At 31.3% G+C, this 72,089-nt stretch overlaps 4 protein-coding genes across 4 annotated transcripts in view; 3 read left to right on the top strand and 1 right to left on the bottom strand.

The window, feature by feature from the left end:
* Positions 1-3,441, top strand: part of LOC134718125 (GTPase IMAP family member 8-like) — a 15,915-nt gene extending 12,474 nt beyond the window's left edge. The window contains exon 2 of the mRNA XM_063580616.1: positions 2,630-3,441. Coding sequence (XP_063436686.1) covers positions 2,630-3,441 — 812 coding nt within the window. The remainder of the gene's footprint in view (positions 1-2,629) is intronic.
* Positions 3,442-30,774: 27,333 nt separating this feature from the next.
* LOC134718987 (pulmonary surfactant-associated protein D-like) lies at positions 30,775-38,396 on the top strand. The gene is made up of 7 exons (XM_063581876.1): positions 30,775-31,119; positions 32,349-32,435; positions 33,015-33,872; positions 34,848-34,892; positions 35,355-35,449; positions 36,354-36,435; positions 37,184-38,396. The coding sequence occupies exons 1-7, from the start codon at positions 30,915-30,917 to the stop codon at positions 37,396-37,398; spliced, it is 1,587 nt and encodes a 528-aa protein (XP_063437946.1). The 5' UTR covers positions 30,775-30,914; the 3' UTR covers positions 37,399-38,396.
* Positions 38,397-47,286: 8,890 nt separating this feature from the next.
* LOC134718985 (gastrula zinc finger protein XlCGF57.1-like) lies at positions 47,287-51,412 on the top strand. Its single transcript, XM_063581873.1, has 2 exons — positions 47,287-47,322; positions 49,575-51,412. The coding sequence occupies exon 2, from the start codon at positions 49,622-49,624 to the stop codon at positions 51,245-51,247; it is 1,626 nt and encodes a 541-aa protein (XP_063437943.1). The 5' UTR covers positions 47,287-47,322; positions 49,575-49,621; the 3' UTR covers positions 51,248-51,412.
* A 10,784-nt stretch (positions 51,413-62,196) lies between these two features.
* LOC134718124 (zinc finger protein 233-like) lies at positions 62,197-62,736 on the bottom strand. Its single transcript, XM_063580615.1, has one exon. It carries the CDS (start codon positions 62,734-62,736, stop codon positions 62,197-62,199), a length of 540 nt encoding a protein of 179 aa, XP_063436685.1.
* Positions 62,737-72,089: the final 9,353 nt, after the last annotated feature.

Genomic DNA, 72,089 nt, shown 5'->3' with positions numbered 1-72,089 from the left:
AAAAATTAACGAAAAACAAATATGTAACACATTAACAAACGACAACCACTGAATAACAGGCTCCTGACTTAGGACAGGCGCATACATAAATAATGTGGCGGGGTTAAACATGTTAGCGGGATCAAAATCCCCCTAACTTGGGACAGTGGTATAACAGTACAACATAAAAACGAACTATAAAAATCAGTTGAAAAAGAATTAACTCATCAGATAGACAAAAAATAAAAGTGGACGTGGCCGGGTACTTTTACATCCCAACACAAAACGACACAATGAACAGATCTGAGAGTACTCGCAGCAGTTATCTGACAGCTAGTTCGAAGCCATTAACAACAGATCGTTTCTGCGTGTGTTGCATTGTTGTTTGTTTTTTGTTCACTTCATTCGTTGTTTTTTTTCTGATATATAAAAAAGAAGATGTGTTATGATTGGCAAGAATACAACTCTCCACAACAGACAAAATGACACCAAAATTAACAACTATAGGTCACCGTACGGCCTTCAATAATTAGCAAAGCCCATATCGCATAGTCAGCTTTACAATGCCCCAACATGACAATGTAGAACAATTCAAACGAAAAAACTAAGCGCCTACTTTACGTACAAAAAATGAACGAAAAACAAATATGTAACATATAAACAAACGACAACCACTGAATTACAGGCTCCTATATATATAGTTGATATGCTTCCCTCGGTTTTAGTTTGTAACCCGAATTTGGTTTTGTTTTGATCGATGTATAACTTTTTGATGGACTTTAAATAACAGCAGCTGTATATTGTATTAAGAAAATACAATTTAAGGTGGTCACTACGCCTTTCAGTATTGAATTTTTTGTTTGTTCTGTTGTATTTAGAAAGTAAAAGATAATGTTGTGGTGAAGTGTACATAATTGCATGTGGTCACTTATGTACATATATGTTCAAAATAGATGAAGCATTTAAGCACATAAATACGTTTGGTTTGGTAAAACAACGTGCATTAAAACATAAGGTATTTTTTTTTTGTTGAACAGTGGTATACTACTGTTGCCTTTTTTTATACAAATGAAATCTAAAAATGTTCAACAAAAAACTTCTAAAAATCTACAAATGTGTATCTAAAGCCTATGTTTCTTTTTTTCATAAATTGACAAGAATCAGTTAAAACAATATATACCTATCTTAGTTTTGTTAATTTAAATTCTGGAAGGTTAATTTAGTTTGAAACCTTACAGTGAATATTGTAACTTCTTTTGCAGATTGATTTACACCATGCACGCATTACAAAGACATGATGTTTCTAAAATATTAAACAAAAAGTCAACATAATGTAGGCCTTATTATAATAATGTCTGAGAGGCCTGATGGAGGTCCTTCATTTCGTTAATTTGTTTATAATATTTTCACTATTATTTAATTTTTTGTGGTATAATTATCTATTCTTTATAATTATTCACCCCATAATTCTCTTTTCTTATTGGTCTTTTTTAATCTTTAATATGTTATCCTTTTGTTCTACACTTTGGGCCAATGAAGATAACTTATTCTGTAAACATTATCTTGACCCACATTGTGTTAAGTTCATATAACTTTAACATTTATTGAGTTATATTTAGTCAACATTATGAAAGTCATAATACGTAAAACACGTTTGAGCATTGTGATAGGTAAATATTAGTTAAAATAAGGTGTAATTTTTTATTACAGTTTTACAAAAAAAAAACTCATTTCAAATCAACAGAGAACTTTGTTTACTTTAATTCCATAATAATTTAAATTTAAACTGAAGTTTTTCAGTTGTATAAAAAAACTTCCTAACTGCCAGTAAATATTGAATTTTTGTTTAGTATTAAGATGACTTGGAAGTAATTGTGTAATAATAGTGTTCAGATAATGAAATTGGAAAACAGTAACCCGAGAAAAAGAGTAGGCATTTTTTTCTTTGAAAGATCAACACACACAAGGAAAGTGACAGAGCAAATATTGAGACAATTAAAATTTGAGTTCAGTTATATGTTTTAGAGTTAAATTTGGCGTCCGTTTTCACTGAATTAGTACACATATGTATATATGAGCCAGCTGAGGTTAACCTCCGGATGCGGGATTTCTCGTTGCTTTGAAGTCCCATTGGTAGCATTCAGATGTTATATGTTCCTTTGTCAGATTGTTGTCGCTTTGACATATTCCTCATTTCTATTCTCAATTTTAAGAATGAAAGCGAAATAAATGTGATAAGATGAAATTATGAGTACATATTCCAAAGCTTTAACAGTGCTAAATATAGTATAATCGATCCAATATTTTTTTGTAGTTCGTTTGTTATTCAATTCCAGTTGATCATTAAGAGTTTCTATCTACTGACATGAATACATAAACGAGTCTTTTTTAATTCGTGATAAAAAGAAGATGGCGACGTCCAAAATGTGAGTTTGAAAAAATAATACGAGAGACAATGGTGAAAACTTAATTCATTTGAAGAATATTATCATCAACAGTATTTTATTTGCACTTGTAAGTTCTTGCAATATGATATACCATTCGGAGAAACCTTATTCAATGTGCAAAAATCTTCTAGTTGTACTTCTTTCAAAACTCTCAAGATTATGTTTTATAATTTAGCAACATTACATTATAATTTATATTTCAGTTCTGATGGCAGGATTTGCTCCATTCAAACAATCAGTTCCAGGAAATGAGATACGTATGGTTCTGATAGGGAAAACTGGTACTGGAAAAAGCAAAACTGGAAATTCCATTATTGGAGATAAAAGAAACCAATTCCCTTTTGGTTGTAATGCGAATTCCATTACATTTTTGTGTTCTTGGAAAACGACTGTAAGATTTGGAAAGAAACTTGATGTTGTAGACACGCCAGGAGTTTTTGACACACATAGAGCTAATTTTGAAGTACAAAAAGAAATAGCCAGATGCATAGCATTAACAACCCCTGGTCCCCATGCGTTGCTATATTGTGCTAAGATGGGTAGATTTACCCAAGAGGACATAGATACAGTAGAACATTTCGTCAAGTACTTTGGCGAAGAATTATTGAATTATACTATTGTGGTTTTCACACAAGTTGATCAATGGGAACTGGACGAAGAAGAGAAAGGCGAAGGACCTAATACTGTCGAGCAATACATAAAAGATTTACCAGATAACCTGAGGCGTTTTATTGACCGCATTGAAAATCGATATGTATTTGTTAACAACAGGCTTCAGGGACGCCAACAAGAAGATATGGTTAGAAAGTTAATAAAGAATGTTGAAACACTTATTCTCACCAGGAATAACAAATGCTATACAAATGCTAATTACGAAAAAACGGAGAAAATTTTGGAGGAAGAAACAGAAAAGAATCAATTATCTAGGGACGAAGTAAAGAATAGTTCAAGTTTTTTTCTGATCATATATAAAATGATCGAGTTCGTAGAACATATTATAAGGTTGTTTTTTTGACAATGATACTGTGATTGTTGGAGTTAGAAATTTTAAATAATTGATAAAATAAAGTTAATAATTTTTAGACATTTAATCTTTATCGTTGAATCAATGTATAATATATAAATTAAAAGAATCAAAGGTTTATTATCTTTATAAATTGATGCAAACAAAATTTTTTAGTCATAAAATTCAAATATTAGTACCTTTCTTATTATACAATCAATCCTTACATGAAAATATAACTCATTTACTATGCAGCTATATAGATTTACATAATAAAATGCTTATATGGTCAGTTTTTTGTTGTTGTGGACAAATAATTTTATTATATGAGTCAGTCTGAGATATGAAAACTATTGAATTTTGTTTAAGATTCAATATTTTGAATACAAAAAGGACATGCTGGCACTCTAAATTGATGCAAACAAAATTTTTTAGTCATAATATTCTAATATTAGTACCTTTCATATTATAAAATCAATCCTTACATGAAAATATAACTCATTAACAATGCAGCTATATAGATTTACATAATAAAATGCTATTATGGTCAGTTTTGAGTGTTGAGGACAAATAATTTTATAATACGAGTCAGTCTGAGGTATGAAAACTACTGAAATTTGTTTACGATTCAATATATTGAATAAAAAAAAGACATGCTAAAACTCTAAATGGATGCGAGTAAAAATTTTTAGTCATAATATTCAAATACTGCTATCTTTTTAATTATACAATAAATCCTTACATGAAAATATAACTCATTTACTATGCAGCTATATAGATTTACATAATAAAATGCCTATATGGTCAGTTTTGGTTGTTGCGGACAAATAATTTTATTATATAAGTCAGTCTGAGATATGAAAACTATTGAATTTTGTTTAAGATTCAATATTTTGAATACAAAAAGGACATGATGGCACTCTAAATTGATGCAAACAAAATTTTTTAGTCATAAAATTCAAATATCAGTACCTTTCTTATTATACAATCAATCCTTACATGAAAATATAACTCATTTACTATGCAGCTTTATAGATTTACATAATAAAATGCTTATATGGTCAGTTTTTTTTTTTGTTGCGGACAAATAGCTTTATTATGTGAGTCAGTCTGAGATATGAAAACTATTGAATTTTGTCTACGATTCAATATTTTGAATAAAAAAAGGACATGCTGGCACTCTGAATTGATGCGAACAAATATTTTATTATACAATCAATCCTTACATGAAAATATAACTCATTTACAATGCGGCTATGTTGATTTACATAATAAAATGCTTATATGGTCAGTTTTTGTTGTTGTGGACAAATAATTTTATTATATGATTCAATCTGAGATATGAAAACTGTTGAATTTTGTTTACGATTCAATATTTTGAATAAAAAAAGGACATGCTGGCACTCTTAATTGATGCGAACAATTTTTTTTAGTCATAGTATTCAAATATTGCTACCTATTTTATTATACAATCAATCCTTACATGAAAATATAACTCATTTACTATGAAGCTATATAGATTTACATAATAAAATGCTTATATGGTCAGTTTTGGTTGTTGCGGACAAATAATTTTATTATATGAGTCAGTCTGAGATATAAAAACTATTGAATTTTGTTTACGATTCAATATTTTGAATAAAAAAAGGACATGCTGGCACTCTTAATTGATGCGAACAATTTTTTTTAGTCATAGTATTCAAATATTGCTACCTATTTTATTATACAATCAATCCTTACATGAAAATATATCTCATTTACTATGAAGCTATATAGATTTACATAATAAAATGCTTATATGGTCAGTTTTGGTTGTTGCGGACAAATAATTTTATTATATGATCAGTCTGAGATATAAAAACTATTGAATTTTGTTTACGATTCCAATTTTGAATAAAAAAAGGACTTGCTGGCACTCTAAATTGATGCAAAAATTTGTTTTATGTCATAATATTCAAATATTGCTTCCTTTTTATTATACAATCAATCTTTATATCAAAATATAACTCATTTACTATGCGTACTATTAAGATTTAATTTTACATAACAAATTGCTTATATGGTCAGTTTTGGTTGTTGCGAACAAAAGTTTTGGTTGTTGCGAACAAATAATTATGTATTACGAGTTAGTCTGATGTATGAAAACTACTTAATTTTTTTTTCGTATCAATATTTTAAATAAAAAGAGGTCATGGCCGTCAGGCTGGTAACAAAATTGCTGTCAATTGTATTATATGGTCAATTATGGCATAAAAATGTAACTGAATTACTTCTATATAGAATAAGATAACTTGTTAAAGGGTAAATATTGTCAGTTTTTGTTAATGATATCAAATAATTTTGTTTTGAGTCAGTCTGTCTAAGATGAGAAAACTGTTTGATTTTGGTGAGGATTAAATTACATGTATTTGAATAAACATACAAACTATTATTTGCGAAGAACAAGAAATTTACTATAATTATTGTTCAATTAAATACAAATGTGTGACATTTTTAAATATCCGTAATCGTCAATATGTCAAGCGGAAATGACTAGTTGGTCAATTAATTTTATCATTTCATATTTAAGGTCAGTGTATCCAGGTTACGATGACAATCTGCGTTAACGGGCGTTTACTACAAACAGTAAACGCGCGTTTACCTATTACGAAAATTAGAAGACGCGCCGTTTTTGCGTTAACGCGGAGGTAAACGCGAAAGTAAACGCCCGTTTACTTTTAATGTCTACTGCAATTTCAGAGTTAACGCACATTTAACGCGGCGTTTACATGAAATGCACGAGAGTAAACGCCGCGTTAACTTTTTTCGGCCCGTCTACATGTAATGCTTGGTCTGCACCCAACTGTATGTAATAAATCTAAAAGCCTTATTTCATATATATTGAATTATTCAAAGAATAAAGACTATGTTGAACGCATCTATCAAATAGCATTTGCATTAAGCGTACAGTATAGCCACAAGACTAAACAGAAACCCGTTTTATTTGGTACTGTCTTAAACAAAGACATTATAAGTCATATAAAATTGACCTTAAACTATTCAAAGAACAACCATAGAAAACAACTGTATTGGCACCGCATTAAAAGAAATATGCAAATATCATGTCTGTGTTTTCCACGTACATACCTTATCCGGTTCATATGGGTATTGAAACCTTACTTATGGATACTCATATGGTACTATAATACGATTTTATGCTTGTAAATACTACATGTACTAGGTGGAACTTTGAACTATTGTTTAAATTGAAAATTATCTAGGGGTCAAATGACTATTGAAGCAAATTTAAATTAAGATTTTTTTTTTTATTTTTAATATCTTAAATTTAACAATCTTACCATCTGGTAAATATTGTTAGTGTATTATGATGATTGAATCATGTTTATATGATTAATATCCAATTTTCCTAACGCATCACAATATTTCGACGTTGACTTTAAAAATAAAAATAAATCATTAAACAAGAAGTCAGGCATGTCAGGCGCTTGGTGCATTTAACTTTTATATTATCGGGTTGTGTATGTATGTGGTCGAATGTTTTATATCTCTCTGATTTGTTTGATTGTTATATGATTATTCCGTAAAGAAAACTTAGTTATTATGCATATCATATATGATGCGAAGGTAAAAATGAATTTAGTTCTTTTCATGCCAACTTGGCATTGGCATTACATGGTCTGATTTCCTTGGCATGCTTTGTCAAATTTCACCTATATATAACAGTGAATATATTTTCGCGTATACTAATGAGAAACTCTGGTATGATTGATATAAAACAACTATCCTATAGCTATAGAAAAATAACAATTTACACAAGTTGTTTTCTTTCATTTTAACAAACTGACTTATTTCAACTATTTTACATTACTAAGAATTTGCATCAAAATCAGAAATAACTGCATGAAAATTTTAGTTTTGAAGGCGATTTAACATCTTTGTAAAACAAATACGTATTGACTTTTCTTTTAAAAACGCCATTCTTCCTGCTGAAGTGATAGACTTAAAGTTCAGTATATTGAAATGCGTAATAATTCTATTATTCCAAAGCATTCAGTAAGTAGAAAGAATTATGTCTAATCATTTTTCCAATCTGGAGAAAAATGTCGTTTACAAGTATATAATTACATGCATCCTTTAGAATTTGATTGAATATCACAATGCACATCAATCGCTTTATCTACATATATACATATCTTTGTCAGTGTAACAATTTGCACATTTGGTGTGGCACATACATGCAATCTTAACAATTCTAAAGAATGCTATTCTAAACTCGATCTAAACCAGAAAATATGATATTAATATCTTAAATGTGTCCTCTTGAAATCTTTGAGATCTTTGAAATATCACCTAGCATGTACAAAAAATCCATGCAATCGTCACGATTCTGTATCATGTTTATGATACATCTTTTAAAGATAAAATCTAAAAGAATATAAAGTATCCCTCTTTTACTTTGAATTCTATTTTCCTTTATTATAAAACATTCTTCAAATACCTCTGTCACGATTTGCAAAAAAACACATGTATGTCAGATATAAGTACATTTGCCTTAGATACGTTTTAAAATGTTGGCCCTCATTACTCTTTGGAATTAGCACTTTTTTTTAGATTTCTATTCGGTGGTCACAAAAGTACCATTTCAAAACAAAACGCGCGTTTTGTGTATAAATTGTTTTGCATTCCATGATGAGTTTAATTATTTATTTTGTTTTCATTAGGTTTTCAATTTTCAAAAAATCATTGTGATATTTTATACGATTTTGCAACGATTATGAATTAAAAAAAAACGATATATTTCGAGATATTTTAGACAAGAATGTTCAGTGCTTTCTTCATCAGTGTATTGAAAAGAGGACAAAAGGTACCAGACGGACATTAAAACTCGTAAATTGAAAATAAACTAAAAACGCAATTGCTGAAAAAGAAATTGACAAACAGACAAATAAATGTACTCACGACACGACATGTCATACGAAAGACCAAGCTACTCGATTTTCATCAAAAACTGATCTCTTGAAACATTAGTTTTTATATTCCAAAATTATGATTATTAAAAAAAGTCAAAAATCGATTTAACTATATAGTACGTCCTCAATCGTTTGAACTTTAAAAAAACCAAAAACAATTGAAAATCATACCGAATTCTACTTGAGGAGCAATGGCTGTCCAAGTTATATTAAAATTAGGAATAATAAGGCTTCTTTAAAGTTTGTGTGGTGGATTTTCTCGTCTGTTCTGTATCTTCTTTTTGGATAAAAATGCTAAAAAAAAAATACTAGTTACTTTACCTGACTAACAAAAGCGTACTTTACCATAAATTACTGTTAACAGATGAAACTAAAGTGATTATCATTATAAAAAATCAAATGACAAAAATACCGAACGGCAAGGAAAATTCAAGGTTGGACGCCTCTTATCAATTGGCAAAATCAAAAGATCACAATCACATCAAATGATTATAAAAACTCTTGTCTCTCTTCAATTTTGTACAAACCAAGGTGTATTCTTCAGACGTATTAGTGAAATATTTCAGTTAGCTACGATCAAAAAGGTTTCGGAATTTTCAAGAACTTTTTTAGAAATTTTGCCAGACGCTTTTTTATGATTTATGGCTGATGGAAAATCTTGAACATATTTGTTTTAATTTTATAGTATTACACCGAAAGACGTACTTATAATTTCGCAATAAAAACTTCAAAGATTGTCTTGGAACTTGGACAAAAACTAAAATCCCAGATTAAAACAAAGTATTTAAGACGATTTGCATTTTTGTAAGGAAATCCGAGTATCTGTATATATGTATATTTGTTTTATTAACAATATACTATGTTTTTATGCCTAGTCGTTAGTTTGACAAGTTATTTCTACTATGACAACGTATTACTTTATTTAATTCATTTGATAAATTGATGTACTACGAAAATTATTTCAAAATTACATTTGTTTGTTTTTATAAAGCGGAAAGCTATATTAATATGGACTTATGAGTTTTGAACAGCGGTATACTACTGTTGCCTTTATTTATTAATCATTTGCTTTTAGCGCCTTATCTATCTATAGCTTACGAGTCAAAGGCGACCTTAAATTAGGAAATCGAACGTATAATTTGCATTCAAAACGTAACTTATAAGGTTTCCTTTGTTCTTTGGAGAAATTTACAATCTTAATCTCTTATACCATGACAATTGTTTTGAATTGATTATGCTCTTAGAGTATCAATTTCCGTCTAACACTAACATTAATAAAAGAACAATAAAACAGTAATACATGTGCACCACAACAAAGTAGAAACAATGGTCGCGAAAATACCTGAATGAATAACATATTTCAAAGATACGTGTGAAGGTCTTACTGGTAAAGAATTTTAATTAAGAATGCGAAGATCAATATTTTTTGTTAACATATGACGTGTATATATATTTACCAATCCTTAGCGATAATTTTTCCATATCAAGCGAGAATCTTGATATGAAAATTATCACCAAAAATGATCAAAGGAAAAATGCACAAAATAGCGATAACATGTTTGACATACCGTTTTAAATTATTGTGATGATCCAGCATGAAGAGAAGTTATAATATATCCAGTGCATAAGCAGCAACTGATTATTATGCATTATGTTTAACGACAAAAATAATGTTTAGTTATACAATTGCAACAGATATGTGCGAGTTCTTCAATAATATAACCTGGAATATATTGCTGTCAAATATTATTACATAATGAAACATTCACAAAACTCAGAATGTATGGAGTTAAAGTTTGACACCAAAAATGACATAATTATATTGATATCGTACTGGTTTGTGCACAAGTTTAGAACAAAGATTTGTAAGTTAAAACAATGAGACTGTTGACCAAAAGTAAGAATTCATCTAATTAAAGGTGGTGCATCAAGACAGAAATAGAAAATTAATTATTTGATGACAGCGTCCAAATAATACGCTCTGAATCATTTCCATTAAGGTATTGAGTTTGTCATGATTTTGCAAATAATCAACAACATTATTAATAAACTTTTCAATGTATCAAAAATATAGGCCTTTAGCGATATATTTACCAAACTAACATTTAAAGAGAATTAACTCCAGCTGTCAAAACGAAATGTTTTTACAAAGAAAACAAAAATAAACAGCAATTTTGATCATATTCTATTTTTAAAGTATAAACAAACACATAGACTATTTATAAATTAAGCTTGAGGAACATATCAATATTTTTATTGAATCAAATATTTCACTTTGTGGTTATGAAAAAAAAATAAGTATTTGTAGTAAGAAGAGCACGTGTAGTTTTTCATGAATTGAAGTCACCTACCTATGAAGATATCTTTTTTTTAAATTACACTCTACAAATTAAAACATTAAAGCAGTGTTATCCAATCTAATTGAAGATAAAAAAAAATTACAAAAAGTCGTTAAAAAACAAATATACATACAAGACTAAACATGTCTAAATCAAAATAAAAAAAGTTTCAACTAATTAACACAAATTGTTTACTAAACTAGCGAATAAAGAGGAAAAACTCAAGCTGTAAAATGATTTACAAAGTAAAATCACAAAGAGAGAATTCAAAACGGAAATGTCCTGTGTTGAAGATGTTTCATTTGCATAAGAAGGGAAGCTAGAAATGATGGAGCACGAACAACAAGTAATGAAACCGATATAATAGTACCCATGCAAGCATGGGATAAAATTAAATATTGAACAAGAAACAATGAACCAAAAAAGAATGAATTTAAATGGTCATTTAGTGTAAACAAGTGAAAACAATTCAAAGTAGAAATCTGAGGGTCTTATTAATTAATTTCAAAACAAAAAAATGACGGACATCAGCAAACGACAACCACTGAAAAACAATGTGTGTACTATGACTTTGGATGGACATATACAATATGTAATTGGTTTAAACATGTATTTTACTCAATTTGTTATAGGAAAGTAGTGTAACGGTATAACATAAGAACAAGTGAGAGCAGATATAATCCGTTGCCAGAGGTTATACTCATCAGCTCAAATGTCTTACCAATGTTGTTTTAAAATTAAGATTCATTAAATATTCCAATCGATTCTCACTAGATGAATAATAAAATTGTATTTATCAGATAAAAAAAAGCCTTAAATGCAAATTCACAAGAAGGAGTCCATCAACACTGACAAAACCAAACACTAGTTACCAACTGAAAGTATGAAAACAAAATGTCATATACTTCACTTGCTTAGGGAATTTTCGAAAAACAACTGGAGGCCAAACATAAGTTTTATGCTATGTCAAGAATTACTAACACGAACCCCACCAAAAACTAGGGGTGATCTCAGGTGCTCCGGAAGGGTAGGCAGATTCTGCTCCACAATGTGTAACCCGTCGTGTTGCTTAGGTGATAACAAATCCGGTAAATAGTCTAATTCGGTAGGTCACATTTCAGGTCACAGGAAAGGGAAGGGGATTGTATTTACGACGTAAGAAACATATCCGATATCATTTGTGAAACGGTAATTCCATAACGGTCAACCAACTCATTATGGCGTCCGTAAAATTTACGAAGGGATGATTTCAACTTCACCATTTGGAACTCTTGGTTTAATAGCTTCCTTGTGAGCAGCAACCCTCTATCAAGAAAATCATGATAGGAAATGCTAGCACGGGAATATCGTATCAAATGGGAGATAGATACCCCGTATGCAGGTGCTGCTGGAATGTTGCTACTTAGAAATGGAAAGTTCCCAATTGGAAAGCTGAAATCATCTCTTTTGTCTTGAGGAAACGATGATAGTCCGTCTGACGGGGACGATAAATGGCTGGCCCATGTTAAGAGAGAGCCACATCTCTTGCACGTCAAAGACACCCTTGTAGATTTCGAAAAAGAGTAGGCTAATGCCGCTACAAGGCAGCACTCGCACCCGCAAAGTGGAAAGGGATTTATATAAGTTGCAAAACTTGTTTCCCCATCCACTATAAATAAATATGTTTAAATTAAATCTCTTTTGTAAAGTTTTGTTTTCAACCGACCCTCATTGTCAATTTCTAGATGTAGGTCAATATATTAGACCGACTTAACTGTATCTGTAGTATCCTTTATCTCTAGACACCAAATTTTGAATTATTTAGTGAAAGGACATCATTTATATAGAGGAAAGTAGAGTTAAAGGATATTGCTATCTTCTTATCTTTCTTTATAAGAAGTTCCTGCATGAAGTCAGCCTCATAATAATAAAGAAACAAGTCGGAAAGTAGAGGGGCACAGTTTGTTCCCATTGACATGCCGACAATCTGTTGAAAAACACGTCCTCCGAACGTAACAAATATGTTGTCAATCAAAAAATCAAGCATCTTAATAATATCAGTTTCAGAGAATTTTTTGTTTGAATCAGAGTGATTCTTTACAAAGAAGAATTTATCCCTCCCTAAAACAAGATACTTGTATCTACGTTGGTCATTCTTATTTATGAAGCAAAGCAATACCAACTTTTTCAATTTGTCTCTTAGTTTGGAATGTGGATTACAGAATTAAGAGTTTCTATTGTTTTTTTATTAATAATTTGAATTTTACAATCTAACCATTTGGTTAATATTGTAACAAAGTAAAGTGTATCATGATGATTAAATAATTTTTATATGATTAATATCTTCTTTTCCTTAAGCCTCGGTCACACCTTACCGGATAGCTCGAACGGACGCCTAACGGATAAAAAAAAGTTATCCGTTGACAAAATTTTTATCGGTTGAGAGTCCGTTGGTGTACTAACGAACATGTAACGAATGCCTAACGGACACACAACGGACATTGAACGTACGTGAAACGAATACGTACCGGACAGAACGGACGTCGAACGTACATCCAACGGACGAGTACCGGATAAAACGGACACCTAACGGGAGCGTAACGGATGAACAAAATAATCTGAAAGTTAAAGGCAATAAACCATCTAAAAATTAAAGGCAATTGACCATGAGAAATTTCAATTGGCATTTGTCCGTTTTACATCCGGTAGTCATCCTTTTTATCCGTTATCCTTCCGTTAATGTCCGTTTCACATCCGTTTTATCCGTTAGACAATGCACTTCAACTGATTTATCTACATATCTACATATCTTTGTCAGTGTAACAATTTCACATTTTGTTTGACACATACATGCAATCTATAGAATTATAAAGAATGCTATTTCAATTTCGATCTAAACAAGAAAATATGATCTTATTATCTTTCATTTGTCATCTTGAAATTTTCCTATTTTTGAAATATCAACTGGCATGTACAGCAATCCATGCAATTATCACCATTATATGTGTTCCTACTTGTTTTAAAGATAAAATATAACAGAATATAAAATATCTCTGCTTTACTTTGAATTCTACATTCCTAAATTATAAAACATACTTCAAAAACCTATATCACGATCTGCAAAACAAATATCTATGTCAGATATAAGTACGTTTGCCTTACATACGTTTTAAAATGTTGGACCTCATTACTCGTCGGATTTTGCACTTTGTCATATTTTTTTCTGGGCGTCACTAAATAATCTTTTCAGGACAGAACACGAGTTGTATTAACTTAATATGAAGTATGTTATTCATGATGAGTTAGTTAATTTTTTTTTTTTCATTAGATTTTTTAATATAAAAAAGGCATGGTGATACTATATGCAATAGTATTTAGAATTTGCCAACAATTATGAATAATAAATGAAAATATGTTAAGGTATTTAACACAAGAGTGTACTTTGTTTTCTTCATCAAGGTACTGAAAGGGGTATGAAAGATAACAGAAGCACATTTAAACTCATCGATAAAAAAAAACTGATAACGCCATGGCTTAAAAGGAAATAGACAAACATACAAAGAATGGTACACATGCCACGACATGCCAGACGACAGACCAAGCTACACGAATCCCACCAAAAACTGATCTCTAGAAACACATTTTTATATTCCAAAATAAATGATTATTTAAAAAGTCAAAATAATGTTTAACTATAAACGTCCTTGGTCGTTTGAACTTCAAAAAGTCAAAACAATTGGAAATCATACTGAATTCTCCTTGAGGAGAAATGGCTGTCCAATGCTTATCAAAATTAGAAATAGTGTGTCTTCTGTAAGTTCCGTATGGTGAATTACCTAGTCTGTGCTCTGACTTCTTTTTGAAAGAGATTGATAAAAATGGTCAATTTACTTTACCTCACGTTCAATAATGGAGACAGAAGAAGCTTAAATTAGCATAAGTATGAAAAATAGTAAAATAGTAAAATCACAAAAATATCGAATGGCGAGGAAAATTCTAAACTAGAAATAAATCCCTCATCAAATATCAAATTCAAAGCTCAAAACGCATCAAACGAATGTAACATCACTTGTCTCTCTTTTATTGTGTACAAATTATAATTTGTACACTTAAACATTTTTTTGTGTATTCGTAAAAAAATACGGTCAAGGTTATTTATTTTTATCATTAAAGTTAAGCATTTGTTAGACATGAATGCGACAAAAAATAAATTGTTGGGAGTCTTCAGAAAACTGACAATCATTTATTTATCCCTGGGTAGTCTGACTACAACGCAACATTTAAAATAATAATCAAAGATATATAAGTTATAACAATTGAATATTAATAGTAGATTGGAACGTCATAGTTGTAAAGACTAGATTGCAGTAAGAACTAATTCATTTACTAAATGTAATCCAACTTAAATTGCTTTTAAAACAAAGAATGAAATTGCAATTATATAAATTTGAGACGGTTCTTGGCAATTGTGCTATTGGGCATTGTCATAATGAATTGATTATGTTTGACCATTTTTGAACGTGTCATAGCATGTTCTTGCAAAGTCATAATATAGTTAACAAACCTATATTTTCTATTTGGCGTAAACATTTAGGTTCAAAAAGTGGTTAATTTTCTTTTAGATATCAATACCGTTTTGAATAACCTTTATAAAATGTTACGAAAGTTTGACAGACGCTTTTATAATCAATGAGTATCTCAAGCTGAATGATGAACATATGGTTTTAAATTTCCAGTATTTCCACAAAGGCACTTTCCTCAATTTTTCTTTACATATACCTTAGCATACTAGGCAAACGAAGAAACGTTTAATTTTCAACTTGGCTATCATGTGTAAAATCATACAAGTGTTTGGTAAACAGGAAGTCAATGAATGAGGAATCTGAAAACGCATCACACGGTATGTCTGATATATATAAATGTTGATACCAAATTACAGAAAGGGTGGATGTGTAGTTCCTGAGAAAAATGTGACGAAAGTTTCATGGGACGGACTGACTGACAGACGGACGGAGGGACTTTTTTGAAAGCGGGGGTATAATCACGTAAGTACGTGCCCCATCTATGCCAAAAGGAGAGATAACAAGCTATTGGAATGTTTGCAGCAGGAATTGCTCAAATGCAGGGTGCAAATCATTTCAATGTCTCTAGAGTAACTACTGCAAGACTTAAGACTCATCTAAGAGATACTGGTAAAAGAAATAATCGCCAAGGCCACGCGTAACGACATTACGTCAAGACAGGCACTTCCGCATCATTCATCACCGGAATCAATTTGTGTCTCATTGGCACTCACACAACCTCTTCCTATATTTTAAATTGTTATTTGGATGGAGAGTTGTCTCATTGGCACTCACACCACATCTTCCTATATCTATCGACACAAAAATCTCGACAAACCCACAGAAGACAAAAAAAAAGAATATCTACTCAAACAGTGTGTACCCGATTGTGTTAAGTTGATATAAGTGTCCATCGTTCGTTGAAGCGTTGAAGGGACCTATCATTGCGCAGCGTTACCTGATGGCGCGACTTCGATATACTCGGTTACGGATTCTATTGAATGGGCGAACATAAAGACAAAATCTTTTTACCGATGAATCTAAATTCAACTTAAAATTTATCGACGACAGAGCCATGGTCAACCGGAACCACAATGATTGTTTGTCTGATGCGTACAGGAAACGCATCAGTTTGCTGGTGGAGGAATTATTATATGGGGCGAAATAATATACCAGGAACGCATATTACTAAAAAAATAACCTAAATGCAATCAGGGAAGGGGACACAATTCGTGCTCCAGTTCTTCTTCCGTTTCTTCAAAGAGATCGTTTTGACAACGTTTGTTTAGCCGGACAACGCCCCATCATGTGACACACATTTTGATAACTTTTTTTGGGAATACGAACATTAGTGGCCAGAAATGTCTCCAGAATTGTCGCCAATTGAACTTCTTTGGGACGAACTTGGACGACGTATCAGAAATAGTCAAAACCACCGGAAACGCTCGCCCAGCTCCAAACAGCTCTTTTTGTAGAGGGAACAGCATCCCTCAAGTCTTTAATCGACGTCTTATTGATATCGTAACCTGAACGTTGTGCTCGTCTTGTAAAAGTTGTCCGAAAATGTGCAATATTGTTTTAAATAGAGAAAAAAAACATTTTATTGTTCTGTTTAAAATGTTAGCTACCTATTTTATTAAACAAAAATAAGAATTCATCTGTTTAAAGTAAGTTCATTACGAAAGACATACAAAATGAATTATTTGCGTACACCGTCAAAATAATACGCTCTGAATCATTTCCATTAAGGTATTGAGTTTGTCATGATTTTGCAAATAATCAACAACATTATTAATACGTTTCAACGTATCAAAAATATAGGCCTTTAGCGATATATTAACCAAACTAACAGGTAAAAAAAAATAACTCCAGCTGTCAAAACGAAGAAAAACAAAAATAAACAGCAATTTTGATCATATTCTATTTTTAAAGTATAAACAAACACATAGACTATATATAAATTAAGCTTGAGGAACATATCAATATTTTTATTGATTCAAATATTTCACTTTTTGGTTATGAAAAAAAATAAGTACTTGTAGTGAGAAGAGAACGTGTAATTTTTCATGAATTGAAGTCACCTACCTATGAAGATATCTTTTTTTTAAATTACACTCTACAAATTAAACACTAAAGCAGTGTTTATCCAATCTAATTGAAGATAAAGAAAAAATACAAAAAGTCTTTAAAAGACAATTGTATATACAAGACTAAACATGTCTAAATCAAAATAGAAAAAAATATGTTTCAACTAAATAACACAAATTGTTTACTAAACTAGCGAAAAAAGAGGAATAACTCAAGCTGTAAAATGATTTACGAAATAAAATCACAAAGAGAAAATTCAAAACGGAAATGTCCTTTGTTGAAGATGTTTCATTTGCATAAGAAGGGAAGCTAGAAATGATGAGCACGAACAACAAGTAATGAAACCCTGAGAAGAAATCGATATTATAGTACCCATGCAAACATCTGATAAAATCAAAGATTGAACAAGAAACAATGAACCAAAATAGAATGAATTTAAATTGTCATTTAGTGTAAACAAGTGAAAACAATTCAAAGTAGAAATCTGAGGGTCTCATTAATTAATTTCAAAACAGTTTATAAACAAAAAATGGCGAACATCAACAAACGACAACCACTGAAAAACATTGTTTGTACGATGACTTTGGATGGACATATACAATATGTAATTGGTTTAAACATGTTTTTACGCTACAAATTCAACTTGTTATAGGAAAGTAGTGTAACGGTATAACATAAGAACAACAGCAGTTATAATCCGTTGCCAGAGGTTATACTCATCAGCTCAAATGTCTTACCAATGTTGTTTTAAAATTAAGATTCATTAAATATTCCAATCGATTCTCACTAGATGAATAATAAAATTGTATTTATCAGATAAAAAAAAGCCTTAAATGCAAATTCCCAAGAAGGAGTCCATCAACACTGACAAAACCAAACACTAGTTACCAACTGAAAGTATGAAAACAAAATGTCATTTACCTCATTTGCTTAGGGAATTTTCGAAAAACAACTAGAGGCCAAACATAAGTTTTATGCTATGTAAAGGGCGACACAAACGGGTCATCATTTTCAATATAATAATTTGTATTTATATCCGCAACGCCAAATGTTTAAAACGTAAAATCACCAAAAATACTGAACTTATTAGGAGAATTCAAAATGGAAAATCCCTACTCAAATGGCAATCGCAAACACTCAAATACATCAAACGAATGTATAACATCTGTCATATTCCTGAAAAGAATACATTAAACTTGGATTAAAAGCTACCTAAACCTCTTTATAATAGGTGTAACTTCATTTAATTTTATTTCAGATAAATGTTAAGTGTTCAAAAGTTGTCAGGTACACATTAATGATAATCCTTTGGATTGACAACACGCTTGCTTTATTGATACATACATATCAAAATGACGAGATGCGGAATAAAAGCCAGTGAAATAATAAACCAGATAATAAAGAATAAGAATGTGAACACATAGTGTTAACAGTTTCCAAATATCTGTAATTCATATAAGGCACATGCCCCATTACAACATTTAAAACAGAGCAAACGCCAACACTCGGAAATTAAGCCAAAGTAATAAAGGGAAATACACATTGCTTTCATTAATATGAATAAAGTCTACTAAATAAATATACCATTTATTCGTCTACATAGACATTTGAAAATATTATTGACTGAAACTCAAATTACGACTAAATATCTCCCACATACTTTGCAGTATTTAACTCTATTTTGATAAATATTCACACAACATCAAAAAATGAACTCGGTCAATATATAAAATCTGTAAAATAAACTATTAGAATTCTCTTTAAAGGAAAATCACAAAAATACTGAACTCAGAGGAAAATCAATTCGGAAAGTCAATAATCACATGGCAAAATCAAATAACAAAACGCATCAAAAACGAATGGACAAGAACTGTCATATTCCTGACTTGAAAACATACACCCTTAACTTTTGTCTTTATAGCATTATGGTGTGCATGTAATCGTAAAGACTTGACGAAAAAATATTGTATATCAGTATATATAATTATAGACGAATTCTATTACTTCCATGGCATGGTACACTTGTCCCCTAAATTTATTTGACATTATAACAGTTTGAAAGACATTTCTGTATCAGTTTGACAGACATTGTATTGTTTTTTTTTCTTTCTTTTTACATATCTTGACTATGATTTGTTTAAAAAAACATTTTAACATGTCGTGTCGGGTGTTTGTTATCATTTAAACCATTTATCAAACAATCACCTTTTTGTCATTTAACGTTTAACCCTCAGTCATTTGTTAAAGTATTAACTATTGTAATATTGATTAACGATACCTAAATAATAACATCAATTATATTTTTTTTATAGATATATGGGGTATGATTGAAAGTTAATTTACCCCTATAGCACACAGTTTTTTTTGTGTAGGATAGAACAGGTACACATCTACTTTTTTAGGTGTAATACCACCATTGATTTTCCCCTATTAGTCTTTTCTAAATTTGCACTTTTCCAAAAATTGTGCAGAATTTATTTTTGTTTCAAATAAAGAAATACTTGGCATGAGTGGGGTAATATTTCATTGCATATAAGAAAATAACCATCATTGGAAGTTAACCAATCAAATTTCTCCCCTTATTCTATCTGTGTACAAGGTTTAGTCACCATGTAACCTCAAGATTACAAAATTCTCTATAGAAATCACAAATAAAAAATAATAGTGTTTTGAAATACCCAAGACATATGTTTATGACACAGAAATAGTTTTACTGCAATAAAATGTAGGATTATTTACCTACAACGGTCAAATTCAAGGGAATATTTTTTATAGACCCACTTTCGTATGCAACCGGATGTGACGTACCATGATTTGGTGGTATTACACCTAAAGAAGACCTTTTTGTTCAATAAACTGAATGTGACTTTTTTCCTTTGTAATACTGGTTATTTCAAGCATTTCTGTCAAGTTATGTCATTATTAATTCAATAGTTTGAGAAAAATCTAGTATAATGAAAAACGACATCTACAGCGATTCGAGCGAAATTTCTTCGACAAATCCAAACCAAGCCGCATCAAGATAGAATAGAACGTGGACCAATAAATGATCCAATATCTATCTTATCTGCCTACAAACAGTTGGAAATGATGCACAAGATGATTTAAGGAAGATAAAATACCACTAATAAACCTCTTCGTCTGCTTTATAATGTCTCTTTGGGTCAATTTATACCTCTCATTTCCTCAAAATGTTTACTTTTCAGGCCAATTAATAAACATATTGGGGTAACTTTCACTCATTTATGGTAGAAATGTTATAAGAAATGATAAATTGAAGCATTTTAGCAGAATGAATAATCCATATAAAAGTGTACTGTCTCCAAGGAGGTTTCAATAAGTCCTTACGCCAAAAATTAATTTACGCCGCGTTCCAAAGAGGGACATAAAAGGCTTCTCTTTTTAGTGAAAAATTTGTCGTTACAACATTAAAAAGAATTTCATCTACTTATAACTATATACTTATTTAAGTATTACATAGAAAAATGTTATATCATAGCAAAGTATAAGAAATAAGGAGAAAAAGCCCACCCCCTCCAAAAAAATAAATATATGCACTTAGTATGGCTTGTTCTGTCAACTGAATATTCATGGTACAGTCCTATTTCAAGACAATTTTCTCATAAAATGTGTTTTGAAGACTCAATCCACTCAGAATATTTCATTTTTTATATTATTTCACTTAAATAGTAAGAAGTTTTAACACAAGAGATTACTCACAAGGCCATAGGTGCATGTACAGCTTCCCATATTAGGTGTAATACCACCATTGATTTTCCCCTATTAGTCTTTGTTAAATTTGCGCTTTTCCAAAAATTGTGCAGAATCTTTTTTTGTTTCAAATAAAGAAATACTTGGCATGAGTAAAGTTTTATCCTGTCCAGTTCTATAGAAAAAGTTTCACATAACATTTCATTGCATATAAGAAAAAAAACATCATTGGAAGTTAACCAATCAAATTTCTCCCCTTATTCTATCTGTGTACAAAGTCAAGTCACCATGTAACCTCAAGATTACAAAAATTTTTATAGAAATCACAAATAAAAAATAATGGTGTTTTGAAATACACAAGACATGTTTATGACACAGAAATAGTTTTACTGCAAGATAATGTAGGATTAATTACCTACAACGGTCAAATTCAAGGGAATATTTTTGTAGACCTACTTTCGTATGCAACCGGATGTTACGTACCATGATTTGGTGGTATTACACCTTTACAACCGAAACCAAATATAATGATAGTCCCAACTTTGTACTGGCTTCTGAAGCTACACAAAAAAAACTTACAAATACAGATATATTTCATCTTAAAGCCATTGTTCCACTACTAAATTGTCTATTCTACTTACAAGTACACTTGGACATTCAAAAACCTTATTTTAAATTGTTTAAATAGTGGAATTAATTACTTTTGGAGTTTCAAAAACTTGTTGGAAGTACTTGATAAATTACATGCATAAATTGGTGATTTTGAATCTTTTAAACTTTTGATTGTATACCCTGCATTGCCTCATATTCCTATTAAGAAAACTTTCACATCCCTAATTAATTAGGCATTTACAAAGTAAGAATGCATGTACATAATTTTATGTTCACACTCTTTTAGGTCATTTTTTTTCGTAGCAACACACAATCGAATTATGTCAATTGGACATGCTTTGATACTATATCTGCACTTGATTTTTTACTTGATAACTTGTTTACTCGTTTTGAAGATTCGGTATATCGTCAAGTTATTGGAATTTCAATGGGAACTAACTGTGCACCACATATTGCGGACCTGTTTTGTATTGTTATGAGATACAATTTATGACTAAAAGACCAATCGAAACTTATATATTAAAATGCATTTAGGTATTTGGATGATATATTGGCTCGCAACAATGAGATATATATTTATATTATCTACGGGAAGCTTACGGTTGTATGGGTGTCTTTCGCCATCAAAAATTGTATAAAACAGAGAACTTTTAATCCAGATTTTCAATAAAGTTAGCAAAATTTAAAACAAGAATGCAGATAACAAATAAGAATGTTTATTTAAAAGAACAAATTTATAAGATTATTTTTGGCTTGATTTGTAATGTGTTCAATTTAACATTTTGAGGGGAGGTAACTCTGAAACATTTTCTGACGAAATCTACATGGAAGTTTCCTATTTTTGTGATTTTTTTATCTTGCTTTTTATTTTACAATTCTTCATTTATTTCAACTTTCCCCATAATGATATTTTCCCTGTATAATCTATAAAAAAATGTGTCACTTCTCAACATGCAGACATCTTAAACGTTCAGATATTTCACATCCAATATTTTATGGAGATATTCCTAAAAGAGCACAAACATGTCTGTATTCACCTCAAAAGCTAACAAAACCTTTAAACGAACTATTTAAGAAGAGATATAGTTACAATACTGTTGTCAGGGCATTAACGATAACATTTTTGGGCTTTAATATTGATTCGCTTATATAGCCTTTGCATCGGAATTAAACACATTTATTCTAAAACCAGTTGTTGGCGAGACACGGGTTATGTTCTTCTCTTATATTTAATGATGGTATAATACTAAAGCCCTAAGATTGTGTCTGATATTCATATGATGAAAACATACTCTTTCAATCAGTTTAATTAAGATGTGGAGCTTGCATGTCAGTAACTGCTTGTAATCTGTTGTTATTTATGTATTATTGCCATTGTGTTTATTTTCTTTTGTTTCATATTCTAACATCGGTCTCGGACTTCTTTTAAACTGAGTTTTATTGTGCATTAACATGCGTTTGTTTTTCTACATTGGCTAGATGTATTGGCGACGGGTTGAAATCTCAAAAACATGTTTAATCCCGCCGCAATTAAGTGCCTGTTCCAAGTCAAGAGCCTCTGGCCTTTGTTAGTCTTTATTATTAATTTTAGTTGCTTGTGTAAAATTCGGAGCTTAGTATGACGTCCATTATCACTGAACTAGTATACATATTTGTTTAGGTGCCAGCTGAAGGACGCCTCCATGTGCGGGAGGTTCTCGCTACATTGAAGACTCTTTGGTGGCCCTCGGCTGTTGTCTGCTCTGTGGTCGGGTTATTGTCGCCTTGACACATTCCCTATTTCCTTTATCAATCTTATTTTTTATAATGCTTTAACTGAATTAAAATTTTATAAATATTGAATGAGTAGTTGAATTGTTACTAGAAAATGTGAATCTTTTCTGTCATTTTTCTTTAAAGAAAAATCATGTAACATAAAATTGAATGTGTAAGTTACCAAAAAGTAAAATCACAAAACTACTAAACTCCGACGAAGTCTCTGATTAAATGTCAAAATCAAATGATAAAACACGTCAAACGAATGGACAACAATAGTCTTATTTCGACTTGGTGCAGGCATATTAAAATGTAGAAAACTGTAGATTAAACGACTGACACCATTATTTTACCATATTGGTGCTATTTTCTCTTCATTTCCCATGTCCAGTCTAAATTTTATAGAGTTCAGATGTTTTAATTAAATCATAAAATTTTCGATACATGCACCACTGTCAATTCGCACACTAAATTTGTTTCTCTCATCAGAACAAGAACTAGGCTGGTATCAAAATTAAACACAAAACAACCAAAAAGTAATAAAATTGACTCCTTTGATAACCCAACTCAACACAGATTAAAATGAGAAACCCGAATAGAGTCAATATTTGACTCATCATTCTCACTAAAAAAAATAGGTTTGAAGACAACTAAAATTATATTGAATTAAACCGCATTTAAACAGAAATAATGGATCACAACGAACAGCTAGCTATGAAAGGCCTCGAACTGACTAGTGTAAAACTATTCACACGGGATAACTACCAGTCTAATCCATATAGAAATGAGAGCCGCATCCAAAAACGGCAACTACAGAACATCTTGAATTATGTTATCACAAACGCAAAACGACGGGTGCCACATGTAGAGCAGGATCTGCTCAGCCTCCAAGAGCACCTGAGATCACCCCTAATTTTTGGTGGGGTTCGTGTGGTTTATTCTTTATTTTTCTATGTTGTGTCCTGTGTACTATTTTTTGTCTGTTTGTCTTTTTCATTTTTACCAATGGCGTTGTCAGTTTATTATAGATTTATGACTTTTCCTATGATATCTTTCGTCCCTCTTTTATACCTGACAACGATAATATTATGAAATCGACCACATCGAATAACTAAACATGTTACCAACAATAAACTAACAGAAAAAAATACACAATAATATCAAAGATGATTCATGATAAATCAAAATACTGGTCACTGTGCTACATGTAGTGATAAAGTCGAGGACGAAACAACGTCTTACAGCAACAGCATCGGTCCGTTGGTTGTACAAATTCATCGAATAAACCAGGCTCTACATTGGATTCCTAATTTTACCATAGTCTGCTTACATCTTAAAACAAATTTACTATAAGCTGCTCGATTAAAGTGATGGACCCTTGTACCATCGACTTTCACAAAAATTATAACTTATAATAAATAATTGTATTCATTGACGTTTTTTCTTTTATTATATATCGTCTGCGTAGTTTATTTTGAAAGTACAGTTATTCATCGCATGTCGCATGTATATAAATGTCATCATCATTTATCAAAGCAACACCTTGATGACATATGATAATTAAATCTTTATATTTCAAAGTCATAATCTCTGACAGGCAGTAAATAGAATGATAACCAGTAATTAGTCTAGTGAACCTATAACTTTTGAGGTCTAGTGTAACCTTTTCGGATATTTTAATCAACACCTATCAAATACTATCCAATAACTTTTTAAAAGATATATCGAGTATGGTAAATTGAAACTCTTTCCAATCAAAAAAGAAGATTTGTGATATGTGTACATTTATATAAACACAAAATAAATATAAAAAGAGGTTCCAATAAGATATCCAACAATAGGCATTTGTATATTCACCTGTGTTAACATTCATTTATGCAAAATTAATTTAATTGTATGTCATGGCAGAACAAAAAGCTGACAACTGGGCTGGAGATACCATTGGAAAAGACACAGCCCAAAGTTCAATGAAATTGACTAATTTGATGTACAAACTCATCAGATATACTAGACTACAAGGCTTAAAATACAGTAAACCACACGGGCATTTTGTCTTTATAAAACTCATCAGCAGCGTTCATGTCAAAAAAGAGAATAGTATTAAACCCTGTCATTCTGCCAATTTTTTTTTAAATAAGAATAAAAAATATATTTGTTACCTGTTGGGAACCTTAGAATTTTGAACGCTTAACTTCAACATGTTATGAAGAGTGACTTTACAGAAAACAAACAAATCAATGAACCAGTAATGTTGACAAATGGGCTGTTACAAAAAATGTTATACCCTTGGGGCGCAACGTCCATCCATCAGAATGTGCAGCGACCTATGTGTTGTGGAACACACCAGGCTTTTAATTTGACTAACCAAGATCATTAGAAGCGTTCGAATCAAAGGAGTTAAAACTGAAGTGCACGAATAAGGTTAAACAGCAACAACATTCGAAAAGAATGAAAGGTTAAATATAGCTTAAAGGCTGAACAATAATATTGCATCTTAATATTAGTCATCTGTTTGTTATCTTGAAAAATGACATATTTGTGAAATTTAAGTAGAAAAGTAAAGGAACTAGATATTTTTTATCGCGTTCACCATTTGAGTTGATCCGACTTTACCGACGTCTTGACAACGCATTATATGACGTCAGAGAAGTGAAATAACCACCTTAATTTCCAATGAAATTTTTTATCGCGTTTTATTTTATTTTGAAATCTATGTACATGTATTTCAATGCAATCAATGTGATTTTCAACCCTCTGTCAGCAGTGGCGTACATTGTCAGTACAACATAAGTAAAAATATGAAAAAGACTGGATACAAAGAGAAATATTTCTAACAAAAAGACAGAGTGAACGTGAGTGGGTATATTTATATTCGATGATTTTTAATAAGACCCTTTGTGCCATCAGTTAATTTTTGATATTATTTTTTAGTAAGTATCTTCAATAGATGAGCAAGCTGCCAGCGGTAAAATGGTTTTTGCATACAAGATGACGAATAGCCATATATACAAACTAGAATTGCTAATAAAAAAAATCAGACTGCGAATTTATTCTTAACCTAAAACCTGTTGAACTTGTTTATGTTAAATTTAAGGAGTAAGTATATACGAGAAAGAAGCTGTATAATATTAGTTCTCTTGGTGTAATCAGGGGTGTACAGAATTTTACACCTTTGTTGAAAATTCATACACCCTGAGGCGCAGTCGAATGGGTGCAAGAATTTTCAACAACGGTGTAAAATTCCGTACATCCCTGATTACACCAAATAACGAATTTATTTCTTATGAACAGTACCTTTACTCACTTTGAAACCAGGATGTAAAATTGTAAAAATGGTGATGAAAAATCTCCAGGGTAATATGTTTTCAATGTCCATGTTACTGCACATTGCTAAATATTTTTTTCTTTACTTTTGGCAAAACTAAGAAAATTTTTGTGTGTTTTGAGTTAACACCCCGGGTGAACAAGGGTGGGTTGTTATTTACACCGGGGTAGTCAACCCCTCAGATTGCAGTATTTTTGCTGCATAAGAAATACTCCCACATATTAACTGACGTTGTGTTAGTCACACGAATATAGGTAAGAGAAATGCCTAAAGAGAATTTGAAACAATCACGAAAGCAAAGGAGTCTTCATCAAGGTTTTTTTTTCATCACTTCTGAAGAAAATGCAGTAATTTCAAGGAGAACAACTTAACCCATAAATGGAACTTGTAATGTTTTTGATTATAACTTTTTGAAAATGCTACGAAAAATATTTAATATTATAAAAACGAGTTTATTCTTTTCACAATTTCTAATGGAAACGTTTATATGATAGGAATACATTTTCTATTTACGCCAGACGCCCGTTTCGTCTACAAAAGACTCGTCAGTGACGCTTGAAACAAAAATGTTTAATGGTCAAATGAAGTACGAAGTTAAGAGCATTGAGGAACAAACATTTTTAAACGTTTTGCCAAATACATGTACAGCTAAAGAAATGTTTTCTTGAGGAAAATTCAATAGAAGACAGATCTATTCATCAATGAAATTTTATTAACGTTGCATTAATCTAATACGTATATACAAACGAAATTAAAAAATAGCAATAAAAAAAATAATCTGATTAAAGACCTCTGCATCAGAAATTAAGCTACAAGAGCTAACGATGAGTAAGCCATCCAGAAGATGAGATGTTGATCCATATATTGCACAACAGATAAACATTGTTTAATGTATACTATTATGGAAATAAACTGAATCGATATTTTCTTGCACTCAACTAAAGAGGAATAACTCAATTTGTAAAGTAGAAAATTCAATAGCATAACTGCTACGTGTACTACATCAATGTACAACTATATTATACAATTATTGTTTACCAATAAATGTTTGTAAATTTAATGTTCTAAATTGACGAAACCATCAGTATTACGAAATCAGAGATAATGCAGTTATATTGTATGTATATTATTGTTGTTTTTTCGTTTTATCAAAACGTCATTTCAGAGAAGCGAAGCAAAAAAGGAATTTGTTTTAGGAAGCACTTAATATTTTAATATTATAGAGTATTACGCTTAAATTGAATACTTCCAAAGCAATATATCATATTGCGAAAGAAATAAAGAAACTTTGTACGTTTGTCAATGCAAACTAAAAACCAGATTACGTAGAAGTAAAAAAATAAAGGCATTGCACGGTTTTCAACAATGAGCAACCCCTTACCGTATTAAAAGCTAAAAATGACCGACTTGTTCCTTTATCATTATGAGGCTTACGTTATACAGAAACATTTTATGGAGAAAGTAAAAGAAGCTTACTTTTCGCCATACATTTGATGTTCTCTGACCGATTATTGTAAAATTTTGTGATTATGTTGAACGCTTCCAACCCATAGAATTAGCAATAAAGATACAACAAAACTTCCTAATTGTATATCTATATTTCCGGGAATTTCCTATCATTATTTCCTGGCTAGAGGACTACCGCTAAAAAGGAAGCAATTTAACAAAGGTTCAAATGGTGAAGTTAAAATTAATCCTTTTGTAAATTTTACGAACACAATCAAGAGGGGGTTGACCATTATGGAATATCAGTTTCACAGATGAAAGCAGATATGTTCCTTATATCGTAGCTACAATCTCGCTCCTTTTTCACGAATGTGACCTACCAATTCATAATTAAAACCGAATAATACTCATATGCGCAGCACGACAGGTGCCACGTGTGGAGCAGGTCCTTTTTATCGTTTCCGGATCATATGATCATGAGATCATCCCCCGTATTTGGTTGGGTTAGTGTTGTTTAATCTTTATTTTTCTATGTTGTATGTTTGTGTAATACAATTTGTCTGTTTGTCTTTTTTTAAGCTAAAGTGTTGTCAGTTTATTTTTGATTTGTGAGTTTGAATTTCCCTCTTGTTTCTGTCGCCCCTCTTTTTTCAGTTATTTGTAGTTGTTTAATCTTTGAATGCACTGCTTTTTATCTTATAGAGCAGACAACTCTACATATCAAATAGGATTGAATGAAATACGAAAACTTATCTTTATAAAACCTGAATTGGATGCGACTGTCATTAAAGTAAACGCTATAAAACCAGATTTAATCCACCATTTTCTACATTCGAAAATGCCAGTACCAAGTTAGGAATATGACAGTTGTTGTCCATTCGTTTGATGTGTTTTAACTCTTGATTTCTCCATATGATTAGTGACTTTCCACTTAAAATTTTCCTCGGAAATTTTGTGATTATGTGTCAAGTTATGTGAACATGCAATAAAGCGTAATTTTTCATATGTCTCATCATCATGGTTTTAGGGTAAGAATGATTCGATGTTAAATCGCTGATGAATTTTTTTCTTTTCTCATACCACATCTTCTTTTTTATATTGTAAACACTTATAAGCACTGGGCGTAAGCTGATAGACTCATGTAGAGTAATAAGTTACTTTTACAATGCTACCAATGAGATGAAATTATGTGTTAAGTTATGTGAACATGTAATAAAGATAAATTTTACATATGTCTCATCCACATTGTTTGAGTAAAAGGATGATTCAATTTTAAATCGCTGGTGAAAATTGTTTTGTGAAATCTTTTATCAGTGGTAAGTTAATCATACCTTATCATTATCGGATATCTGACTTACGAACAGTACCATGTTATTTTGGTTTATTAAAACTGCTATTTGTCTTTTTATGTCAATATAACCTTTGTACCATGACTATGATGAATGATATCTCAGGAACATGTCACTTGCCATGACAACAATTAATTAGTGATGGTATCACTGTGTAGACAGTGTTGTGTAAGAACCACTACATATGGGTTGCATGTATCTTTCCCTTATAGAAACATCCAACTCCCCAAAATAAGCAATTTAGTATTCATACAACGTTGTAAATGTTTCTGTAAAGTTAGTAGAATAATTCCTCAATAAATTCAAACTTTTGAAAACTCGAATCACATGGAATAAAATAATTTGAAACTTAATAAATTTCTTTTATGATTTTCAAGATATATACCTAACTCTACTTCAAGTAGCGTTACGGAGGACGATTAAGATATCACTTTGACTACAATTTATCTTTTCTTTTAGCTTATGTTCTATGTCTATATTAATGTTGTTTATCTTCGTTGACATATTTTTGTTTTGTTATGTAGTGATTAAGATTATAACAAAATGTTGACGGCCGTTCCCCTGTTAAGACATTTATACTATGCTTATTTATTTATTGCTAATTCTTTAGTTTTCTATGCTGTGTCATGTGTACTGTTGTTTGTCTGTTTGTCTTTTTCATTTTGATCCATGGCGTTTTCAGTTTATTTTCGATTTATGAGTTTGACTGTTCCTCTGGTATCTTTCGTCCCTCTTATATACAACCTATTATGTCTGTTTGTTTTGTTTACACATTGTTGTCACTATAATGAAATTGTATGCGACTGTCACCTGATGAGATGTTACGTAAGCTATAAAGCCAAGTTTGATACGGCATTTTTCTAGATAAGTAAATGACTGTACCATGTAAAGAATTTGACAGTTGTTTGACATTTATGTGATGTGTTTGTGCATTTGATAAGGGACTTTCCAATTTGAATTTTCGTTGGAATTTATTTTTTGTGAAGAGGTGTTTCATTAGCTATCATACCACATCTTTTAATTATTTATATTTTTATAAAAGAAAAAAATAAGATTTGTTATACAAACAAAATATTTATTCAAGTACATCATTCAAAGTAACACTATATTTTAAGTAGAACACTTATATTAAGTTGACAATGAGGATAGCCCGAAGACTCTTCAGAAGTTGGTGTCTCTTTTAAGGCACTTGAATTAATTCATATATTGTTGAACAATGTGACAAAATATACTATAAAGTTGTAGAGCAATGGATTTCTATAAACACGGAAGTAGTATTCACTACTCCACACATTGATACTTTGTATCACATTGGGAGGCAAATTAAAAAAGTGACGTCATCATTGGAAATGGGCGACCAAGTTGAACTTGTAAACATTCTTCAGACTGGACATTTTCAAAGTAGTGAACATTTTCAAGATAATGTATTGAATACTAAACTCTCTGAATTTCATAAGGCGAGTAGGAAAAGAGATAAATTAATTTCAGCCTTTATTGTAGTGCAGTTATTTTGTGTTTTACTAGCAGTAGCTGTCAATTTCGTGTATTTGAATGGTAAGCATATTTCTAAACGTATTTGTTATTTCAGAAAACATTCGTTAAATATGTTCATAATCTATGTAAAGATATATAGAGATACACAAGAATATGCATGTTTAACATTTAATTTTGACCTGCTGATTTGGACTTGTTACTGGGTTTGTAATAACTCAGGATTCACTATGACATATGTGGGACAGGATCTGCCTACCCTTCCAGAGCACATGAGATCACCTCATGTTTTGGTCGGGTTCATGTTTATAAATCATAAGTTTTCTATGTAATGTTTTGTGTGCCATTGTTTGTCACTTTTTTTTAGATTTATTAGTTTTAATGTCCCAATGGTATCGTTTGCACCCTTTTTCAATATCAATCATCGGCGATAAACAGAAAAAAAAACAATTTGTCGCCGATAGTGTACGCTATTACACTTTGCAATAGTGACATTTTCAGCATCTATACATCGACATAAAAGTTAAAAGAAAGCATGTCACATGTCAGTAAAAACATAATAGATAATTTTAAGTTCTATAACCGTCCATAGGTCTATACAATCGTGATTAAATTTTGCAGATACATTTAAATAGATATATTTTTTTCCAACTGCCATTCTTAAAAGGTAAAACAAACCCCAAAAACTCAATCAAATGTGATAACAGGACTATCAGAATAAAAGAAAATCTATAATAACCTAATCATTAATGAAGTACTCAAACAATTATTACTTTAGTTAAAAGTTTCAGCAAGTAACAACCATAAAAATGTCGACTGAAAACGAAAAAAGAAGATATCAAAGCAAAATTATATTGCTATATATAAACGGAAAAGGAAAACCATAACACATAACGGATGTTCATTTCTGTTATTATTTGCTGCTACCTCAACATGCTTGGCAAATTTATTCGTTTAATGCTAGCAACATACAACTAGAATATGTAGAAAAAGACAGTTAAATTTACAGAAATCTGTTGATGCTGATACCTTTGAATAATTGTACACATTAAGGTGTCACATACAATTACAACGATATATCTTTGTAAAAATAAACTGAACGTTTTATTGTGTTGTACAATATTTTTGAATTCTTTATATGTTTGTCACAGGGTCAAATAGATATTTTGCCAAACTTTTATTTATGCAAATTAACCGAGCAAATTGAAATTACTTTTAGTCAAGATGCGTGTTCCCACCTTAGAAATTAAATAGTATTTATCAGTTATAATAAATACAATAATCTATTCCAGATAATATAGCAAAAAGTGTGCGGCTAGAAAAGCAGATACAACAATGCACAATGTATACTTCGAAACTTACAAGTTTAGACAAACAAGGTAAATTATCATGTTAGTTAACGTAGACTATCAAGTTTATACAAACAAGGTCATGTAGCATGTAAATAAATGAAAAATATTTCACTGTACTAGTACATATTTTTGTTAATGTTGATTTGAAGCCCGCCTTTGAATGTGGGCTATTTCGTGCTTTTTGGTCGTTTTTTTTTCTTTGACACATTCCCCATTTCTATTCTCAATTTTATTGATTTAAATATTTTTTTTAATAAAGTACAAAGATAACTGATTTTTTTTTTTAACAAACTTCAAAAATAAAGAATATCATACAAAACAATGTAATTCTGTTACAAGGTTAGAGCCACATTTTTTAAAACACTATATAGGGTAAAGATCGAAACAAAACTTTCGGAGAGCCGAATATATATAGCACGTCTAAGAAGACGTAACGCAGGCTCCTCGTGCATAAGTTTATTAACAGATCCGTGTAATAAAATAAACCAAAAGATATAGTTTAGCTAATAAGTTGTTTCATTGACGAATACCTCGTTCAATTTGAAAATAATGACATCTTACTATTTTTCCATTTTTATATACATAATAAATATCATTTAATTAAAGATGATAATGGTATGAAAGACCTATTAAAGGACGAAAAGGGCTCCAGTGGATACGCGGGTGCTGACGCTAATCAAGGTAATACTGGTGAAAAAGGAGTGAAAGGTGAGAGAGGCGACAAAGGACTTAAAGGACCAATTGGCGCATCTGGCATTAAAGGCGAAAACGAAAACAAAGGTTTAATAGGATCAAAAGGTCAAATTGGAGATAAACGAACCATTGGTGAACAGGGTCTAACAGGGATAAAAGGTCGAATCGGAGAAAAAGGACCAATAGGAGATAAAGGGGTAGCAGGTAAAAAGGGCCCAAATGGAAATAACGGAACAGTTGGCGAAAAGGGACCAATAGGGATGAAAGGACCAATGGGAGACAGAGGCTTAGCGGGTGAAAAAGGAACAGTTGGTGAAAAGGGACCAATAGGGATGAAAGGACCAACAGGAATTAAAGGAATTATAGGAGATAAAGGCGTGTCAGGCGAAAAAGGACCACATGGTGATAAAGGAACAAATGGTGAAAAGGGACCAACAGGGATGAAAGGACCAATGGGAGATAAAGGCAAAAAGGGAACAGTTGGAGATAAAGGCCAAAATGGTGCAGAAGGTATAGACGCAGAAAAGGGTTCAGCTGGTGCTAAAGGTATAGAGGGTCAAAAGGGTTCAAAGGGCGAGATTGGATCATCTGGCATTATTGGTCCTACAGGAAACAAAGGTGAAAATGGCGCAAAGGGAATCACTGGTGTTAAAGGTCTTATGGGAGAAAATGGACTACCTGGCTTAAAAGGGGAACATGGCGAAAACGGTATCAATGGAAACAAGGGAACTACAGGACAGAAAGGTGCTATTGGCGACAATGGACAAAAAGGTACAATTATACACAAATCAATTCAGACTTACAACATTTTAATTGAAATAATTGTACTTGAGACAAAGTAATGTATACAGTGTATTGATAATGATGAGAAAAGTAGAAACCACTTTTGTTGCCTATAAATATCACGAGAACATTTGATGATGATTTTCAAGCCGAACGTTTACATTTGTGACGAACATGAAAACCAAAAGACACCTATCAATTTCGCTAGAAGCAGTGCACAGTAAAATTACAAATATATTGAAATCCGAGGAAAATTCAAAACGAAAAGATCTTAATCAAAAGGCAGAATCAAAAGATAAAACACACCATAATAATTAATAACAACTGTCATATTCCTGACTTGGTACAGGTATTTTTTGATTGATTGAACCTGGTTTTATAGGCCAACCCTCTCCCTTATATGACAATCACGTCAAATTTCATTATATTGACAACGATATGTGGACAAAACAGACATAATAGGTAAAATTCTCAGAATATGGGTCCAGTAGTCATCACAATGTGACAATCTTAATCAAATTAAAAACAAACAAATATTTAACAAACAAGCAAATAAAAGCATATATCAAATAAGTGTATACTTTTCTTACCAGTAATCAACGGTCCCAGGCTTTTAATTTGATACGCTACACGCGTTTCACCTACATAAGACTCATCTGTGACGCTCATATCAAAAAAGAAATAAAACCAAACAAGTACAAAGTTGAAGGGCATTGAAGACCCCAAATTCCAAAACGTTGTACCAAATACGTCAAAGGTTATCTATGCCTGGAATACGAAAATCCTTAGTATAATGACAAAAAAAATACTTTAAATGCCCTGGCTTGTTGAAATATGTTGCATGTTTCGAACGTTGATTTCATCCATTTGAACCAGAATGAAGTTAATGGATTGTATATGTGAAAGACACAGTTTTCTTCAATGTATGGTACGAATTCAACATTTAACATATCTGGATTGTAGGAGCAGGCGGAGAAAAGGGTGCAATGGGAAAGTCTGGGGAACAAGGTATGTCATTGATAAATACAATGTTTAAGATCTTTAAACGCTTATATAAATACTTTGTTCGATGGGTGGTTCAGAATTAATCTTCATTAAAATGCATGCAAAGGAACAGACCCAAAACGGCACAAATTACTCATTTATCTTAAAGCATACATAGAAGCAGTTTTGTTACTGGTGTGTTATTTTATGTTACTCAATTGTAGGAGCAATTGGGGAAAACAACTATTTAACATTTGCGATGTCGGGTCCTATTATTGCTGATTATGAGGTGTGGGCATTGATCATTGTTATAGGTCGTACGATGATATATAGCTGTTAACCTCCGTTCAATTTGTTTTTGTTGCGGAGAGTTGTCTCGTTGGCAGTCACACCATTATTTCGTTTTTATCACTTTAAGATGCATTAGATAGTTATTACTATACGTGTATGCATCATTTTTGATTACGAATACGTATGTTTTCACAGCTAAGAAAATTACCTGTGGATCTGGTTGGGGTCAGTTTATGGGAAGTTGTTATAACTTTCAACTGAATTCAAGAAAGACTTGGAATGATGCAAATGTAAGTTTAATGAAATAAATATAAAAAAAAACTTTGTAATAATTTAAAATGTTTAATGTTTACCTTTTTTAAAAGCCATCTATCCTATGAACAACATTTGAAAGTTGCCTATGGATCTGGTTTAGGTTGGTTGTTTTTATTTTCAATCTTATTAAAAAAAGACATGGTTTCAAACAAAAGTAAGTTAAAAAGCATTATATACCAATGCAAAATATGTCTCGGTTTTTTTAAGGCATTTATCATCAGGGACAACATTTGAAATCTTAATTTAATTGTGAAAAAAATAAATAAAAAACTATCCTTATTCTTTGACTATACAGGTCGTGTCCTCTCATTACATAATTCAAACTTTGGTCATTGCTTTAAACGCACCTGTCCCATAAAATATAAAATAAGGATCCGAGAGACTCAATTAAGTCTGTTTCTTATACATGTTATATCTTAACAAATTTCTAGAAATGATAAACACACTTTTACTACCAACGAGATGTGCCCAGCTTCCCAATTGTGATCTTTTTATTTCTACGTTGCTCGATAACATCAGTTCCTGCCCATATGTTTATCAGTAAATATGATTTGCGTGAGCTTGCGTTATACATGGAAGCTTTGAAGCAATGTTTTATTAAGTTGGAAAGTCTGTTTAATATCATCTATTTTATTTTTAAAAATAAATAACAAACAAACAAACAGCAACATTGATGACAGAGAGTTGATTTTGATATACAGTTTAAAACTAATACAGAACCTCAAAGATTTCAGACAAACGTGTCGAATCTCAACAAACTTCCATGTGTTGCTGAATGGTAGGCAGTTTCCACTACAAATGTTCATGTTATTTTATTTTAAGTTATGTCAACATATAATCAAACTAATGTTTATATATGTTTTATCTTAATTGTTTCAGACAGACTGTCAGAGGAAAGGAGGATTCCTTGTAAAAATTGAGGATTTTGTTGAGAACTGGTTTTTGAAATCATTTGTCAATGGTAAGTTTATCACAAATTATCAATATCCTTCGAGGAGCCTCGGTAGCCGAGTGTTCTAAGTTATTATTACTGTAATCACTAGAGAGTCAACACGGAAGTTGTGTCAGAACCCCGCTCGTGCGGGTGTACTCGACTCCAATTTAAATTGATAAGAAATGTCGGTTTCCTTTTGAAGGTCGGTGGTTTTTCAAGGGCACTCCGGCTTCCTATTCCAATAACCACTGGCAACCAAAAAAGCCTAAAATACAGTGTTAAAAAAACATCAAATCAAAAATCAATATCCTTCGTACGAACAAAAGCATGTTATGTGTGTTATCATTAAAATGATATTTGTCTTTTTATTTTAACTTTGTGTATACTCATTATTTAAATTCTTCCCGCGTAAGGAACACATTTAATAATTAATTACATCACTATGAATGTTAGCAGCGCCGTGTTAAAATGATTGAATGAGAACTATGTATTCCTATAGGAAATACTTACGTCTACAATATTAGCAATGGTTTTTTTTTTCAACACTGTAATTTTTGCTGTAACATTAACTAAGCATTACCTTCAAGCATCTCACCCACCGAAGATTTTATAGCATTTTATTGGCATTTTATAGAAAATAGATATAATACTTATAAATTTTGAAGCAACGTATCTGCAATGGATTAGCATCGTAAGGATCTGAATTGACCCTAAAATACTACATCGATCGTCATATTCATTGCATGGTATTACAATATGTTTAATTGTATTTTAGGCGGAAGTGTATGGATTGGAGCGCATGATTCAACGCGAGAATCTCGTTTCATTTGGGTGTCTGACAATACATCGGTTACGTTTACTGATTGGAATACTGGCCAGCCGGATAATTGGAGAAATGGTGAAGACTGTGTTCATTTTCAAAGGGGGTCAAGTAAATGGAATGACGCTCCTTGTTTGTCGAAAATGGGATACATTTGTGAAAAACATTGAATGCAAAAGTTATGTGATGCTATAGCGAGAAATTAGATAAAAGAAAGCTGTTTGTTTTGTTTTTGCATCATGGTACATCGGATATTTTTTTTGTCTTATTTTCAAAAGGATTTTTTTTTCATCAATCTCAAACATCTGAGTTGAGAGGTTTTATCCGAGGAAAGGCTATTCGATTTCTTATAATTGCTTAAATCCTCCTCATTTAAACTTTGGTTCATATGTGTCTCATTTGCAATCAAACTAGTTTTGTATTGTAGTATAATATATTTTACATGGAACAGACCCGGTTTCTTTATTTCTAAATAATCTGTTATTAGACTTTTGTCTACATGTGTTGACTATACCCCTACTTATAGTAAACATTAAGTTCATTCAAACATATTAATTAAAAATAAATTGTAAAGGACTGAAAAAGTATCAAACTTTACTTTACAAGACCGTTTGTTTGTGGGAGAAGTCGGTTTCCCGAAGAAAAAATATAAAAAACAACGAAGTTTGGGAGTACAAAAATCCTAGTCGTTGTAAATCAAATTGGGGTTAAAAAGCTGGTGTTAAACTGGTTCCGTACTAGCTATATTGGTTTGACAGGTTCTGTCCATTATTTGATAAAGTTCTCAAATATAAAATAAAATCAAAGCCTACAGCTAAATTGTGTATATGAGAAGAGTTTGAGTTGATGAATAACCCAGTATGCATCGGGAGTCTATAAGTTTGAACATATTTGTCTTACAGAATGCAGTTAACATGTAAATAATCGGTGTTTGTTGAAAAAAAGCATATTGAAGACTCACTATTGACATGTCCAGCTCATACAAACATATATATGTATGAAACACCTTTAATTGGAGTTACTATTTATCGATATCATCATGAAAGTGCGTATAACCAAATTAGATATATAATTGTAGTTACACTTTGACAATACACTTCAACTACTTTCATTAAACTTCTCTATCTCGTTTTAAACTTTATAAAGTAGATCCTTTACAATTTGCACATTGATGGGAAATATTAAAATCTGATTAAAACTGTGACTACTACTTGTTCTACTTTACAATTTGCACATTGATGGGAAATATTAAAATATGATTAAAACTGGGTTTACTACTTGTTTGGTTTATAACACTTTTGCGTTATCATATTTAACGTTTTAATTTTCAGAAGTTCTGATGAATTTCTGGTTCTTTGGATCCTGAATGCTCTTCAACTTTGTATTTTTTTGGTTTATAACTATTTTGATATGAGCGTCACTGATGAGTCTTATGTAAACGAAACGCGCGGCTGGCGTACTCAATTTTAATCCTGGTACCTTTTAATTACTATTTACACCACTGAGTCGATGCCTCTGCTGGTGGACGTTTCGTCCCAGAGGGTATCATCAGCCCAGTAGTCAGCACTAGGGTGTTGACATGAATATCAATTATGTGGTCATTTTTTTATAAATTTCCTGTTAACAAAACTTTGAATTTTTCAAAAAACTAAGGATCTTCTTACATTGTCTTATCCCAGGCATAGATTACCCTAGCCGTATTTGGCACAACTTTTTGGAATTGTGGATCCTCAATGCTCTCCAACTTTGTATTTGTTTGGTTTATAACTATTTTGATATGAGCGTCACTGCTGAGTCTTATGTAGACGAAACGCGCGTCTGGCGTACTAAATGATAATCCTGGTACCTTTGATACCTATCTAACTCCCTTTTTCAAATTTCACCCTTGTTTATTCTTGTATATCCCGTTTAGTTAGATATCGGTTGCAATAGTTTGTATAAGCGTTCCAAATTAAAAGAAATCTAATATAAAAAAAAAGCCTTAAAATGATTAGAAATTGGGAAACACTCCATTGATATGCTGGTAGAAAACACAATAAGGGGAATTCGAATAGACTCTGCGCTAACAGCTTTTAGCACGTTGAAAACTTTTAAACATTCACTCGAAGCGCTCTTGTGAATATGCAAATTTCCAATTTTATAATGTTCATGGCACGTGCTCTTGTATAATCGACATTCAGTGAGATCAAAACAACTTTATGTTTTTGGATAAGCATTTCTAATATCAACTACTCTTCCGAAGTACCTGAGATCACCCCTGGTTTTTGGTGGGGTTCGTGTTGTTTATTATTTAGTTTTCTATGTTGTGTCATGTGAACTATGGGTTGTCTGTTTGTCTTTTTCGTTTTTTATCCATGGCGTTGTCGGTTTAGTTTCGCTTTATGAATTTGACTCTCCCTTTGGTGTCTGTCGTTCCATTTCTTTTTGTCTGACGAAATGTCATCGATTTGTTGCAGCATCTTGTTTTGTTTTATCTTTATTGTTAACACTGATGAACAAGTATACATTTGTATTTAAGGACTACCTGAGCACCACCATGTGTGTGGGATTTTCTCGCTACGTCTAGGGTCAATTTATGGCCTTCGGCTGTCGTCTGCTCATTGATTGTGTTGTTTTCTCTTTGATATATTTCCCATTCCTATTCTCAATTTGATGTTGAAGTCTATTATATACAGTATACATTTTAATATGATCGCATGGCATGAAATTTCTTCGATCTGGAATATAATTAATCATAACCTTAAAGTGTGTTGGTGAATCAAAGTAAGAATTACATGTCTATTAAGATCAAATTGATATGTATTGTAAAACAATGATGTAATTTTAATCAAAATCTTCCATTTTGGAATTATAAAAATCAGTAGCAGGGAAGTCTTATTTCACTGAAAAACCAGGTCAACATATACTCTTATATTGTCATATTAATAACTAACCATCTTGAAACTTGATTTAATACGATATCTTTCATAAGAGTCACTTGTACATTCGAACTAAACATGTACCTTGTAAATAGTCCGTACTCTATTATCATGTACATACCAGTATGCATTTTTGACACCCATTTTCTCTTTCTCGCTTGAAAACATGACGTTTTTTTTGTCAGATTTATTTCCATGTGACCTTTGTGTTTATCTCATCGAATCATGTTGAGTATAAGTTTCAGTTTGTCTACGCTAGTAGTAAAAGAAAAAAAGATATCACATAGCAACGCGGTACATATTATATTTTAATATGATATATTTGCCAATATTTTTCAGCTTTTTTCGTGAGATAATCAAATTATAAATTAAACGAACAAACGGGATTCTTTTCAAAACAATAATTGACCAATGGTTAAGCTTGTGTATGTTGTGTTGATGTTGTTTTGTAAATCTATCTACGCCATTGCAAATTTATTTTGAAAGAATCGGTTTGGAATGTTGTGGTTGAATTTAAGGTTTATATGTTTGGGAGGACCAGATTGGTAAACTGTTTTGATGGTTTCGTTGTTTTATTATTCGTTGTTAACCATTGGACATGCTGACACATGATCAACCAATCTCCATTACATAACCTAATTATATACATCGTTATGTAATCATAGCCAGTTAATACTATAGACTATCTGAGTTTTAAATTTAAGCGATTGAAGTCATACATTCTTCTGCGACTGTCTTACAAATGAGAGGTGTAGCTAGCTAGTAGACCTGTGTTCCTATTTTGGTAGATTGATGGAAAAGCTATTTTTTTTTATAAGGAGTGTCTCTTAATTCATCAAATTTTTAAAAGCCCAAAATTAGAACGCCTAAAAATATATATCAACGTTTTAATCAATATACATTTTGTATTTTGCTTTCATATAGAAATTGTATAACACTCAATTATAATATTAAACAGTCCATAAAAGTAAATATATATATTTTTATTTGAAATGGATTTAAACAACTGATAAACTACTGTCACATAATTAACATAATTTGGTTACTATAGAAACTATTACATACTAGTATGTGAACCTTCAACTTGATCATAAATATAAAAAAAAATGTCTTTGAACCTGAATTATCGTTCCATTTGTATTCTACATCAGAATTCAGACATGCGCAGTCTTCTTTGTTATTACAGTTGTTTGGTTCACCAGGATACCAGTTAGTATATGTAAGTGATGAATTGTCAACTTCCCATACAAAACGTCCCGTCGCACAAAATTGTGTGCTCCAAACTAAACGTCACCTTCAGACTTATCTTAAAACAAACTGAATGCTTACATAACTGTCGTTATACAAATATGAGAACAAAATCGAAGAAAAGATGAAATAACTTAGTTTGTATAACTTCGTTTTATTTTGCGTTTTTAACGTTCGTAATTTAGGCGCTACTAATAACAAAAAAAAACTTAACGCATGTCTGACGTTCACGTTTCTGTTAGAATATCTCAGGCGTCTTTAAAAAAACACATAAACATTGACATGCAATGCACACATAGGTCCGTCAACTTTATAAAAAAAAATAACTGAGGTATATCAAGGTTACTTCTTACTGTATCAAAATAGATAAACAATTTACCATAAGCAATACGAAGATATGGTTTTATTGCAAAAGTATAACCGACCTGAGTTTTATATGATCGATCCGATCCGATGAGGTGTAATAAAAACATAGCAACCGTCTTGGCACAAAACTTGGACTGTCAACATGAATTCTATCGTTTGTTCGGCGCGTCTGGCGTATTAAATTATAATTTTGATACCTTCGGTAGCTATTGACACCACTGGGTCGATTCAACTACTGGTGGACGTTTTGTCCCGAGAGTATCACCAGCCAAGAATTCAGATCTTCGGCGTTGACATAAATATATATTATTTCGGATTTTGTCTGACGTTCACGTTTCTGTTTGAATAACTCAGTCGTCTTTAAAAAAAAACATAAACATTGACAGGCAATGCACATATAGGTCCGTCAATATTATAAAAGAAATAACTGAGGTATATCAAGGTTACTTCTTAATGTATCAAAATAGAAGAACCACTGAGTCGATGCAACTACTGCTGGACATTTCGTACAGAGGGTATCACCAGCTTAGTAATCAGAAATTTAGTATTGCCATGAATATCAATTATATGGTAATTTTTTCATAAATTGGCTGTTTACAAAACTTTGAATTTTTGAAAGAAATTAGGATTTTCTTATTCCATGATTAGATTACCTAACCAGCATTTGGCACATGTTTTCGGAATTTGCGGTCCTCAATGCTCTTCAACTTTGTACTTGTTTGGCTTTTTAAGTGTTTTGATATGAGCGTCACTGATGAGTCTTATGTTGACAAAACGCGCGTCTGGCGTACTAAATTATAATCTTAATACCTTTGATAACTATTTATTGATGCTTGTCGAATGATTTGTGTCACTTAAATATCACCATTTGTGTTGTTGACCACATATTGCATTATAACAAATGCCAATGAACATGAACTAAACAGCAATCTACCAATATGAAGGCTCTTGACTACATGTTTTGTACTTTTTGTTTCAATGTATGCACTGGATATTCAATGGTCTATGTTAATACTTGATTAACACTATTGTGCTTGTTTCGCATTCATTTTTTATTTCACTCTTAAACTCCCTTACATAAAAAAGATAAGTAAGTAAGTAAGTAAGTAATGACTGTATTTAAAGAGGGTGACTAAATAAGCTTTTAACTTATCTACCTTAATTGAGGCTCTCAAAAAGAACTATATTACAAATATTACAAAGCTTACAGTTTCTAACATATTATGTAAATGCACTATTCAGGCAATAAACTATGAATTGTCTGTAGAACAAGACAAAAATAAATTCATAAACATATATATACATAACATCCAATTCATTAGTATATATCAGTAAGTTTTTATAAATAATTTATAATCAAGAATCAACACATTTTTCCATAAAAATGTCCAGGTTCTCACAACATTAGTATACCTTATAGCTGTATTTAGCAAAACTTTCAAAAAGGAGTATGGTCCTCAATGCTTATGATGCTCTTCAACTTCGTTCTTTGTTTTGCGTTGATGACTTTTTTATTAGAGCGTCACTGATGAGTCTTTTTTGTAGACGAAACCTGCATTTGTATTTATCACATCATTTCAATACTGGAATCTATGATGAGTTTATTAACTATCCATACTGAATAACGACTTTGGTGTCTATTGGTTTCTATAAGCTTAGTCTTTAGTTTACTATGTTGTGCTTTTTTCTTACGGAAATTATGGTGACAGTTGTTTTCCGCTTGATCTGTTAATTGATAGCTGCGGGTTGTGTCAGTTTAAAGGCATATGAAACTTTAAAACAAATAAAAATATGTTGCATATTATGTTTTTTTAAGTACATACCCTTTTTTCTCAAGAAAAATTCTATACGTTATCCAAATTGAGAAGAAATTTACTTACATTGTTAACTTCTATTAAAGGTTTCCGTATGCAGTAAATTCAGCTTGACCTTTCTTGCAAAAATTCGGTGATTGCAATACGCGTAGATCTGTCATTTAAATAAACTTTTATATTATTTTACATGTATTACACGCGCTCAATATTCATGCTTCTTTCTTGACTATTTCCGTTTTTGCAAAGATAACATTATTCGAAAGAAAACCAGAACTGCGTTTTTTAATTCTTCTACTATCTTATCATGGGTTTCACGACAGATAATATCAAACAGGCGCTCCATTAGTAAAATACTATTTTTATCTCCCTTCTCTTTTTTCTTCTTTTGCTGTCTACTATCTCAGAGTCTACTATAGATGTAAGTACACAAAAATACACCGAAAAAGTGAGTAAATAATTTATATGTTTGTGTTTATTGTCTTGCATTGATAACATGTATAACTAATGACATGTTTTCAAAGCATAATCAAATTAACTACAAACAGTCACGAGTGCCACCGAAACACATACGTATTTGATTTGTGAATTTTATCGTTCTTGCTAAATTGAAATATTTAGTCATGTCAAATAAGTTAACATCGCACTGCAGTGATTTCTACAAGTTTTCACATTAAGTTTAATTGCTGTCAGTTGATAACAATGTATTTCAAAATAGAATATAGTTGATGAAATAAATAATTAATTATATAGATGTATAGGTGAACCATTGAAACAAAATATATGGTACACATAGATAACATCTATAATTTGTTTTCAATCCTGTATATTAAAAAATTGTATCAAAAGGAGAATGAAAAAGTGAAAAACGTTAACATAAAAATGATATAGATATAGACACAATACAAAAATTATATCAAAAAGGAATCCAGATTATTTTAAATTGTTTAAAAACAATGTGTGTTTTCCTCGGAAATAAATGGTTCTGCGGATGTTTAAGATAATAACAGTTGGAAATGAACTTGTTTCCGTTCTGTTACTTAAAATTTGTCTTAACAAAACGTCATAAAATAATACAAAATGTTTTATACCATCAACTCAAATCAAGTTCAATTTTGTCGAAGGTCACTCTAACTGTTTGAGTAATGCCCCTTTATCATGTTATATGAATGCAGGGACATAATAAGTGTCCAATGGACTTTGATGAAATACCTTACTTTCAGATTCATACTGAATAACTACTTTCGGTTTTGTTTTTCAATCTCAATACTTAGACTTTAGTTTTCTATGTTGTGTTTTGAAAATGTATGTAACAATTCAAGAATATGACAGTTGTTTTTCGCTTGATCTATTTATTGGTAGCCGAAGTTGAACTTTCATTTACTTTTTCAATCCTTTTTTCTCCACTATCATGTACTTTAAAAACAAGAAAATACAACAAAAAATTGCCACATCTATTGAGGAAATAGCATATTTCGAAAAAGAGAGAACACGCGATATCAAATTCTGCAAATATTTTAATACTGGTTTAACGACAGATAATTTTAAACTGGCTCCCCAGAAGTAAATAACTGTTATTATCCCCCTTTGTGTTTATATCTTTTTCTTTTGCTATATACATCATTCGACCTTAATATTTGAATAAGTGAGTACACGATTTAAATATGTTCATGTGTATCATGTTACACAACTAATGGCAGGGTTTAAACATAATCAAAACTACAAACAATGCTTCCGAAACATAAATACATATTTGCTTTGAAAATTTTACTGTTTTTATAAATACCAACACTAGTTACCTTTTAAATTATAATTGTAATTGTTCTACAATTTTACAAAATCTAAGCCCGACGATAAATCTAATGGTTTCAGATGATAAGAATTTGTAAGTGCAATTTTAAATACAGCATTACGCCTCAAAGTATTTATCTAATTAACGATGTGTGTTTTGCGTGTTGATATATGGAGCGCATTGATAACACATATAATGTGTGTTCAATTAAATTTAAAAAAGTGTTATTTAAATCAAAAAGAATCTAAAAAGTTGAGAAATTTTTAATAAAGAATGGTGTAGCGACGATTAAGATTGAACTATTTTCTACAAAGGAGGAATCAAGATGGTTACACAATTATATAAATAATAATAATAATAATAATAATAATAATAATAATAATAATAATAATAATAATAATAATAATAATAATGAAAATAATAATAATAATAATAATAATAATAACAAGATTAGTATTAATAATAATAATAAAAATAACAGGATTAGTATTAATAATAATAATAATAATAATAATAATAATAATAATAATAATAATAATAATGATAATAATATTAATAATAATAAAAATAATAATAATAATAATACTTATAATAATAATAATAATAATAATGATAATAATAATAATAATAATAATAATAATAATAATAATAATAATAATAATAATAATAATAATAATAATAATAATAATAAAAATAATAAAAATAATGATAATAATATTAATAAAAATACTAATGATAATAAAAATAACAATAACAAGAATAGTATTTATAATAGTAATAAAAATAATAATAATGATAAAAAATAATAGTAATAATAATAATAATAATAATAATAATAATAATTATAATTATAATAAAAAAAAAAAAATAATAATAAAAATAATAATAATAATAAAAATAACAATAACAAGAATAGTATTTATAACAGTATTTACAGGAATTTGATGCGACTGTCATACAAGTGAGAGGTTTAGCTAGCTATAAAACCAGGTTCAATCCACCATTTTCTACATTAGAAAATGCCTGTACCAAGTCAGGAATATGACAGTTGTTATCCATTCGTTTGATGTGTTTGGACTTTTGATTTTGCCTTTTGATTTTGGATTTTCCTTTTGAATTTTCCTCGGAGTTCGGTATTTTTGTGTTTTTACTTTTTGATAATAATAATAATAATAATAATAATAATAATAATAATAATAATAATAATAACAATAATAATAATAATATGTTAATATTGCACGAGATTGCAAGTGCAATATATGTTCTACAAGGGACAATATTCCCCAATATTCATGCAATAACCCTTTTATTGTATAGCAATATAATATTTGAAAGTAAAAATTGATGTAAACTTAGATTTAAACGCTGATGACGTCATGAATTTTGAAGATTTATTGCACTAGTGCAATATTAGAATTTATTGCAGGCTAACTTTTGGTTACGTTCTGTGGGAAATATTACTAGTATATTGCTATACAATAATAATAATAATAATAATAATAATAATAATAATAATAATAATAATGATAATAATAATAATAATAATAATAATAAAAGAAATCTAAATAAACCTAGTTTTTGTCCATCTGATGAGTTAAGCCTTTCAACTGATTTGTAGATTTTGTTCTTATGGTGTACTGTTATACCACTGTCCCAGGTTAGGAGAAAGGTTGGGATCCCGCGCTAATATTTTTAACTCCGCCATATTATTAATGAATGTGCCTGTCCCTAGGCAGGAGCCTGTAATTTAGTGGTTGTCGTTTGTTTATGTGTTACATATTTGTTTTTCGTTCATTTTTTTCTATATAAATACAACAAAAAATTAAATAAGGCCGTAAGTTTTCTCGTTTATATTGTTTTACATCGTCATTTCTGAGCCTTTATAGCTGACTATGTGGGTTTGGCTTTGCCTATTGTTGAAGGTGCTATATACATCATTCGACCTTAATATTTGAATAAGTGAGTACACGATTTAAATATGTTCATGTGTATCATGTTACACAACTAATGGCAGGGTTTAAACATAATCAAAACTACAAACAATGCTTCCGAAACATAAATACATATTTGCTTTGAAAATTTTACTGTTTTTTATAAATACCAACACTAGTTACCTTTTAAATTATAATTGTAATTGTTCTACAATTTTACAAAATCTAAGCCCGTCGATAAGTCTAATGGTTTCAGATGATAAGAATTTGTAAGTGCAATTTTAAATACAGCATTACGCCTCAAAGTATTTATCTAATTAACGATGTGTGTTTTGCGTGTTGATATATGGAGCGCATTGATAACACATATAATGTGTGTTCAATTAAATTTAAAAAAGTGTTATTTAAATCAAAAAGAATCTAAAAAGTTGAGAAATGTTTAATAAAGAATGGTGTAGCGACGATTAAGATTGAACTATTTTCTACAAAGGAGGAATCAAGATGGTTACACAATTATATAAATAATAATAATAATAATAATAATAATAATAATAATAATAATAATAATAATAATAATAATAATAATAATAATAATGAAAATAATAACAATAATAATAATAATAATAACAAGATTAGTATTAATAATAATAATAAAAATAACAGGATTAGTATTAATAATAATAATAATAATAATATTAATAATAATAATAATAATAATAATAATAATAATAATAATAATAATGATAATAATATTAATAATAATAAAAATAATAATAATAATAATACTTATAATAATAATAATAATAATGATAATAATAATAATAATAATAATAATAATAATAATAATAATAATAATAATAATAATAATAATAATAATAATAATGATAATAATATTAATAAAAATACTAATGATAATAAAAATAACAATAACAAGAATAGTATTTATAATAGTAATAAAAATAATAATAATAATAAAAAATAATAGTAATAATAATAATAATAATAATAATAATAATAATAATTATAATTATAATAAAAAAAAAATAATAATAATAAAAATAATAATAATAATAAAAATAACAATAACAAGAATAGTATTTATAACAGTATTTTTGATAATAATAATAATAATAATAATAATAATAACAATAATAATAATAATATGTTTATATTGCACGAGATTGCAAGTGCAATATATGTTCTACAAGGGACAATATTCCCCAATATTCATGCAATAACCCTTTTATTGTATAGCAATATAATATTTGAAAGTAAAAATTGATGTAAACTAAGATTTAAACGCTGATGACGTCATGAATTTTGAAGATTTATTGCACTAGTGCAATATTAGAATTTATTGCAGGCTAACTTTTGGTTACGTTCTGTGGGAAATATTACTAGTATATTGCTGTACAATAATAATAATAATAATAATAATAATAATAATAATAATAATAATAATAATAATAATAATAATAATAATAACAATAATAATAATAATAATAATAATAATAATAATAATAATAATAATAATAATAAAAGAAATCTAAATAAACCTAGTTTTTGTCCATCTGATGAGTTAAGCCTTTCAACTGATTTGTAGATTTTGTTCTTATGGTGTACTGTTATACCACTGTCCCAGGTTAGGAGAAGGGTTGGGATCCCGCGCTAATATTTTTAACTCCGCCATATTATTAATGAATGTGCCTGTCCCTAGGCAGGAGCCTGTAATTAAGTGGTTGTCGTTTGTTTATGTGTTACATATTTGTTTTTCGTTCATTTTTTTCTATATAAATACAACAAAAAATTAAATAGGGCCTTAAGTTTTCTCGTTTATATTGTTTTACATCGTCATTTCTGAGCCTTTATAGCTGACTATGTGGGTTTGGCTTTGCTTATTGTTGAAGGTGGTACGGTTACATGTAGTTGTTTATATTTGTGTTATTTTGGTCTTTTGTGGACAGTTGTTCCATTAGCAATCATACCACATCTTCTTTTTTATAGGTCCTATTTGTTTGTGTCATTAAAGGATGCATCAACAACTTATTCGCTACACTTGTTCTATCTAGATGAAGGTGACGATTTGTAACTGCTTTAATAATGCACATATTTTTTATTTATTTTTTATGACATATATGCCTCGAAGATTGAGAAAAAATGATCATAGATAGACGCAAAAAAAAAAACTTATTGACGTTTGGTAAATAACTTAAAATATATTTACAGATATTCAATATAAAATTACTGATTTATATTTATTTTCTTTTATTAAAACTCTAGGCCAGACAACAAAAATATAACGGGCAAGAAGGGACAAAACACAGAAAATGACTGATAACAAAAATACAGTGGGTTTAATGAATGTGTCCCCTGGTCATAATCCAAATCACTGTATAAAGAAAAACCCGAGATGCAATAATGGGAGCAACAATTGTACTTGCCAACTGTGTGTTAAAGGATTAAAAAGGGAAAAAAAGATTGAGAATAAGTGTCAATTGTGTGGTAAAGAATGGAAAATGCTTGAAAAATCCGAGAATACTTGTCAAGGATGTGTTAAAGAATGGAAAAGGGAAGAAAAGTCCGAAGAACATAAACAAATCCACTCGTGCGATAAAACGTTAAAATGCGATATGAGTAACAACGACTTAAATCAAACACCTGTCTCACAGTCGTACACGCCAAAACAAACTCAGTCCGATGTTGAACATTTGAACTGTTATGTATGTGGTAAAGATTTCAATCAACAATATCACCTACGGATGCATATTAGAATACACACTGGTGATAAACATTTTAACTGTTACGTATGTGGTAAAGATTTCAATCAACAATGTCACCTACGGCTGCATATGAGAATACACACTGGCGATAAACATTTTAACTGTGATATATGTAGTAAAGGTTTTAGTCAAAAACAGTACTTAAAAGCACACATGTGTATACACAATGATAATAAACCTTTTAACTGTGACGTCTGTGGTAAAGAGTTTAGAAAATCTGGCCACTTAAAGACACACATGCGTATACACAATGATAAACCTTATAACTGTGACGTCTGTGGTGAAGACTTTAGACGACTTAGACAATTTAAGAAACACAAGAGAACGCATACTGGTGATAAATTATATAACTGTGATGTATGTGGGAAAGGGTTTAGTAATAGATATAATTTTATGTTGCATATCAGAATTCACACTGGTGATAAACCTTTTATCTGTGATGTTTGTAAAAAAGGTTTTAGTTCTAAGCAGCAATTAAAGTCGCACATGCGTATACACACTGGAGATAAACCTTTTAACTGTGACATATGCGATAGAAGGTTTGGTCAAAATAGTGACTTGACGAAACATATGAGAACGCATACTGGTGTCAAACCATATGAATGTGATGTGTGTTGTAAAGCATTTACTCGACGTGATATCTTAAATGAACATATGAGAACACATGAGTTTAAGAAACCTAAAAAATGTAATGTATGTGATGAAGTTTTTCCTCAAAAGGAGGATTTACTGATACACATGGGAACGCATACTGCCAAAAAACCATATACATGCCAAGTATGTAGCAATTGCTTTTTTAGTAAACACCAGTTAAAAGTACACACGAGAATACACACCGGTGATAAACCTTATAAGTGTGATGTGTGTATTAAGCGATTTGGACAACTACCGTCTCTACGGACGCATATGAAAATACACACTGGAGATAAACCATATCACTGTGATACATGTGGTAGAAGATTTCGTCTCAGTGGTGACTTAAAAAAACATACGAGAACACATACTGGTGAAAAACCGTATCTATGCTATGTATGTGGTAAAGGATTTAGTCGGACTGATACCTTACATGAACATATGAGAACGCACACCGGTGAAAAACCGTATAGCTGCGATGTATGTGATGAGAAATTTTGTCATAGGTCAGAATTACGGATGCATATGAGAACGCACTGACAAATCTGAAACATGTATTATCTGACTATTGCATTGTGAAAAGTTTAATTAGAAACCTAAAATAGATAAAAGAGATCCTTACTCAAGACATGGCAAACAAGGAAGCTAACTATATATGAAATATATTGATTATTAAATGAGAGGGGCAATACCTTTTTATGTTAACCTGTTTTTGCCTTTTTCAAGGTGCTGTTAACTGTTATCTGATATCATTTAAAGCTTTTAACTGTTTTCAACCCACTTTGTTAACTGTTATCACGAATTTTGCATTTTTTGTTAACTGTTTTGCCAAAATCGAGGTGTTGTTAATATGTTAACGGACCCCTATTGCCCCTTCTTTAATCTGGCATACTGCAAACATTTATGTTTTTGGCTTCGTTGTGCATTGTTCTAGACAAAGTCATTAAGGAGTTCGGTTGCTGTAGGTTTGAATTTGTTTGCAAAACATGACAAAGTTAAAGTCATAAGAAACCTCAAATTTAAAAAAAATATGCATATGTTGTTAATAACTAAATGGATCAGTTTTCATTATACAACTTATGTGCATATACTTTTTTCTGAGGAAAATTCGTTAATTTGTCCACATTTAGAAGAAGTTTACTTATTTTTAATTGCTTGCTTCCAGGAAGCAATTCGGCGACATATTTTCCGTATGCATAGTGACCAGAGCGTAACCCTCCTCGTAAAAATTCGGTGACCACAGTACGCATGGATCTGTAATTGAAATTAACAAATATCTGATTATACATGTTAAACACGTGCTCAATACCCGTTCTTTTGGTGATTTGTTTACTATAAGGTGACAATCGGTAAAACTCGGCTTCAGAACACAGTATTTAATGAGCACCCATATTTGTTAAATCATAACACACAGAGAGAAAAAAAATTGACGATTATATGATATATTTGCGAAAATAATGATAAAATCGTGCACAGAGGACTAAGTTTATGGTGTATACATGCATGGGTTCAAGAATTGGACAAACATTATTTTTCACCACTCACTCGTTTCATATGACTTTACAAAAGACATTTATCTGCAAATATCAACCAGATGCTCCGCAGGGCGTAGCTTTATACGACCGCAGAGGTTGAACCCTGAACAGTTGGGGCAAGTATGGACACAACATTCAAGCTGGAGTCCGCTCTAAATTTGGATTGTGATTAAATAGTTGACACAGCATAGGTTTCTGACACAGAATGAATGTATTCAAATGAACTTAAAATTTTTGTTTTCTCTTAGAGCAATTCACTATGCTGTTGAATATTAATCCTCTCAAAAAAATGTTTGAAGAAATTTTCTTTTTATTTATGAAATTTCAAATGAGAAAAATTGAACCCAATTTTTTAATCACATCCCCCTATCCCTTATTCCAAAACTAATTTCAATTAAGATATTCTAATGGAGTTTGCAACAATTACTACTCATTTAAATACATCATAAAATATTAAGATGTAAAAAAAACTGCTTGTTATCACTGAATGGTAAAGATTATTTAAATTTATCAGTTGGTAGTAAAAAGTGAATATACATTGTATATTGTATATAACAAAGATTTAAGTTGATTCTGGACAAAGAAAGATAACTCCAATTAAAAAAATTTCTTGCAGATATTTCATGCTTACTTTACTGGACAAAGAAAGATAACTCTTAATTAAAAAAAAAATTGCTATTTCACAATATTGTGAAATAAGATATTTCTTGCCATTGCACAATACTGTGCAATTGAAAAGACTTGCTATTGCACAATACTTAATATAATAATTTTAGATCCTGATTTGGACCAACTTGAAAACTGGGCCCATAATCAAAAATCTAAGTACATGTTTATATTCAGCATATCAAAGAGGCCCAAGAATTTGATTTTTGTTAAAATCAAACTTAGTTTAATTTTGGACCCTTTGCACTTTAATTTAGACCAATTTGAAAACTGGACCAAACATTAAGAATCTACATACACAGTTAGATTTGGCATATCAAAGAACCCCAATTATTCAATTTTTGATGAAATCAAACAATGTTTAATTTTGGACCTCGATTTGGGCCAACTTGAAAACTGGGCCAATAATAAAAAATCTAAGTACATTTTTAGATTCAGCATAACAAAGAACCCCAAGGTTTCAATTTTTGTTAAAATCAAACTAAGTTTAATTTTGGACCCTTTGGACCTTAATGTAGACCAATTTGAAAACAGGACCAAAAATTAAGAATCTACATACACAGTTAGATTCGGCATATTAAAGAACCCCAATTATTCAATTTTGATGAAATCAAACGAAGTTTAATTTTGGACCCTTTGGGCCCCTTTTTCCTTAACTGTTGGGACCAAAACTCCCAAAATCAATACCAACCTTCCTTTTATAGTCATAAACCTTGTGTTTAAATTTCATAGATTTCTATTTACTTATACTAACCCTATGGTGCGAAAACCAAGAAAAATGCTTATTTGGGTCCCTTTTTGGCCCCTTATTCCTAAACTGTTGGGACCGAAACTCCCAAAATCAATACCAACCTTCCTTTTGTGGTCATAAACATTGTGTTTAAATTTCATTGATTTCTATTTACTTTAACTAAAGTTATTGTGCGAAAACCAAGAATAATGCTTATTTGGGCCCTTTTTTGGCCTCTAATTCCTAAACTGTTGAAACCAAAACTCCCAAAATCAATCCCATCCTTTCTTTTGTGGTCATAAACCTTGTTTCAAAATTTCATAGATTTCTATTAACTTAAACTAAAGTTATAGTGCGAAAACCAAGAAAATGCTTATTTGGGCCCTTTTTGGCCCCTAATTCCTAAAATATTGGGACCAAAACTCCCAAAATCAATACCAGCCTTCCTTTTATGGTCATAAACCTTCTGTTCAAATGTCATAGATATCTATTTACTTATACTAACCCTATGGTGCGAAAACCAAGAAAAATGCTTATTTGGGTCCCTTTTTGGCCCCTTATTCCTAAACTGTTGGGACCGAAACTCCCAAAATCAATACCAACCTTCCTTTTGTGGTCATAAACATTGTGTTTAAATTTCATTGATTTCTATTTACTTTAACTAAAGTTATTGTGCGAAAACCAAGAATAATGCTTATTTTGGGCCCTTTTTTGGCCCCTAATTCCTAAACTGTTGAAACCAAAACTCCCAAAATCAATCCCATCCTTTCTTTTGTGGTCATAAACCTTGTGTCAAAATTTCATAGATTTCTATTAACTTAAACTAATGTTATAGTGCGAAAACCAAGAAAATGCTTATTTGGGCCCTTTTTGGCCCCTAATTCCTAAAATATTGGGACCAAAACTCCCAAAATCAATACCAGCCTTCCTTTTATGGTCATAAACCTTGTGTTAAAATTTCATAGATTTCTATTCACTTTTACTAAAGTTAGAGTGCGAAAACTAAAAGTATTCGGACGACGACGACGACGACGACGACGCCAACGTGATAGCAATATACGACGAAATTTTTTTCAAAATTTGCGGTCGTATAAAAATGGGATTTTTAAAAAGATATATCTATTTTACAGCACTGAAACCTTCATGAGTTTCCTCATTGAACACTATTGAATGCTATTTCTTTACTGAAATTAAAGATTATTCCTAGCAATTGTTTCAAAAATATTAGCAAAACATATCTTGTCTTTAATGATAAATAATATAAATAATGTTAAATCGCTAAAAGAATTAAAAAAAATACAAGACTTTTATTTGCAAAACATTCTAGTCGAAAACAGGGGGCAGGTTTAACAAAATTTTAAGATTAATTTTATATTATCAGAAATATACAAATAAAACATATCTATAACTATATTTCACAGTTTTAGGTTTTTGCATTTTCATGTCATATTATTTCAGAGCAAATATTTTGGCATTCCCGTGCTTGCATTTCCTATCATGATTTTCTTGATAGAGGGTTGCTGCTCACAAGGAAGCTATTAAACCAAGCGTTCAAAATTGTGAAGTTAAAACCATCCCTTCGTAAATTTTACAGACGCCATCATGAGTTGGTTGACCGTTATGGAATAACCGTTTCTCAAATGATATCGGATACGACCTTACGTCGTAACTACACTCCCCTTCCCTTTCAATTATGTGACCTACCAAATTATACTATTTTCCGGATTTGTTATCACATAAGCAACACAACCGGTGCCACATGTGGAGCAGGATCTGTTTACTCTTCCGGAGCACCTGAGATCACCCCCAGTTTTTTGTGGGGTTCGTGTTGTTTATTCTTAGTTTTCTTGTCGTCTTTTGTACTAGTTTGTCTGTTTGTCTTTTTCATTTTTAGCCATGGCGTTGTCAGTTTATTTTCGATTTATGAGTTTGACTGTCCCTTTGGTATCTTTTGTCCCTCGTTAAACACTTCCATCATCACGCTTACATATATATTACAGTGAATTCTGGCGAAACCGAACCTCTTCATTCATATTTTGAATAAAATGATTAAATAGAATAATCATTATGATTATGTAATATTGATTATTATATTCCTTGTATGTTCCGAGCAACTCAGCAGTATGTCGCAGGAATACCATTCGTCAAAACTCGGTCGATTCCGTACCTCATAACGGATAGAAGGAAAGCAGCGGAGTCACCCGAGGATTGCCGATTGGCATGAATATTTTACATGCGATACATGGAAGTATAATTGTAATAGTATAACGCGCAATCTAAAATAGAAAGACTAAATTTGTTGTTAAAATAAAGAAACGTATGAGCTTATAACGTTTATCTAGAATCCAAGTTAATACTGACTTAGTTTTCATTAGCCTCAAATTTATACAATTATACATCAATAATGTATGAAAATTTGTAAGGCCTCAAATTCATACAATTATACAAAAATAATGTATTTATTACTCCATGTACTCTGTTTGAATATTATTAAAACTACATTTATTTGGAATTTGATACTGCTATATTCATGTACTACAAACTTGTAGCATATTGAACATTGAAGTTTATCAGCTAATCATTATTCTGTTATATTTAGGCCACACTTAAGAATAATTTGGTTTGTCCAAACCCTACCCAAAGGTACAATCGGTGAGCAGGTAGGTACAAATGTAGGTAGCCATTTTAAAAAAAAATTAACAAAGGGAAATTAAAGCGTCAAATGTGTTTTAGTCTCCATTCCTATTTTATTAAAAACCACTTGTTCACATGAGGACCATAAAAGATTTGGAGTAGGCAGCTATGGTTTGGGTGGGTAGGGTTAGGGTAAACAAACATAATCTTTTTTATGGCCTTACTTATAAAAAAAAATCTGTTGATTCCAGTTGATAAAGAGGCAATTGATTGGCCTTTCCTTTGTCGTTTCGTTATGTTTGACATAGTTAGGGACCTTTCTGTGAACATTACCTTTCGGCTGTAGAGTCAACGGGTACAATATCATCAGGATCAGCTTATGATATGATCCACACAACGGGTGCTACATGTGGAACAGGATCTGCTTACCATTCCGAGGAGATACCCCCTAGTTTATGTTCGGGTTCGTGTTGCTTAGTCTTTATTTCTATGTTGTGTCTTGTGTGATATTATTTATCCGTGGTTTTATTTTGGTTTTTCTATCTGCCATTGCATTGTCAGCTAATTTTCGATCTATGAGACAAAGTGTGATTGTCCCTCTTTTATGAAATGTCAATTTGAATATATAACCAGTGTTCCAAACACCGCCGACTACATTATAAAACCTATACGGCATGCAGCAGTGCCCAAAAGAGAAGAAACCTGTATAAGATCATGTTTATTCTATTTCAGAAACATCTTGCATTGTCTTAAATCACTTTATCTGTGTTTATCTGTACTGTTTAGCTTTTCAGGACCAGAAATCCAATAAAAACAAATGACATGAGTGTTGGTTTACTGTTAATTTAACTTGCTTCAAATAATTACGAAGTCTTGAAAAGCATTTGTTTCATTGTTTGTTGCGAGCGCCCCTACAACTTTTACAACTTACACATATATCATGTATGTACCAAAATTTCTCCCCAAAAAAATACTTATTAGTTTCCGTAGAGCGCTACGTCTTCAGAGGAAATAGAATATGGTCGTGTAAACATCGCAAATTTTACTATTTATATAACAATACTCATCAAATGTCATTATAACAGAAATTGACACTTAGTGTAAATATTTATGGATTTAAATTCTTAAGTTATTTGTACTTTTTATTACATTGGCTAATGGCTTTTTTTTTTATCAAAATAATGTAGAAAATGAAAGGAGCTATATGTTTTTCCTACGCATTCACAATTTGTCTTGATCCGACGTTATCGACGTCTTGACAACGCCTTTTGTTGTATGACGTCAGAGAGTGAAATAACCACGTTTATTTCACATGTGAAATTATCGGTTTTTATCTAACTGGGAAATCAATGTAATTTATTGCAACCAATGTAGTAAATGTCTTTAAACCAGTGATAAAAAGAAAAACAGCTGCCTGGGCATTCGTCGGTATCGGGTTGGATTCAAATCATAACCTCCTGGTTTCGCGTTAGTTGTCTAGGCAGCCGGTTGACCTATTCCTAAGGACTTTATTTAGTATTTATAATGTATTTTATGCAAAAAGCAACACTATATTTTCTGTAAAACTTTTTTGATGAATGTTTATTTTGGATATTTGGAGTATATTTACTTTAAAGAAATACCAGTTGAAGAAAATATCATTATTATTAAATATCTAAAGGATATTCTAGAACAATATTTGAGAACATGAATAAAAAATATTAGCAAATAATATTGTGTTAATGTCGTAAAAACATTTGACTTAATTGTTAGAAATAAAACATTTAGAAAAACAATAAAATAAACATTTTTCTGATGTTTAAATATCTTATTTAAATATTTTATGAGCGACGTCTATATGACATTTTAAATTTTTTTAAATATGTTATGTGTTTGCTGGGATTGTCATGGAATAAACTTTTAAAATTAATGTGTATGCAATATTGTAAAATATAAATGAATGTTTTTTTCAAGTTTTATAGTAATACATATAAGAAATCCCAATGTACATTAAATTGCATTAATGTAACAATAATGCAATGTAACAGCTAGTAAACATAAATTTAATTATTGCTTCATTGCCAATTAATCCCAATCTGGCATTCAGGCTATTAGTCTCTGATGTGAACATATTTTTTGTTATTAGTGGACCTCTCTGATTACCCCACGTCTTTGTCGAGCCTTCGACTTGAATGGAAAAAGCGAGACATGGCGATCCTATTTTTCGTCGGCGGCGGCGTCCACAAACATTCAATCTGTTGTTATTGAATTTTAAATTCTAATAACGTTCTGAAACCTTCCTTGATTTCTCGAAACTTAAATAGAAGCTTGTTTATATACATAAAATAGTATCCAGTGGTACATTTCATATGAATAAAATTCTATGAAAACCTTTTTTTAAACTATCCTGGATTTGTACCAAACTGGGACAGAAGCTTGATTATAATCATAAACTCATCATAGATATTAGGACTAAATGCCAGACGCGCGTTTGGTCTTGAAAAGACTCATGAGTGACGTTCGAATAAAAAACAAAATAAATATGAAGAGCATCGAGAACCAGAATTCCGAAAAGTCCATAAGATATAATCTAGAAGTAAATTTTGTAAAACAAAAATTCCATATTTTCCGTTTTTTACTTATAAATGGACTTAGTGTTTCTGTCAGGAAACATTACATTCACTCTGCGGGTAAAGTTTTTAAAATTTAAATGTTTTTAAACTATCCTCGATGTGTACCAAACTTTAACAAGTTTGTATCTGGTCATAAGATAGTATCCAGAAGAAAATTGGGTAAATAAAAGTCCATTTTCCCGCATGTAACTTTTAAATGGACTTAGTTTTTTCTTTCTTACAAACAGTCTGCAGTTAAAGGTTTTTAAAAATTTATTAGATTCATAAACTATCCTATTTACAAAAGTCAAAAGATAGTATCGGGAAGAATATTTTATTGATTTTTTCCTAATTTTGGTTCAGACTGCGTTTGTCACTCATCAAAAGTAGATGAGACACTGGGTTCCGCGGAACCCTTGCGAATTTCATTGTATGGGGTTAGTATTGCTAAGTCTAGTTTTCTTTGTTATCGTGTGTACTTTTATTTGTCTATTTTTCTTTTTCTTTTTTAGCCTTTGTGTTGTCAGTTTACTTTGGATTTAAAAGTTGGAATGTCTCTCTTATACATTTGAAGGTAATATTCTTTTCTGCTATCATGAAAGGAATTTGTTCGTAACACTTTCAATTTCACGTAATAAAATAAATTGTTTCGTAAAATTTAAGGAAAATGTATTACTATATTTATTTCACTTGACTGGGCAGAGTTTAAAAAAATTCATCTATAGACAGGAGATTTGGAATAAGCTCATCAATGAAGTATCGAGTTATTCGCCCCATATCATACATTCAGTTATTTTTTTATATGCGTTTGGTTACACGGATAAGTGATTAGATATCAATAAGTATTATAACGGCGCTCGACATTATTACACACATCTTCAAATAAACTGTCCTTATGCAAATTAAAACATAGCCTCCACCCGATCAGTTAAAATAATTCCACTGAAAATATGTGAAAAAGTTACATTGATCAACATTCGCAAAAAACGAACCTTGGAATAGATCAGAAATTCAAACCAGAGAAAAATATTGGAACTAGAGATGAGGAGGGTGATACATTTGCTGTAATTTGTAAAGCCAGTAAGAAATAACGATAAAGTAATGTATGCTTTGACTGTGGTACTCCGAGTTGGATTTTAATTTACAGTAACATGTACAGTTGCTGAAAGGTAGATGTATATACTTCAAATAACTCGCGGTATTGTGGTTAACTTTTAGGCTTGTTATTTTTGGTATTGATTATTCACATATAAAGCAACTTTTTTCCATATCAGTCTAAAAAAAAGTTAAATCACAAAATACTTAATCCAAGGAAATTTCACAAAATAAAATTCCTTATCAAATGACAAAATCAAAAGCTCAAACACATCAACCGAATGGATAATAACTGTCATATTGCAGACTTTGTACACACATTTTCTTTTGTACTTTAATGTCAACTATTGACAGTCATAAACATAAACATAATTTTAACATTTCAAATGATTAACATATATCCAATCATATAAATATAGATTCTTACATTGTTACCAGTGGATTATCGGATTTATCCAATCGAGATAGTTAAATTATCAATTTTAAAGTCCGAGCCGCCTTTTGTTTCAGCAAATAATGAAACAGACGCCTTTTAAGACTTTGTAATTATTTATGTAAAGCTAGTTAAATAAACAGTTATTAAACGGGCATGTGATTTTTTAATTATTTCTATTTCTAGTCATGAAAAGCTAAACAGTACATCTAAACGCAAATAATGAAACAAAAGCCTTTAAGACTTTGTAATTATTTAAAGCTAGTTAAATAAACAGTTATCAAACGGGCATGTGATTTTTTAATTATTTCTATTTCTAGTCCTGAAAAGCTAAACAGTACATCTAAACACAGATAAAGTGATTTAAGACAATGCAAGATGTTTCTGAAATTGAAGAAACATTACCTTAAACATGCTTTGTATCGGACTTCGTCCCTTTTTTAAACTGCCCAGAGAGACAACAACCCGACCAAAGAAAAATACAACAGCAGAGGGTCACCAAAATTTCTTCACTGAAGCGAGAAATTCCCGCACCCGGAGGCGTCCTTCAACTGGTTCCTAAACAAATATATACTAGTTCAGTGATAATGAACGCCATACTAATTTTTAAATAGTGCACAAGAAACTAAAATTTAAATAATACAAGACTAACAAATGCCAGAGACTCCTGACTTGGGACAGGCGCAAAAATGCGGCGGTGTTAAACATGTTTGTGAGATCTCAACCCGCCCCCTTTACCTCTAGCCAATGTAGAAAAGTAAACGCATAACAATACGCACATTAAAATTCAGTTCAAGAGAAGACCGGGTCTGATGTCAGAAGATGTAACCAAAGAAAATAAACAAAATGACAATAGTACATAATAACAATACATTTTTAGTTTTAATCGTTGGCTAAACCGTTTACTGCACACATCACAGTTTATCATCAGTGTGTATACTCTTTGTGTTTCTTAGCGTGCGGTTTCTGCCTAAAACCTTTACAAAATACATCACAGGTATAAGATTTATCTCCAGTGTGAAAACGCATGTGTGACTTATAGTGTTGTTTAAGACTTAAACCTTTACTACATACACCATAGCTAAAAGGTTTATCATGCAGTGTATGTCCTCATGTGCATCTGTATGTTACAACTTTGAGAAAATCCTAAATCGCATACACCACAGGCATAAGGTTTATATCATGTGTGACTTTAATTGATTAGATCGATTAAACGCTTTCCCACAAACGTAACAATTCAAAATTGTGTCATCATTTCCGGAAATATCGATTTTTATGCTATTTTCCTGAATTTGGAGTTTTTATTCACAAACATTTTGTAGGGTCCGGGGGCTGGTCGACTTTAGATAAAGTGGAATCATCCCTGAAACGACACAATTAAAAGTTGTATCATATTCATCATTGTGTATACGCATGTGTAACTTTAATTCAGTGGTTCGTTTAAAATCTTTACTACACACGTCACAGGTGAAAGGTTTCTTATCATTGTGTATAACCATGTGCGACTTTAATTCAGTAGTTCGTTTAAAATCTTTACTACACACGTCACAGGTGAAAGGTTTCTTATCATTGTGTAAAAACATGTGTGACTTTAAGTCATTAAGTCGTTTAAAATCTTTACTACAAACTTTACAGATGTAAGGTTTAGCATCATTGTGTATTAACATGTGTGACTTCAATTGTTGATTAAGACTAAAACTTTTACCACATACATCGCAGCTGTAAGGTTCATCACCCGTGTGTATACTCATGTGTTTCTTTACGTGCGCCTTCCGACTAAAAGCTTTGCCACATACATCACATGTTTAGGGTTTATCACCAGTGTGAATACGCATGTGTGTCTTCAATTCACCATGTCGTCTAAAATCTTTTCCACACACATCACAGTTTAAAGTTTTATCGTCGTTGTGTTTACGCATGTGAGACTTCAATTCACTAGGTTGTATAAACTCTTTTCCACACACGTCACAGTAAAAAGGTTTATCACCAGTGTGAATACGCATGTGTGAATTTAATGGGTTAAGTCGTCTAAAATTCTTTCCGCACACGTCACAGTTAAAAGGTTTATTGTCGTTGTGTTTACGCATGTGTGACTTCAATTCACTAGGTCGTCTGAACTCTTTTCCACACACGTCACAGTTGCAAGGCTTATCACCAGTGTGAATACGCATGTGCAACTTTAAATGACCAGGTCGTCTAAAATCTTTTCCACACACGTCACAGTAAAAAGGTTTATCACCATTGTGTATACACATGTGTGACTTCAAGTGTGGTTTAAGACTAAAAGATTTACTACGCACATCACATTTAAAAGGTTTATCACTATTGTGTATTCTCATATGCATCCGTAGGTGATATCCATGATCAAAATATTTACCACATATTTCACATTTATAAGGTTGGTTAGCGGTTTGCCGAATTGTGTTTGTCTTTGATTCACAAGGTTGGTCTTTTAACTTTTCTTCCTTTTCCAATCCTTTAACACACACTTGTCATGTCTTTCCTATCCTTGAACACATACTTTGTCATGTCTTTTCAATCCTTTAACACACACTTTATCAGTTTTTTTAGACTTGTCATGTCTTTTCAATTCTTGTCTACACAATTGACACTCATTTTGTATCTTTTCTTCCCTTTCTAATCCTTTACCAAACAGTTGACCAGTGCAATTCTTATCCCCATTATTACATGTCGTGTCTTCCTTTGTAAAGTGGTCTGGATTATGATCTGCGGACACGTTAATTAAACCCGCTGTAATTTTGTTGTCAGTCATTTTCTGTGTTTTGCCCCTTTTTCTCCGTTTTTGCTTTTGTTGTCTGGCCTTTATTCTTTACAAAAAGAAAAGAAAAACATAAATCAGTGAATTTTATTTAAATATCTAAATATCTAAGGTTTTTGAATACACGTGAATACGTTTTAATAATAGCTATGGGTGCATGCTATTCAAGAGGTATCCCTCTCTCAGATATACAGTTGTTGTTCTTTTGTGAGTCTAAAAATGAACTTTAAATTTTGATTTTTTTTCTCTATCTTCGTGCCATTTGTTATTTGGAGAATTTTTAAAAGATGAACCTCATTGAGGCAGTTACAAATCATCACAACTCGGCCGGTTCCGTACCTTCCTCTAGATAGAAGAATATCGAATTCACCCGATGATTGTCGATTGAAATCAGGGAATCTGATTGGACGAAACAAATGAATGTCGTCATTTTGGTAAGTAACTTCCACAATATGCACTGCCCAATTGAGTAAGTGAAATTAAAAGTTGTGTTTCGACAAATTCACATAATATTTGTATTTTTCTCTCTTATAGATATATTATAAATAAACTGTTATCACAGAGATATGTCTCGCCTAGCTTTTTGAAATTTCGATAATGCAAATGTTAAAATCAAAATAGCAACACTTTAAAATGCAAGTCTTGCAAATATTCAAAGTCAATGAACCCTGACTGAGGGTACTTGGCTTAACAATCCAAATGGATGTGCCAATGCTGATACTACTGCATCCAAATACTATCAACTTATCATAAGTAGTTCCCTTTAAACAAACCTAAACACAAACTTATACATGTAAACTCGGCAACATCTGAAAGTAAATAATCCATTTCGCCGTTTCAGAATCTAATGCATCCTGGGTAATATTTTCAAAAGCGTACACCAAAGCGTTTTGATTGGTTCAAAACGTTATCAACAATGGAAATTCAACCAATGACGTAACGTTATTTTCACTTTGGGGTACGAACAATGAAATTACCAATGATGCGTTAGATTCTGAAACGGCGAATAACAAAATGTGTAAACAGGAAATTTATAAAAATTAGCATACACTTGGTATTGATGTCAACACCGAAGTGCTGACTACTGGGCTGGTGATACCCTCGGGGACGAAACTTCCATCAGCAGTGGTATCGATCCAGTGGTGTAAATAGTTATCAAAGGTACCAGGAGTATAATTTAGTACGCCAGACGCGCGTTTCGTCTACATAAGACTCATTAGTGACGCTCATATCAAAGTATATATAAAGCCAAACAAGTACAAAATTGAAAAGCATTGAGGAACCAAAACTCCTAAAAGTTGTCCCAAATACGGCTAAGGTTATATATACCTGGTGTAAGACAATCCTTAGTTTGTTTTTTTTTAATTTGTAAACCGGAAATTTATAAAATTGACAAACCATATTAATGATATTCATGTCAACACCGAAATGTTGACTACTGGGCTGGTGATACACTTGGAAACTAAATGAACACCAGCAGTGGCATCGACCCAGTGGTGTAAATAGTTATTAAAGGTACCATGATTATAAATTAGTACGCCAGACGTTAAAAATGTCACTTCTGGTATTATCTGAAAATTGAAAAATGTATGGTTCTGTATACTTGCACATAACTCAAGTACAGCAAATAGCTACATCCCGTTTACACAACGATACTTCAGGTTTGCTTTTCCAAGGTTATACGACTTGCAACCTAATGCGACATGTTCCATGGCGTTATCAATTATCGACCTATTTTAATTTTACCCACTGTGTCCAAGTTATTTTGAACACTTCACACCCTTTCAGATATTTTTTCCCAACACAATGTTTAATTTAATTGAAAACAAATTATATAACTATAAGTAACTAACTAACTAATTTTATTCAGTGTAAAATCCAGTACAAAGTCCTACAAAATGATCATCGCTGAAACACATGAACACATATAAAAACACTATGCAAAACAACAATAAAACATAACAGACAACAATCCTTCTCGTTTTGATAGAGGTTGCATTAACATATAAAATGAAACTCATATTCAATTTTGTTATCAATACTAGATGTTTACATAATATTCTTGATCCAACTTGAAGCGTATTATTATATCTGCCTATTTTAACGTGTAAATTGTGGTTTGAAATTCTTAATTTACATAACTGTCAAATATATTGTTTTAAGATATTAACTTTGTATTTATAAGTGATTAAGTCTGAGGTTTATATTCCTTTTTTTACTTGTAATATGTGGGTAGTTGTTTTGCTTGTAATATATATATATATGTGTGTGTAACCGGAGAGCACGAATTTCATTACAAAATTGCTTGTCTCCACCGGGACTCGAACCCGGGACCTCTGTGTTACAAGGCAGCGAGCTAACCGACTGAGATAAAGAAGTACTTCCGTAGCTCAACCGCTTACGGCTCACTAAGTATCTACTATTGTTTTCTAAGGGAGGCAATCCCGTCACACTTCCCCCACCTCAAGCACGAATTTCATTACAAAATTGCTCGTCTCCACCGGGACTCAAACCCGTACTTCTTTAGCTCAGTCGGTTAGCGCGCTGCCTTGTAACACAGAGGTCTTGGGTTCGAGACCCGGTGGATACAAGCAATTTTGCAATGCAATTCGTGCTCTCCGTTTACATTGGCGCCCAACAATAATAACCCACGGTTAGAAGAATTACCTAGCAATTTAGGTTAAAATATAAATATGAGAAAGATGAAAATATCATCATTATAGAGTATAATGTCTCTTGAGGTGGGGGAAGTGTGACGGGATTGCTTCCCTTAGAAACACTTAGTAGATACTTATAGTCAGCCGTAAGCGGTTGAGCTAAGGAAGTACTTCTTTAGCTCAGTCGGTAAGCGCGCTGCCTTGTAACACAGAGGTCCCGGGTTCGAGTCCCGGTGGAGACAAGCAATTTTATAATGAAATTCGTGCTCTCCGGTTACATAATATGTTATCCTTGCGTTCCATATATTTACTTTTTTCAAAACAATCGAAACATCGTAAAATAAGATAAATTCATTGATGACGTATGTTAACCTGTTTAGTGTATTTCAGATTGAACTATTTTTTTTCTCATCTGAAACCATCTGACTTATGGTCGACTGGTCACTCGGGTTTATCTGTGAAAAATTGTAGCACAATCATTATAAAAACGGTTTATATGTAGTTATGTATTGTAACGAGCTCGCCTTTCGCTACAATTTTGGGGTTCAGTGCATTAAGTGTCTCAGTTGCGAGCATGAACCGATATCGTTAATATGGCTAGATGACTCAAGATTTTCTAAGGTTAAATGATTTTATTAGCGGTCGGATAGTATCGACTGCTTAAATTATAGTAAAAGTAACAAGTCTTAACATACAATGACAAACACAACTGGTCAGTTTTAACCACAATCCTTGGTTATAGGTTTTAACCTCAGTTATTGGTATACTTGAACCATAATATGTGGAGTACTTTAACCATAACTAGTGGTATACTTTAACCATAATTATTGGTATACATTAACCATAAATATTGGAATGGTGTAACCACAGTTGTTGGTATACTGTAACCACAAGTATTGGTTATCTTTAACCACAATTAGTGGTATATCTTAACCACAATTATGGGTTTGTAACCAATATGTATCTATTAATTATAAAGTAATTATAATTACCATGGCTTGTCTTCACCAAGGGTTCTTAACTTTCTGTGTATATCGACAGACTGAACACCCAAGTGTAATTTCAGACGCCTTTTATAATAGAACTGACCAGTCACGTGATATTATAACAATACAATCATATAAGGTACATCAGTAACATAAAATCAATCAGGTGAAACAAATATAAACCGGTTTACTGTAGGTAAACAGGTAAACAAGAATAATTATTTATATACACAATAATAGAACAACATTATAAACATGATGAATTAATAGAAACAATGATAACATGAATAAGTTAATTAATAGGACGTAACATTGCCCCCCTCTTAGTCGGCGTTTGTCCTCAAACAGGATGAATAATAAAAATGAGAGAAATGGATTTCACTGCATGTTTTAGGTATAATTGAACTTACTAATCAACTTATTCGGTCCATTATATAAAACAAACACAAACATGAATTATGAAACAATCAAATTAAACACATTATAATAATTCACAAATTGTCAATCTTCAGTATCTTAAAATCTTCCACATCTAAATGAAGGTAAATGTAATTTTTGAAATTTTAAAGTCTTTTGTATATTGCGGTTTTATTATTCAGTTCACGACCAAACACCTCGACACTGCGACATTTCGGGTCCCTCGCAGTTGGATAATCTTTATGCTATCGAAAGCAGACGAAAATGTTCACGGTCCTAGTCCTAATGGTTTTCACAACACAAGAGAGCCAACATGTCTTCCATTGTCTGATTCAATCTCCCAACCACACCATCACTTCCCGGGTGCAATGGTGTGGTTCTAGTTTTATCTATCTCAAGAATGCACTACATCTCTCTAAAGACCTGGGACTATTAATTAGTACCCTGGTCAAAATGTATCATTTTTGAAACAACAAACAAGACCACGAAAAAATATTGACTAAAACACCAGTCACTGATATCATCTATTGACCTTTCTTTAATTTGGATCAATCTTTCAAGATCAGGATCTTCATGTTGTTCTCTCCTTAAAGTGTCGAGTGGTATACATCCATTATGTAACAAACTCAGAATGTATTGATGGTCATCACGGACCTCTACATTGTGCGTAAGTGACTCATCAGAACCTTCTGTTTCCACGTTTATTACATTGATACCCATCTCTTCACCAAGGATTTCAGTTTTAATGAACTGCTGCTCTTTTTGTTCAACCTTGTCGCAATACCCACAATTTGTGTCAGAATATAGTAGTCGTGAGTTCAACTGGAAATTAATTTTTGAGTTTCAATTTGCAACAGAACAACTGGAGATTTGATGGGTACTGTTAACTCCACCAATGATATCACCAACAACAGCTGATTGACCCTTCTTTAAGACTAAAGGTTTATCAGATGCATCTAATATTCTTAAAGGGAAATGCTTGCGGTCAGTTTTCAAAATTGATCTTGCCAAAAGCATATGATTATTTTCAGTAAATCTCTCTGATGGTTCAATCATCATGGACTCCGATCTAGATAAAAGATTACTAGGAATACCTGTTAGAATTACTTCTGTATCAGGATTAACTGTAGTTGTTTCCTCAGATAACGATCCGACAACAACTTTTATCCATACATGAAGCAAACAACGGTATCTTAGTTTTATTATCCATTGTCATATAATAGTCCTTTACCGAAATATCACATCTATATTTGCCTAAAAATCTAAACCAAGCATCCCTTCATTTAAAACGTCAGCATACCAAACTTCATGTTGAAATGGTTCATCGTACAAATGGAATTCGACTTTACATTTACCAAGAAATGGGGTTGATTCTCCAGGTGCCATTAACAAATTTGTATTAATCTTTTCCAAGTGTTCTGTTACATAATTGGGTAAGTGAGATGATAGGATATCTGATCTCAAAATAGTTATAGTTGTACCAGTATCAACTAACATATTTACAGGAACATTATTAATTTTACTAAGTAGAAAAAAATACTTCTTCATTGGACCATTAAGTTCTTGCTAAAAATTTCATTGGGTCTTTCTTATAAAGCCTGTGTCGTGTCCTGACCCTTGGACGCGACCCTTCCTAGTTTCCCTCAGACATTTAACCATCCTCTGTTTTGGAACCATCTCTTTTATCTTGTCCCTTTTTTCTTTCATTTTCCTGAAAGAATCTATTTCCTGGTTGATTGTTCTGATTTTGTCCCTTATCGTTGTTGTTTTGATTCTTTTGGAAGTAATTTTTCTTCCCTTGTTGTTTTTGATGAAAATCTGAACTCTGAGACAGAGAATCATTTACGAATTTAATGGAAGATATTTCGTCTTTCACAGTCTTCATTAAATTTTCAAAGAGAGGAACTAGTTCTGTTTTTGCGTCAGTTTTGTCTGAATTTTCTTCAGTGGTGATGCAAACTGTCCTATGCCTAGCCCTATCTGCGGATTTGCATGTTTCCAAACGAATAGCAAGGGTTTCAGCGTGAGTGATATTCTCCGGTTGCGTTTGTCGGAGACGTATTCTCACATCTGGGTCGTCAAGAGCATCTATAAAGTAATCAACTGACAGCGTATCTAACAACCCTGTATTTGCTTTTGGGTATGCTTGTCTAGTTAGTTTCATTATAGAAGTGGCAAGTTCTGATATTGACTCATCTCTTTTTCGAAAACGACATTGGAGCTGTGCCCTGTACATTTCCGACTTGAATTCACTCCCAAACTTTCTAGCTAAAGCCATTCTTAGTTTATCATAATCTCGTCGCTCGACTTGGTTCAAATCACTCAAAACTGCCCTTGCAGAACCCTTTAAACTACTGGCCAAGTAAAGACCTTTACTATGGGTTTCCCATTTATTTAAATCGGCCAAAATTTCAAATTGGGAAACATATTCTTCCCAATCTTCTGTACCATCAAAAGAAGGTGGCTTCATTTTTATCTGCCCCGAGGAAAAATCTGGCGATGTATTCATACTTGTTTTAAAAGTTTTAACCTCTGTCCGAGATTTATCATCTGCTGGGGTACTCCCTAATAGTGGTGAACCGAAACTTGGTTTTTCAAACAATGGTGTTTCATTGATTGAAATATTACTCTTTTGATTTTCCAATGCAGGCGTGTCTGGATTCATGCTAGTGGACCCCCATCTTAACTTAGACAATTCACAATCTGGTAAGGTTGTGGACTTGTTATTACCAGTATCATTAAGTGGTGGTTGTTGTATTTTAATTGTTTTAGTTTTATCTGTAACCTCTATTGACTTGGACAGACATTCTACTTTTTGTGTTAAATCAACTTGTGATTGACTCAAATCTCTCACTTCTTGTTTCAATATTTTCACCATTTCCGCCAAAGAACTCATGTGACTTGCCAAGGTATCTATAGTATTTCCCATAGTATTTTGCGTATCAGCTAATACTTCTTGTGTTTTTTTAACATTAGTAATAGTATCACCAATCGTATTGATGGCTGCAACTAAGTCTGAGAACTGACTGGTAATATTGTCACATACAGCATTAAAAGAAATCTTATTTGAGTGAATTTCTTTATAAACCATCTCAAATATGCATTCAACCATTTGCTCATTTTCTGACCTTCGTCCTGTACCAGATCTAGGTTCAGTTTTATCTAAATCCTCTTCAGTATGAGGATCAGACTGACTCAAATATCCTTCTTCAAATTCATTTAACTCAGCCATATTTACGACAAAATAAATTTATGTATAAATATTAAATTTGAAAACACTTTTTAAAAGTGTCCCGTCGGAGGTACCAATGTAACGAGCTCGCCTTTCGCTACAATTTTGGGGTTCAGTGCATTAAGTGTCTCAGTTGCGAGCATGAACCGATATCGTTAATATGGCTAGATGACTCAAGATTTTCTAAGGTTAAATGATTTTATTAGCGGTCGGATAGTATCGACTGCTTAAATTATAGTAAAAGTAACAAGTCTTAACATACAATGACAAACACAACTGGTCAGTTTTAACCACAATCCTTGGTTATAGGTTTTAACCTCAGTTATTGGTATACTTGAACCATAATATGTGGAGTACTTTAACCATAACTAGTGGTATACTTTAACCATAATTATTGGTATACATTAACCATAAATATTGGAATGGTGTAACCACAGTTGTTGGTATACTGTAACCACAAGTATTGGTTATCTTTAACCACAATTAGTGGTATATCTTAACCACAATTATGGGTTTGTAACCAATATGTATCTATTAATTATAAAGTAATTATAATTACCATGGCTTGTCTTCACCAAGGGTTCTTAACTTTCTGTGTATATCGACAGACTGAACACCCAAGTGTAATTTCAGACGCCTTTTATAATAGAACTGACCAGTCACGTGATATTATAACAATACAATCATATAAGGTACATCAGTAACATAAAATCAATCAGGTGAAACAAATATAAACCGGTTTACTGTAGGTAAACAGGTAAACAAGAATAATTATTTATATACACAATAATAGAACAACATTATAAACATGATGAATTAATAGAAACAATGATAACATGAATAAGTTAATTAATAGGACGTAACAGTATATATGTTTGTAGTTTTGATTATGTAAGGTATGTATAACCCCATCATTAATTTAGTTGTGTAACAAAATATTATTCAATATGAATATATAGATCGTGTACTTACTTATTCAAATATTCACGAATGATACATGTATGACCATGTATAAAATAGCAAAAGAAAAAGATATAAACACTAAGGGTGATAATTACAGTTATTTACTTATGGAGAACCAGTTTGAAATTATCTGTGGTTTAACATATGATAAAAATTATTCCGAATGTTATCACATTTTGTCTCTCTTTCAAATAATGTTATCTTCTCAAAAGTTTGGTCAATTTTTCATTGCATTTTCTATGTTTCATTTGAAAGTACATAAAAGGGGAGACTGGTAATTTGCTGATGTGAAAAATCACGAATACAATATCAACAGTATGCAAAAAATAAAGTTCAAAAATACTTCTAAAAAACTTAAGCTATCAATTAACAGACCAAGCGGAATACAGCTGTAAAATTCCTGACTTGTGGCGTGCATTTTTACAACACAACATAGAAAACTGAAGTTTAAAGCAAGCAGATAGAAAACCCCAAAAAATCGAACTAAATCTATAATACTAAATTAACGAGATGCGCACCACCAAGCGGTGTATTCAGGATAAATATGCTATATACACGGGTCATAATCACAGGGTTGACACTACTAAATTTTCAAATTGTTACAGGTCTATTGTAGTATTTTAATTAGTAAGACTTTCTAAGATAACATGATACGAATACTAAA

This window comes from Mytilus trossulus, chromosome 5 (genome assembly GCF_036588685.1).
Source record: "Mytilus trossulus isolate FHL-02 chromosome 5, PNRI_Mtr1.1.1.hap1, whole genome shotgun sequence".
Lineage (NCBI taxonomy): Eukaryota > Metazoa > Mollusca > Bivalvia > Mytilida > Mytilidae > Mytilus > Mytilus trossulus.
This window is presented reverse-complemented; position numbering and strand designations above follow the sequence as displayed.

Bases quoted from the DNA above. Each gene is read 5' to 3' on its own strand.
- LOC134718987 (XM_063581876.1), top strand. From the start codon at position 30,915: ATGGGCGACCAAGTTGAACTTGTAAACATTCTTCAGACTGGACATTTT. The intron at 32,436-33,014 runs GTAAATTATCAT...ATTTAATTAAAG, and splicing joins TACAAGTTTAGACAAACAAG to ATGATAATGGTATGAAAGAC. The intron at 35,450-36,353 runs GTAAGTTTAATG...TAATTGTTTCAG, and splicing joins AGACTTGGAATGATGCAAAT to ACAGACTGTCAGAGGAAAGG.
- LOC134718985 (XM_063581873.1), top strand. From the start codon at position 49,622: ATGACTGATAACAAAAATACAGTGGGTTTAATGAATGTGTCCCCTGGT.
- LOC134718124 (XM_063580615.1), bottom strand. From the start codon at position 62,736: ATGCATATGAGAATACACAATAGTGATAAACCTTTTAAATGTGATGTG.